This window comes from Symphalangus syndactylus, chromosome 22 (genome assembly GCF_028878055.3).
Source record: "Symphalangus syndactylus isolate Jambi chromosome 22, NHGRI_mSymSyn1-v2.1_pri, whole genome shotgun sequence".
In the NCBI taxonomy this organism is placed as follows: Eukaryota; Metazoa; Chordata; class Mammalia; order Primates; family Hylobatidae; genus Symphalangus; species Symphalangus syndactylus.
Window position 1 is genome coordinate 7,589,303 of NC_072444.2, and position 72,089 is coordinate 7,661,391.

The following is a 72,089-nucleotide window of genomic DNA, read 5'->3' on the forward strand; positions in this document are numbered from 1 at the left end:
TCAGGTACTAAAATCAATACAAAGAGCATATTCTGTTACCTCCCAGTCGCCCGCCTCCGGTTTACATATGCTTAACATTTCTGGTGGACAGAATCTTGCTGCTTGTTTGGGATTCTTGACATCACAATATTCATCGTAGAGTAGGCACGCAATGCTTTTAATTTAAATCAATAAGTTAATTTCAAGGGGCAGGGAAGTGAGCAAAAGGGGGCTTATGACCCTTTTTCCTAAAGAGCAACCAATGGTCAGCCACCATTGATTGCTACACAAGGCCACTCCTGAGATCCCAGTTCTAATATCATAAATAATCAAGTACATGAAAATAATAGAAAATGAAACCCATCCTTTTCTGACAACAGTGTCTTGCTTCTGGAGATAAAACTAATGATTTTCCCAGAAAATTTTTAAGCAACATTTGGAGGAAAAGCTAAGGAGAGATTTGAATATTATTCCTTTAGGACAGGATTGCCTGGTAACTTACAGGGCACCTATTTAAATGTGAACTTCAGATAAGCCTCTAAGTATTTAAGATGTTCTTATACTAAAAAGTTGTTTGTTTTTTACATGAAATTGAAATATAAGTAGAAATCCTATATTTTTGTTTGCTAAATCTGACAATCCTATGTTAGGATTACTTTAGACAGATGAGGGTAAGATACTTTCTCTGGAAACATCAAGCAACCTATTTTTGTTAGTCCATCAATCAAAGCCAAGGAGCCAATAGGATAGATTAGTATGGCTAAATGTCTTAGGCTATTGGCAAAAATGTGTGGGTGTAGTATTTTTCAGGACAAAATAAAAGAAAAGAAGTTAGCTTTTAGATGGATGAAATGTTCTTTCTTAGCTATGATTTTATTAAAAATATACTGAGATGAGAAAATCAACCCTTTCTCAGATGAGAAGAAATCCAAACATAAGCACAATAAAACGTGTGAAAGCAATAAAATACATGCTATAGAATTCAACCATATTCAAATATATACTGATAGAGCAAATATGAGAGAGGATAATAATACATGAAGCTAAACTAGGCCCTCTTCCATGAAAAATCATAGGCTCAAATTGTCTATGGAGGGACTAGGCCACTCATAATGACAAAAGATGAAGACACTAATAAGAGTTATATAACATTTTTGTAGTTATATTAAGCTTCTAAGTGAGGGTAAAAAGTAACAAATATTCCCAACCGTGTGATAAAAACAATAAAAAATTACTACAATTGACAGAACTCCAGGATCATAAGAGACTTGTTAGATTCTAAAGGAAGTTGCTAATGAATAAGGAAAGCTGTTAAACAGGCATTGAAAGTCTCCAAAGAACTAGGGCATGCATTAAAGAAATCTTCAGGAACATGCAATATAGTAAAATTCAGAAAAAAATGTTTAACTGTGGTGTGGTATAAAATTCCAGTGCTGTGAATTTCAGAATCAAGAATAGACCTGAGAAAGAAGAGGAGGAGGAGGAGGAGGGGGACCTTTCTAGCAAAGATCATTACCTGTCAAAACCATGAAGTCTCTTAATAAAATAAGCTACTGACTAGATTTTAAATTTGCATTGGAAATGCCATGATTATTAAAAATTTTTACATAAAAAAAGGCCTGGGTTATTTGAATGTGTTCTCTAACTCTGGTTGTGTGCTTGGAATTAAAGCCCTATCACTGGCGTTCCAACTCTGCTGTGATCCTATTTTGGGGGTTAGTTCCTGGCAGTGCTGCTATGAGCATATTTGCCAAATTGTCTAAAGACCACTTTTCTTGTTATGCAAATATCAGTTTAGTCGTCCAACTTGTGTATACAGTTCTGGAACAAGAAGCATCTGGAAAAAAAAGAACATATTATGACAGTTAGCTAAAAGTGGGTGATGGTGATATTCTTTGGAGGAAAAGAATTCTATCAAGGACCTAATGTATTTAATTCTGTTCGTTAAAAACAAATTTCCAATGGTTTCAAGCCAGAAATTAATTAAAATAAAAATGGGAGTTAACATGAAATATTAACAAAACTTTATCATTTCTATTTGTTTTTGTTAACTGTGCTTAATAAGTGTTCAGAAAAAACATGGCATTATATTAATGTCTCCTAAATATTTGAAAATCTATAATTTAGCACTTCTTACATTTCTTTATTATTATTATTATACTTTAAGTTCTAGGGTACATGTGCACAATGTGCAGGTTTGTATACATGTGCCATGTTGGTGTGCTGCACCCATTAACTCCTCATTTACGTTAGGTATTTCTCCTAATGCTATCCCTCCCCCAACCCCCCACCCCATGACAGGCTTTGGTGTGTGATATTCCAAACCCAGTGTTCAAATGTTCTCATTGTTCAATTTCCACCTGTGAGTGAGAACATGCAGTGTTTGGTTTTCTGTCCTTGTGATAGTTTGCTCAGAATGATGGTTTCCAGCTTCATCCATGTCCCTACAAAGGACATGAACTCATCCTTTTTTACAGTTGCATAGTATTCTATGGTGTATATGGGCCACATTTTCTTAATCTAATCTATCATTGATGGACACTTGGGTTGGTTGCAAGTCTTTGCTATTGTGAATAGTGCCACAATAAACATATGTGTGCATGTCTTTATAGTAGCATGATTTATAATCCTTTGGGTATATACCCAGTAATAGAATTGCTGGGTCAAATGGTATTTCTAGTTTGAGATCCTTGAGGAATCACCACACTGTCTTCCACAATGGTTGAACTACTTTACAGTCCCACCAACAGTGTAAAATCCTTCCTATTACTCCACATCATCTCCAGCACCTGTTGTTTCCTGACTTTTTAAATGATGGCCATTCTAACTGGTGAGAGATGGTATCTCATTGTGGTTTTGATTTGCATTTCTCTGATGACCAGTAATGATGAGCCTTTTTTCATGTGTGTGTTGGCTGAATAAAGGTCTTCCTTTGAAAAGTGTCTGTTCATATCCTTTGCCCACGTTTTGATGGGGCTGTTCGATTTTTTCTTGTAAATTTGTTAAAGTCTTCGTTGATTCTGGATATTAGCCCTTTGTCAGATGGGTAGATTGCAAAAATTTCCTCCCATTCTGTAGGTTGCCTGTTCACTCTGATGGTAGTTTCTTTTGCTGTGCAGAAGCTCTTTAGTTTAATTAGATCCCATTTGTCTATCTTGGCTTTTGTTGCCACTGCTTTTGGTGTTTTAGTCATGAAGTCCTTGCCCATGCCTATGTCCTGAATGGTATTCCCTAGGTTTTCTTCCGGGTTTTTATGGTTTTACATATAACATTTAAGTCTTTAATCCATCTTGAATTAATTTTTGTATAAGGTGTCAGGAAGGGATCCAGTTTCAGCTTTCTACATATGGCTAGCCAGTTTTCCCAGCACCATTTATTAAATAGGAAATCATTTCCCCATTTCTTGTTTTAGTCAGGTTTGTCAAAGATCAGATGGTTTTAGATGTGTGGTGGTATTTCTGAGGCCTCTGTTCTGTTCCATTCATCTATGTATGTGTTTTGGTACCAGTACCATGCTGTTTTGGTTACTGTAGCCTTGTAGTATAGTTGGAAGTCAGGTAGCATGATGCCTCCAGCTTTGTTGTTTTTGCTTAGGATTGGCTTGGCAATACAGGCTCTTTTTTGGTTCCATATGAACTTTAAAGTAGTTTTTTTCCAATTCTGTGAAGAAAGTCATTGGTAGCTTGATGGGGATGGCATTGAATCTATAAATTACCTTGGGGAGTATGGCCATTTTCACAATAGTGATTCTTCCTATCCATGAGCATGGAGTGTTCTTCCATTTGTTTGTATCCTCTTTTATTTCATTGAGCAGTGGTTTGTAGTTCTCCTTGAAGAGGTCCTTCACATCCCTTGTGAATTGGATTCTTATGTATTTTATTCTCTTTGTAGCAATTGTGAATGGGAGTTCACTCATGATTTAGCTCTCTGTTTGTTACTGGTGTATAGGAATGCTTGTGATTTTTGCACATTGATTTTGTATCCTGAGACTTTGCTGAAGTTACTTATCAGCTTAAGGAGATTTTGGGCTGAGATGATGGGGTTTTCTAAATATAAATCATGTCGTCTGCAAACAGGGACAATTTGACTTTCTCTTTTCCTAATTGAATATTTATTTCTCTTTATTTCTTTATTTCTTTCTCTTGCCTGATTGCCCTGGCCAGAACTTCCAGCACTATGTTGAATAGGAGTGGTGAGAGAGGCCATCCCTGTCTTGTGCCGGTTTTCAAAGGGCATGATTCCAGTTGTTGCACATTCAGTAAGATATTGGCTGTGCGTTTGTCATAAATAGCTCTTATTATTTTGAGATACGTCCCATCAATACCAAATTTATTGAGAGTGTTTAGCACGAAGCGCTGTTGAATTTTGTCAAAGGCCTTTTCTAAATCTATTGAGATAATCATGTGGTTTTTGTCTTTGGTTCTGTTTATGTGATGGATTATATCTATTGATTTGCGTATGTTAAACCAGCATTGCATCCCAGGGATGAAGCCAAATTGATCTTGGTGGATAAACTTTTTGATGTGCTGCTGGATTCGGTTTGCCAGTATTTTACTGAGGATTTTCGCATCGATGTTCATCAGGGATATTGGTCTAAAATTCTCTTTTTTTGTTGTGTCTCTGACAGGCTTTGGTATCAGGATGAAGCTGGCCTCATAAAATGAGTTAGGGAGGATTCCCTCTTTTCCTATTGTTTGGAATAGTTTCAGAAGGAATGGTACCAATTCCTCTTTGTACCTCTAGTAGAATTCAGCTGTGAATCCTGGACTTTTTTTGGTTGGTAGGCTATTAATTATTGCCTCAATTTCAGAGTCTGTTGTTGGTCTATTCAGGGATTCAGCATCTTTCTGGTTTAGTCTTGGGAGGGTGTATGTGTCCAGGAATTTATCCATTTCTTCTAGATTTTCTAATTTATTTGCATAGAGGCATTTATAGTATTCTCTGATGGTAGTTTGTATTTCTGTGGGATCGGTGGTGATATCCCCTTTATCATTTTTTATTGTGTCTATTTGATTCTTCTCTCTTTTCTTCTTTATTAGTCTTGCTAGCGGTCTACCAGTTTTGTTGATCTTTTCAAACAACCAGCTCCTGGATTCAGTGATTTTTTGAAGGGTGTTTTGTGTCTCTATTTCCTTCAGTTCTGCTCTGATCTTAGTTATTTCCTGACTTCTGCTAGCTTTGGGATGTGTTTGCTCTTGCTTCTCTTGTTCTTTTAATAGTGATGTTAGGGTGTCGATTTTGGATCTTTCCCGCTTTCTCTTGTGGGCATTTAGTGCTATAAATTTCCTTCTACACACTGCTTTAAGTGTGTCCCAGAGATTCTGGTATGTTGTGTCTTTGTTCTCATTGGTTTCAAAGAACATCTTTATTTCTGCCTTCATTTCGTTATGTACCCAGTAGTCATTCAGGAGCAGGTTGTTCAGTTTCCGTGTAGTTGTGCAGTTTTGAGTGAGTTTCTTAATCCTGAGTTCTAATTTGATTGCACTGTGGTCTGAGAGATAGTTTGTTGTGATTTGTGTTCTTTTACATTTGCTGAGGAGAAGTACTTCTTACATTTCTGATGTGAAAACTGTTTAAACACTATGGCATCCTAGTTTAAAAATTGCATATTGAGTGGTCCAAACAGACCGTAAAGTTTTCAGAAAGCAATATTGATATCACATACATTGAAGTTAGTTTCGACTGGATATTATACGATACTGCTTATTTAGGCAAGATAGTGTTTTCTTTTAATATTGCAATGTGTGATGTACTAAAGAACTTTTATGTTGAAGCTTTAAAAAGACAGAAATAAGAGAAACCCAAACACATTCTGACTGGCTTTAAAAGTAAGTATAAACAGTACTTCCAAAGCATCATAAAATGGATATAATAGCAAAAAAAAAAAAAATGTGTAGAAATGTTATCGTTGTTTTTTCTTTGTTTCCTCAAGGGGGAAAAAATAGCACTTTAATCATGGTTGGGACATAACTTCTAAAGAAAAACAAGTTTAGAGCTTTCTATGTATTTTCTATTTCTTTCTTTAGACAATATTACCACGTGGTCTGGTCTAATGCAGTTGTGACACATACACACACACACACATCACCGACCAGGATATGCTGTGCTATTGCTTTTGCTTCTTAGTGCGAATATTGAAAGGCCACAGGGTCACCTTCAGCTCTTTGGACACTGGCTTCCCGTGTGTCCTGCTGTGCACATAGGGCCTGCTACTGTGGTGTTTCCTCTGAGTCCCACACGCTGTGCCATTTTTGTACGAATTGAGCCAGATATTTTCTACATGGCATCATGGTCTGCCACTGGAATTTTAAACTGAAAAGTTAGCAATAAGCATTTTACTACTCATTATTATTTATATGTTGCTATGTAATAAAGCACCCCAAAGCTTAATGACTTCAAATCACAGCCATTTCATTGGGTATGATGCCATGAGACAGTAGTATGGGCAGGATGAAGAAGAGAGAACTCGTCCATGATTGACATGGTTTTGGCTGGGACAGCTCACCTGGAGCTAGTGGAACCCATTGGCCTCATTCGCACGTGGGGCCTGGTACTTGCTGTTGGCTGGAATGCCATGGGTCTCTTCCATGTAGATTATGTTTTTGCCTGTGGCCTGTCACCCTCCCGTGTCTCTGTGTGGTTACCCTCCTTAACAGGAGATTCTGGAATTCTTTATGCGGAGCTGAGTTCCGAAAGGGAAAGTAGAAACTGAAGACCTGAGCTCAAAAGTCCTAGAACATAACTTCTGTGACATTTCATTGATCAAAGCAAGCCACGTGGGCAACCCAGATTCAGGAGTTAAAGAAACAGACTTCACCTCTTGACAGAAGGGTGGCAAACACCTTAGAAAACGGGCATAGGCATGACCATTGGTGGGCAGTTTTTATCACTCTAGCACACTGCTTTTATGGGAGATGTGCAGTGGCCTTTGAAATGAACAGCTGTACTCAATATCATTTTGCTTTGAATAAGGCAGGAGCATGGATTTTAATTTTTCTCTAAAGTATTTCATGAAGAAAAAAATACATATATCTGTTCGTTTGTGGTTATAATATTAAATTAGTTTTAAAAGTTTAAAATTTTGATATAATCTCTTCCTCCTCAAGTAGCTTAGCTGGTTAATTCAGAAGGACTAAATGCATCTATTTCTATTATATTTTTCTCCCCGTTTGAAAATAGACAAGTCACCTGTAATAATTTTCTATGACAAGACGTGGAGACTAGGTTATATATCTTTGCAGATAAGCACGCTGAGAACTGAAAGAATAAAGTTGAAAGTATGTTGTTTCAGTAGGGAACAGTGTGAAATAATTAATAACCCACATTAGTTCTGTGTGTTGGAATGTTGTTGTGGGGGTAGGAAAAGTACTTATTTTGCGATTAAATTATACAAGTCTACTTCCTAATGCTTCTGCTACAGTAACTTCTTTTTGTCTTACCACCTCGAATCCATGTGTTTTGTGATGTGCCATTATCTTGCTTTAAGCTCTTCAGTTTCTTCCAGTGGCTGGTAGAAAACAGTGAAAATTCCTTAGTGTGACATTTATGAGCCTTGCCTGGTTCCAGCTGTCACTCATCATGCCCCACCTCACGGCCTGTGCCCCAGCCAATCAAACTGCCTGTAATTTTCTCAGATGACAGTCTGGGTCAGACCTGCAAGGCTGCTCCTTCAGTGCTCTCTGTTGTAGCTTCCTTTGGTCCCTGACTTCTTTTACTCTCCCACCTCCCAGAAAACTTGGTCCAAGAACACTGCTTCTCTCTTTAACCTTAGCTCAATACTGAATCTTACGTGAATCTTCTTGATAATCGCCTCCTCTTATGTAGAAGTGACTGTTTTATCCCATGTGTGCTAATTTCCAGACCTTCATAAGTTTTATCTTTGAAGCTATAGTATACTCCTGCATTTAATTACTTACTTATCTTTTTCTATGGCTGGACTACATGTAAATATATCTTTTTTTGTTTTTTTCTAAATCCTCTCTTCCTAGGACAATGTCTGGCACATGTTTGGTATTGAAGAAATGAGGCTTGCTGAATTAATGCACATATGCCAAAATCCCTTTTGATAGTGAGTCTTCCTAGTAAGTATTCTAGACATGTTCTAAGAGAGATGCATAAGTATTATCTCAGCATGGATTATCCCTGTATGATTCAGAACAGATTACTCATATATGATTCTCTTTTTTGTTTTGTTTTTAATTGAGACTGGAAGCATGATGAGAAGGTGAATGTGATCAGTCTGAGGATGTGCTCGGCTAGATTTCTCCAGGGTAGATTTTCTCCTCTATGCCATAAAATAACCAGCAGACTGTTTAAGAGCCACCAGGAACTCCAGTTTTTCTTTCAGAAGTCTGTTAAGACATAATGTTTGATGAGCTTGCTTTCCAAGGCATACATTAGTTGAGTGCAATTATATAAAGGAATGTTGAATCCACAAGCCATATTGCACTGAGTATGTTCTGCAGAAATGTACCTTGATACGCCACATAATTCCCATACACATTTGCGGGCCTGCACTCATTATCGATTGAAAACAATCTGATCGAAAAGTGACAGTCTCGATTGCGATTTTCATTTGATCTTACAAGTTATTTCCAAGGGCCACGGTGTTGGCACATTTTTAACTCCTGTGTCTCCTTCACCCTCTACAACAGACTTAGCCCCACCTTTTCATGGAAAAGCACAAGACCCTCAAATCATTGTGTTGTCCTAACGGCTTTCAAAGTATTACTTCCTTCGAAGTTATTTTCCTCTTTAACTTACGTTTCTAAAGCTAGAGTCAGGATAGTTGATTCTGGTGCTGAAAAAAAATCAGTTAATAACCATTTTTATAAACTTCTACACATTTCTTTGGTGTAGGGTTGGTGTCGTGGAATATTGTGCGTTTGGAGGTTAGAAAGAAACTGGTTCACTTTTATTTATTTATTTATTTTTGAGGCAGGATCTCACTCTGTTGCCCAGGCTGGAGAGCAGTGGTGCAATCCCGGCTCACTGCAACCACCGCCTCCCGGGTTCGAGTGATTCTCCTGCCTCAGCCTCCCAAGTAGCTGGGATTACAGGCACGTGCCACCACACCCAGTTAATTTCTGTATTTTTAGTAGAGACGGGGTTTCACCAGGTTGGCCAGGCTGGTCTCAAACTCCTGACCTCAGGTGATCTGCCTGCCTCGGCCTCCCAAAGTGCTGGTATTACAGGTGTGAGCCAACGCGTCTGGCTGGTTCACATTTTAAATATGCAACTTTTTAACCAAATGATTTGGGGCAAGTTTCTCCCGTTTTTCTTTTTTTTGAAATGGAGTTTCACTCTTGTTGCCCAGGCTGGAGTTCAGTGACGCGATCTCTGCTCACCACATCCTCTGCCTCCCAGGTTCAAGCGATTCCCCTGCCTCAGCTTCCCTAGTAGCTGGGATTACAGGTATGCACCACCATGCCCAGCTAATTTCGTGTTTTTAGTAGAGACGGGGTTTCTCCATGTTGGTCAGGCTGGTCTCAAACTCCTGACGTCAGGTGATCCACCCGCCTCGGCCTCCCAAAGTGCTGGGATTACAGGCGTGAGCCACTGCGCCCGGCCATTTCTCCCCTTTTTCACATGTTTTTTCTCAGCTATAAAATATTATTTATCCCTGTAGATCTCTATTCACCTCGAAAGTCAAGATAAAACTTTCCATTTGCTTCCCAGTATATATTTGGACATTTTACCATAGTGAACTTACCCATGCCTGTTTTTCAGTGTGTTCATTTGTATTACTCTGGAAAAGCAATTATCTTGCCATCTTCTTTGTTGTCTTCTGATTTCTACTCCATATTTTTCATTGAGATTTTCTTCTCCCCTCAGGTAGTACATGCTCATCCATCTCCATTTTATATTAATAGGCCTTTGAAAATAATCCTAGCTGTAAATCCTGACGATTAAATAATTCAGAATTATTTACTCATCTGCATCATCCTGATATATATTCCTATGTTGCCCACACTGTGTTCAGTGGTAGAAACACATGCTAAATTATGCATGTACATTTTCTTTTTTCTTTTTTTTTTTTAGACAGAGTATCACTCTGTTGCCCAGGCTGGAGTGCACTGGCACGATCTTGGCTCACTGCAACCTCTGCCTCCTGGCTTCAAGTGATTCTGCTGCCTCAGCCTCCCAAGTAGCTGGGATTACAGGTGTCCACCACCATGCCTGGCCAATTTTTGTATTTTTACTAGAGACGGGGTTTCACTTGTGGGCTGGGCTGGTCTCAAATTCTTGACCTCATGATCTGCCCTCCTCGGACTCCCAAAGTGCTGGGATTCGCATGTTCATTTTCCAGTCACTATTTATGCATTCTTCAATCATACTGCTTTTCTCAGCATATACATACATAAAATGTTTTCTGTGCATGAAGCCTTATTCTAGGCACTGGGGATAGAATAAAAACAAAAAAAAATAGGATAATCTGTTCCCCTGCCCCCTTGAAACTCACGGGCAAACAGGAGAAAAATATATGAAACAAAAGAATAAAGTACATAATTTTGTCATTTGAATAAACACAAAGACAGAGTGATATTATAGAACAAAATCCTTAAGTACTTTTAGACAATGAATAAGAGTTTTTAAAGAAATGCCATTTAAACAGATACTTTAAAAATAAAGAAAGATTCACCAAATGACAGGGATCAAGGAGGAAGTATGAATAAGTAAAATTAACCTAGAGAGGAACTTAAGGAAGAAACGTAGATCAGAATGTGCAGAGCTTTGAAACAGTCATTTTAAGAATGTTCTTACCCTATCTGAAGGTTACTGGGAAGATACCGAAAAGTTTCAGAAGAAGGGTAACTTGACCTCATTTGTATTTTTAAAGAAATCATTCTAGTTTCTGTTTGTGGAGCAAGAAAAAAGAAAGATTGTTTGGGAAAGAACAGGAAGTGGGGGAAGATCATGAGTAGAATTCTACAAGTAGGTTTTGCAAATATATGTCTAGAGCTAGAGGAAATATCTGGTACAGATATAAATTTGGGTCCCTTCAGTCTATCATTATTAAAGGAAAGAATGGGAGTAGGTGAGATTGCACTGAGTGTATATTGCATGAAGAGTGGGGAAAAGAAATTATGAGGAACTTCAACACTTTAAAATTAAGTAGAAAAGTAGGACCTGGTAAAGAACAATCAAGATGCAAGAATGATAGAGGTGTGAGGAACATCCTCAGAATGAGGTTACATTGTATGATGGGTGCTGTGATCACAGCCCTCTTTAAGGGTGGCCTCAACTGCCTGCAACTAATGACTGATCAATAGACGGATATGAAGGCACAGTCTACCCGTTCCAACTAGAACATGGCCTTTATACAACTCTGAAGTGTTATTTTACCAGTGTCCCCATAGGCTGAAGCTGCATCCAGCCCACTTTCTCTCCTTGTCCTACCATGCTTCTCTCTACTTTCCTAGGTATTGATCCCAAGAGAATTCCATAAAAGACATCCTTCTTGTTAGTACCCATCAGACATTCTCCTTCCCTGGGAACACAACTGTTAGCACATGGAAAACTGCACCATTTTCTGAGAAGACTGTATTTGTTCCACTGTATTACCTTCACTCATTCGTCAAGATCAGTTAACTCCATTTATGTGGGTCTATTTCTGGGCTCTCTATTCTGTTCTATTTATCTATTTGTCTATTCTTTCACCAACACCACACTAATTTGATTACAATAGCTTTATAGTAAGTCAAAGTTTGATAGCATCACTCCTCCAATTTTATTCTTCTTCAATATTAAATTGGCAATTCTGATTCTTTTGCTTCTCTGTATAAACGTTAGAATCACTTTGTTGATATCTATAGAATAACTTGCTAAGATTATTTCGGATTGTGTTGAAACTATAGATCAAGTTTGGGAGAACTGATATCTTGACTACCTTGAGGTTTTTATACAAAAGCATGAAATATATCCTTTATTTATTTATTTATTTATTTATTTTTTGACAGGATCTCACTCTGTTACCCAGGCTGGAGTGCAGTGGCATGATCTCTCAGATTCAAGCTATTTTCCTGCCTTAGCCTGCAGAGCAGCTGGGATTATAGGCGCCTGCCACTATTCTTAGTAGAGATGGAGTTTCACCATGTCAGCCAGGCTGGTCTCGAACTCCTGACCTCAGGTGGTCTGCCTGCCTCACTCTCCCAAAGTGTTGGGATTACAAGCATGAGCCACCGCACCCAGCCTAGTTCTTTGAAATCTTTCATGAGAGTTTTGCTGTGTTCCTTACATAGATTTTGTACATATTTTGTTAGATTTATACCTAAGTATATCATTTTGAGGGATAATAATGTAAATATTAGTGTGTTTGTAATTTCACATTGTGTTTGTTCATTGCTAATATGTAGAAAAGCAACTGAGTTTTGTATATTAACCTTATATTCTGATACCTTTCTATAATCACTAATATTCCAGGAATTTTTCTGAGAATTCTTTTGGATTTTTTATGTCAACAATCATGTCATCTGCAAACAAGGAAAGTTCTTTTTATTCCTTTCCACTCTATATTTTAAAATTTTGTTTTCTTATTTGATTAGCTCGAACTTCCAGTACAATCTTGAGAAGAGTGGTGAATTGAATCTCCTTGCATTTTTCCTGATCTTAACGTGGAAGCTTTGAGTTTCTCACTGTTACGTATGATATTAGCTGTAGATTTAGAGCTTTTTCCAGATATGCTTTATCAACTTGAAGAAGTTCTCTGTTCCTAGTTTACTGAGAATTTATCGTGAATGGGTGTTTGATTTTGTCAAATGTTTTTTCTTCATATATTAGTATTATCATGTAATTTTTCTTCTTCAGTCTGTTGATGTGATGGGTTACATTAATGCATTTTTAAATATTTAACCAGAGTTGCATGCCTAGATAAATCTAATTTGGTTGTGGTGTATAATTCTTTTTATACATGCTCAATTTAATTTGCTAATATTTTCTTGAGTATTACTGCAGCTATTTTCCTGACAGACATTGTTTTGTAGTTTGCTTTTCTTATAATATCTTTGGTTTTTCTATTAGGGTAAAGCTGGCCTCAAATAATGAGTTTGAAAGTATCTCCTTTGTTTTTGCCTTCCAAAAGAGACTGTGGAGAATTGGCATAATTTATTTTATAAATGTGTGCTAAAATTCCTCCCTGAACTCATCTGGGTCTGGTGTTTCTATTCTGGTAACTGATTAAGTCAATTTCCTTAATGGATATAAGCCTATTATAACTCTGTTTCTTTCAGTGGAAGATTTGACAGATGGTGTCTTTTAAGGAATTGGTCAATTTTATTTGGATTACCCAATTTGGAAGCACAGATTTGTTCGTAATATTCTTTTACTACCCTTTTAATGCCCATAAATCTATAGTGATGTCCTCTTTTTCATTTCCGATATTGGTAATTCGCGTGGTCTCTCTCATTCTCTCTCTCTTCCACTCCGATCTTTTCAAATAACCAGTTTTTTGTTTCACTGATTATTTGAATCCGTCTTTAGTTTCATTGATTCCTCCACTAATTTTTATTATTTCTTTTCTCTGCCTACTTTGGATTTAATTTGTTCTGTTTTTCTAGTTTCTTAATGTGGAAGGTTATATTGTTGCTTGTTCTTTCATCTTTCCTAACATGTGCATTCGATGCTATAAATTTCCCTCATGCATTGCTTTTGTTGCCTCCCACAAATTTTGATAAACTGTATTTTCTTTTAAATTCAGTTCAAAATATATTTTTACTTTCTCTTGAGATATTTTATTTGACCCATGGGTTATTTAGAAATGTGTTATTTAACCTCCAAGATTTTGAGATTTTTCCAGCTGTCTTTCTGTGATCGACCTAGTGTAATTCCAGTGTAGTCTGATAGCAGACAATGCATGGTTTCTATCTTTTTTAATTTGTTAAGGTGTGATTTTATTGTTCAGATGTAATCTATCTTGGTGAATGTTCTATGTGAGCTTGAAAGACTGTGTAATACGCTATTGTCAGATAAAGTAGTCTATATGTCAGTTACATCCAAATGATTTGGTAATGCTGTACATCCATGTCCTTACCAATTTTCTGCCTGTTGGATTTGTCCACTTATGGTGGCAGGGTATTAAGGTCTCTAATTATGAGTGGATTTATGCATTTTTCCTTGCAGTCCTATCAGTTTTTGCCTCACATGTTATAACACTCTGATGTTAGGTGCATACACATTAAGGATTTTTATGTGCTCTTGGAGTATTGACACTTTATCATTATGTAATATTTTTCTTTATCCCTGATAACTTCCTTTGCTCTGATGTCTGTTCTGTCTGAAATTCATATAGCTACTCCTGCTTTCTTTTGATTAGTGTTAGCATAGTGTATCTCTCACCATCCTATTTTTTACTTTTCATCTATGAGTCTTTAGATATAAGACTTTTTATAAATAACATATAATTGCTTATAGTTTCTTGATCCATTCTTACAGTCTTTGTCTATAGTGTGTTAATATCATCCATATTACTTACAATTAAAATTACTTGCCCTACAGGTTGCAATATACCTTTACATCTAATCCAAATGCACTTTGAAACAATGCTTTACTGCCTCATGGGTAGTGTGTGAACTTTATAACACAATAATCCTAATTACTCACTCCTGTCTCTTGTATCATTAGTGTCACTCATTTTATTTACACATAGCCATATATATGAACAGAAGTGTAAACAATCTAATTCATTATTGCTATTATTATTTTGAAGCAACTATTAGATAAAATAACAAAAATAAAGGGTTTATCTTCACTTATTCCTTTTCTGATTCTATTCACTTCTTTATGTAGATATGACTTTGTAACCTGTATACTTTTCCTTCTTTCTACATAACTTTTTTTTTTAACATTTCTTGCAAGGCAGGTCTACTGACCAAACATTCTCTCAATTTATGTTTGAGGGTGTCTTTCTTTCTCTTCCACTTTTGGAGGATAATTTTGCAGGGTACAGAATTCTAGCTTGGAGAGTGTTTTATTTCTACCAAGACATTAAATATTTAAACCCATTCTGTTCTTGCTTACACTGCTTCTGAAAAGAAGTCAGATATAATATTTTTCTTTGATCTTTTATAAATAGGTATTTTAAAAATCTGGCATCTTTTTAGGCTTTTTCTTTGCCTTTCCTTTTCTGAAGTTTGAGTATAATATGCCTACGTGCAGGTTTTCTGGCATTTATCCTCATTGGTGTTCTCTGAGCTTTCTGGATCTGTGGTTTGGTGTCTGTCATTAATTTGGGAGAAACTCTGTTATTATTGCTTCAAATCCTGCTTCTTTCTTTCTTCTTCTTGTATTCCCTTTATGCATAGTTTTTAGTTGTTTCCCATTTCTTGGATATTATATTCTGATTTATTTCATCATTTGTCTCTTCTCTTTTCTATTGTGGATGTTTCTGTAGTCATATTCTCCAGCTCAGAGAGGCTTTTCTCATACACGTCTAGTCTGTTAATGAACGCATCAAAGGCACTCGCCATTGCTGTTAGTGTTTTTAAACTCTAACACTTCTTTTTGACTCTTTTTTATAATTTTCATCTGTTCACATTGTCTATGTGTTCTTCCAAGTTATTTACTTTTTCTATTAAAGCTCATAGCATATTGATCATAGTTACTAAATAAAAAATTTCTTGTCTAATACTTCCAACTTTCTTGCCTTATCTGACTCTGATTTTGATGATTGTTCTTTGTTTTCAAATTGTGCTTATTACATTTTAGTATGCCTCGTAATATTGTGTTGAAAGGAAGACATGATGTACTGGGTAAATAGAACTGCAGCAAACAGGCCTTTAGTAGATTGCTAAGGTGTTGCAGTAGAGGAAGTTATTAGTATTTTGTTGAGCCTGTGACTTCGGACTATGAACTTCACCTGCTTCTCAGCCCCATCCACAACCTCTGCCCATTGGGTGACATAGGATGACAAGCAGTGGCTGAATTTGGGTGATATGGTTTGGCTGTGTCCCCACCCAAATCTCATACTGAACTGTAGTTCCCATTGTCCCCACGGGTCATAGGAGAGACTTAGCGGGAGGTGATGGAATCCTGGGGGCCGTTACCTCCGTGCTGTTCTCATGGTGGTGGGTGAATTCTCCTGACATCTGGTGGTTTTATAAGCGGCTTTTCCTCCCCTTCGCTCTCACTTCTTGCTGCCACCACGTGAAGAAGGATGTGTTTGCTCCGATTCCACCATGATTGTAAGTTTCCTGAGGCTTCTGCAGCCAGGCCGTACTGTGAGTCAATTAAACCCCTTTTCTTCAGAAATTACTCAGTCTCAAGTATGTCCTTTTGCTGCGTGAGGACAGACTAATACACAGGATATTTTCCTTCCTTCACGTCAGTTAGGCTTTGACAATACCCCAGACGGTCAGTCCCTGATAAAATAGTTTCTCTGGAAGACAAGTCTTTAAGAACGGTTGCCCTTTTGTATTTCAAATCGGTTCATTTCTCCCTCTCCCTTCCAGAAGCTTGAGAAACTTTTATCCAATATTCACTGTGAGGACCCGGTAGAGTTCTTAGAGCTCAAATTCACAAAAGTGTGGGGGCCCTTTGTGACGTGCTCCCTTGGAGCTTTTAATTCTCAGAGTTGTCCACAGTGGGCCTCCAGCAATTCCTCAATTATGGTTCAGGTTTCCCTACTCTGGCACTGGTTCCCACAGGTGTTACTGCTGACGGGTTTCTGTGCAAGTAGGTTTTGAATCTCTGTATCTGCCTGTGTGTCTCTCCGATTTCAGGGGCAACAGTTTGCTCTGTGATCTGACCTCTAGATGGATATGAAAAGAACTGTTAGTTTTTCATTTGATAAGCTTTTAACTTGTTGTTAGAATGAAGTGGTGACTGCTAATCTCTTTACATGCTGTAATGAAAACTGCAAGTCTCATGTATATTTTTTATTTTAAAAAATACCTGCTAGATTTACTTCCATTTAAAAGATAAAGATATGCAGTGCTTGTGATTTTTTGTTTACCTTTTTAAAAGTAGAAACAAAAACTGGGATTCCTTGATATGTGATAAATTAGCTTTTGTAAATCAGGTCAAACTTCCATAGCATTCCTATAATACTTAACTAAGGTAAGATAAGAATCAAACATTTGTTAAAGGTGTCTTTGAGAATGAATTGGTTTGTCAATGATTCTTAAGAACTTTAGAAATCCACTTAATGATATGTTTCTATATGCATATACTCAATTTTCCATGCATACATATCATATAGGTATATGTGTGTGTGTGTGTGTGTGTGTGTATGTAAACTGGGGGTTTGTGTTACACAAACTCTGAAGCAGATCATGGATAAGCTTTAAGCACAAGAATAGTCAGCATTTCCAAGCACACAGGTGTTACATGAGTTTTCATAAATTTTTTTTTAAAAGCCTAAATATTACCTAAGTAATGTAGTTGGGTACTAATTCAGACACATTCTGAACCTTTATGTGTTTCATTTTATTTTATTAATTTAATTAAGCTCGGTTTCTATATGTTTCACAAAATAAGATGTGGTCCAAGGATTGGATGAGTCCACAGAGAATACCCTAATTGCCTCTTGAGCAGCAAGGACATATTAATGTGATTTCATTCTGTAAGGTGGTTATTCTTCTGTCAGTGTATGTAGATAGAAAAGAAATGTAAACCCCATAATTTAAAAATCCATTTTCAGACATGAGAAGATGGAGACAGGGCACTAGTATGGACAGATTTTAGAGGAAACCGCACGCCAGATATTATAATGTAAACCCTAATATGTAGCCAAATTCGGGTCAGGACAGGTGGAATAATATTGAGGGATTTAGAATAGGTTAGGGTTTAATTCCTGCATCTGTGCCTCAATTAACTGTGTAATTTTGAGTAAATTCCTCATTCTTTCTGTTCCTCAGCTTTCTTATCTGTAAAACAGTAGTAATAACTGTCTCATAGAATTGTGCTGAAAATTAAATGATATAATATAATGACATCATGTTCATAACATATGTAGCACAATTAATGGCACATGATAAATGACTAATTAGGACTCTGGTGGCTGTGGAGAAGACTAAGCAACTCCACCTTAAGGAACAGCCACTTCTTACTTCATATGACTAAAAAGTCTACATGAGTCATATGAAGAGCTTCCATAACTATTTTCTTTTTGTTTCTTTGTTTCTCAGATCTGCATTCTTCTACATATTTGGCTTCATACTTAAGGTTTGCTTTTATGATTACAACATGGCAGCAGCTGTTTCTCATATTCCCTCACGAAAGAGCACAAAAGTGTCTGCTTTTTTCTAGGAATGCCATTAATTCTTACATATCATTGGTTCTGCATGGATTTTTTTCCCCAACACAATATCCAGCAGTCCCAGTTCCATTAAAAACAATAGACTGAGAGCGGGTAAGTGGCCGTTTCCCAGGTGTCAGTCGGAAGAAGCTCACCAATGGATGGGTGGCTTTCCAATGCCTCCCTGATGAGCATGCAGTTGTGGTAACCGTCATGTTGCCATCATTGTTGACATTGCCATGATGGAATTTTGGTGACCAATTTAGAGGAGAGAGAAAAGGGTGTGCACCTGAGAAAGTCTACAAGCTATTCAATTATTTCTGCTTTGTAACATATAGAATAAAAGGAAAGACATTCAAACGGGAAATAAGTACATAGAAGAAGCCATAGGAAGTGTAGACTTTTGGGACAGGAGGGAACATTTCAGATGCTGCTTCTATCAGGGAACTGGTGAAAGACAAAAAGTGCTCTATGAATCTAAACTGAGATGTTGACCTACATATTTTTGAAATCTAAAAGCTTAGTAAGTTTCTACACTTTAAAGTGCAAAAATCACAAACTAGTCTAGCAAAAAGTGTATTTTTTTCCTTCCCATGCTGTTGCTAAAAAACAAAACAAAAACAAAAACTTATCTAGTTCTCCTGATGAACAGTGGCCAATCTCAAAGACTCCCAGTGCAACTTCGGAATCATAGAATTTTTGTCATCCTTAACTCTCATTTTAAAAATATTATCATTTTATTTCCTGACCTTAATATTTTTCCAAATGCTCTAAACTTTGCAGTATTTATATTCTTATGCTCACTATTCATATGACTTTTATACTTGTGTCTTCTACTGCTATCAATTTTTACTGATTTATACATCCCTACCTTAATCTCAGATCTTTCTCCTGGGCCCCAGGCCTGCAATTGCATTCCCTTTTGACTGATAGAGTACTGATGTTCAACACCCCTGATACTGAATTTATGATCTCCTTCCCAAAGTTGTTCATATTACATTTCATTTCAGTGAATGTCATCATAATTCATCCTATCTCCCACACTGTGAAGGAAGCACCTCCTCTTTTGATCTTTCCTCCCTCATTACATATATTCCATCACCAAATACGTTTGGTTGATTTAATTTGGAAAAGCTTCTTAAGTCTGTAGTCTCTACTCTATGCCCGTGGTGATCGCCTTGGGCCGGGTCTTCATGAGCTCACATTTTGAAAAAAATCATTGATTTATTCACAAAATATTTACTGAGTAGCTACTATGTCCCAGGCAACATTCTGGTCACTGAGGCTATGGCAATTATCTCAAAAGATATAAAAAATGACATACTAATGGGAAAATCATAACTAATCCTGTAATGATTTTTTCAAAGAAAAATAAAATAGGAAATAGGGAAAGAGAGTAGCAGCGACTGTTATTTAAAGGTCATTCAAATCAATCTCTGTAAAGTGGCAATATTTGAGCAGAGACTTGAAGGAGGTAAAGACAAAAGGCTTGTCACTCCCTCCAATCTTACTGGCCTCTGCTAACTTGTCACTCTCTCCTAAACAATCTTTTCCAGGGAACACAGGAGTTATTTTGTATACAGATAAGAGTCAATTATGTAGCTCTTCTATTTAAGAAACTGCCAGTTGTTTACCCTCTTGTTCCTGCTTCTCATTTCCCACTCCGCATCCTATACTCTCATCATCTACCCTTCCCATTGATCTGTGCACATAGCATAACTTTTTATGCCTTTACACACTTAGTTTTAAAAAAAATCGAAAAGGAACTTTCCTCTTCTCAATCCATTAAATTTCTGCTAAACCCTTAAGGACTCATCTTAAATGTGACTTTCTCTGGTGAGTCTTCCCTAATTTCTGGTAGTAACAGTAGTCACATCATCTCATATACCTACTTTGTCATGGTATGCAACACAGTGGATTGAAATTTCTTACCTTTTACATCAGTCTACCTTTAGGGCGGTGACTGACATTTATTTAGGCATATGGCTCAGTGACTGAAGCTTGTAGAGAGTAAATATGTTTGTTGAATGAATCAAGTAGCTTGGAGTGAAGAAAGGAGATTAACGGTTGGGGGCTCAATTATCTTTGCCAGTCACAAAAATCTGTGGCTTGATTCTATTTTCATTAGCAAAATAAAGTTATATTATTTTATATGCATGTCTACACTTCTGCATCTGAGTATTTTGCTCTTGAGGCTTTCCTTTATCTTTTCTTTCAGTTTTTCTTGTGTGTGTGTGTGTATGTGTGTGTGTATTTTCATGTGCCATTTTGTATTCTATATACAGGACAAAGGGAAATTGTACAGACTTAAAACCATGATAGTTTAGCTACTTACCGGCCTTTAAAGGACAGGTGTGGTATCCAGCTCGAGAGAAATGAGAACATCTATGAAAAGGGGACCTTAAGCTCTTATCCAGCAGCCTCAGACATGGGTTGTTTTCTGATGGCAAATTTCTCTGCAGGAGCTGAGTGAAGTGAAACGTATCTAAGTGTTCAAGTCACGTCTGCTTTGGTGACATAGGTGAATTTTTCATTCTCATCCAATTGAAAGATAGGGAAGTATAAAAACAAGTTATTTATTATTTTTATTATTGTTTATTGATTGCTTAACTATGTGAGGCTGAGCTAAATTCATATTATCAAATATTACCCATTTCACTATCCCTTTGTTGAGGCATAATTTTCACCATTTACAGAGAAAGTCGGTTCAGATAGGTTCACTTACATGACTATTCATACATCTATTAGGAAGTAGAGCTGGGACAAAAAACAAGTATCTACATCAGTCTACATAAATCTACGTTTTAGAACCATAGATTGTTAATTTCCATCTAGTAAGCATCTAAGTAATGCCTGCTTAAAAATGTACTTTGTACATGGAATAGAATATATATATACACATACATATATGTATGTGTATATATATGTGTATATATATGTGTATATATATATAAAATTTTGTAAAAAAGTATAAAACTCTAATTTTCAATGATTCTCATGAATTTTCCCTTAAATTAACTTGAAAGTGGTTGCTAATGCCCTTGATTTCTTGCCACAAAGCCCTTAAAGAGCTGTCTTTTTAAAAGAGGAGCTATAAATTTCACTTGGTTGAATTTTTTTCCGTTAACAAGCCAGTCTCTTTAGCATTAGAGAATATTTTTATAAAGGAATACTAATAGGACAAACAATTGTAAGATTGCATGTCATACTGGCAAAATCAAGGATTAAAAATATTTTTAAGAATGCTTTAAATATGGTAATTCCAGTGCCGCAAAGAAAAATGTGGTCTATTTTCTCTTCTTTGTTTGCATAAAGAGTCATATATCTCACTACATATCCTTGGCCTAATTAGATCTGTTGTAGATGGTTGGAAAAGAAATTTTAACAGATAATTTGCCCCTGAAATAAGTGAGAATGATGAAAATAAAGACTGACATCTAATTTTAAAATGCTTTCATTTATAAATGTGACAACTGAGTAGACAGTGAGCAGACATACATGATCAAAAAATTCTTTGTAAGCAACTCCTCAGATCCATTTATGGGTTCTTTGATTAAACAAATAGAGTGAATCTGAAACTTAACAATGGCAGAAATTAGCATCTTTTGCAGAAACAAAAAAGAATGCGTTATCCTCCTACCATCAGGCTAAAATACTGTTTTTTACAACATAATCCAGGCACCAGTTCTTCCACCTGAAGTCCTGCACAAGTTGGTCTTTGGGAACAGTAGAAAAAAACATGGTTGAATTTTACTTTAGGACTGAATTATAAATGTCTTCATGGTCTCACTATGTTAGGATATTTGAAAGCAACCAGGAATAATAAGCGCTGAAGCCACAAATAGAGCCGATTTTTCTGGTGGTCAGTATGCACTGAGCCTGGGTCAGAGAGTTAGGCAGCGGTGCTTTCGTCAGCATCCTCTCCGAGGCTTCTAAGCTCGGACTAGAATTGCTGGTCTTCACTAAACCACGGCAGGCGGAGAGCCGGGTCACTACTTGGCTAGATTTAATTTCGCCTTCAACATGAGAAATCAGTGTGTCATGTTTCTACACAAAAGGGAAAAGCATTTAAATATGGTATCTATGTGAAGGCCAATGATGTTATCTCATTCTTATGCATTCCTGCTATAAAATATTTGAGGGCAACAATCAGGCATATCATTGGTTCTATTTTTCGTCTCTCATTTTCCAGATTACAAAAGTTTTAGTAAAGCCAATCTTTCAGGATTTTGTAGAAATTTCTTTCTTTCTTTCTTTTCTTTCTTTCATTTTTGTTGTTGTTCATCCCTTGTTTGTAATTTCTGCCTACTTAGTCACACTTTACTTCATTTAAAATCCTAAATTTTACCTGGCACTCTGGGAGGCCAAGGCGGGCGGATTGCCTGAGCTCAGGACTTCGAGACCAGCCTGGGCAACACGGTGAAGTCCCGTCTTCACTAAAATACAAAAGAAATTAGCCGGGCGTGGCGGCATGCACCTGTAATCCCAGCTACTTGGGAGGCTGAGATGGAAGAACTGCTTGAACCTGGGAGGCGGAGGTTGCAGTGAGCCCAGATTGTGCCACTGCACTCCAGCTTGGGTGACAGAGCAAGACTCTGTCTCTACAAAAAAAAAAAAAAAAAAAAAAAAAAAAAAAAAAAAAAAAAAAAAAAAAACTAGTAATAATAAATAAATAAATTTTCAATGTTTAATGATACATCATAATTGCACATATTTATGGGAGTACATGTGATATTTTGATACACACATACAATGTTTAATGATCACATGAGGGTTATTGGGATATTCATCACCTCAAGCATTTATTATTTCATTGTGTTAGGAACACTCCAACTTCACTCTTCTAGTTACTTCGAAATACGCAATAAATTATTGTTACCTGTGGTTACCTTATTGTGATAATGAACACTAGATTTTATTACTTTCATCTAATCGTATTTGTACTCATTAACCAACCCCTCTTAATACTTGTTTCTTCACTACCCTTCCCAGTTTATTATAATCATTGTTCTCCTATCTCTGTAAGATCAGTTTTTTTAGCTCCCACATATGAGTGAAAACAGGAGATACTGGTCTTTCTGTGCGTAGCTCATTTCACTTAACGCGGCGTCTTCCAGTTCCGTCCATGTGCTCAGCAGCATTAGTCATCAGAGAAATACAAATCAAAACTACGATGAGCTGTTACCTTATCTCACCCCAATTAAAATGGTTTTATTCAAAATAAAACACAGGCAACAATGAATGTTGATGAGAATGAGGAGAAAGGGGCACTTGCACACTGTTAGTAGAGAAGTAAACTAGTAAAACCATGGAGGTCCCTCAAAAAACTCAACATTGAAGTTATTTTATTATGTATCATCTACTCCAATTACATATAGCAAGCTTTTTGTTTTTCTAATTTTTAAAATATTGTGTTACATTAGTTAAGATATTGAACAATTTGATTTTGTTCTTTTAAAGCTTATTACTGAGGCCAGGCATGGTGGCTCACACCTATAATCCCAGCACTTTAGGAGGCCAAGGAAGGAGGATCTCTTGAGTTCAGGAGTTTGAGACCAGCCTGGGCAACATAGGGAGACTCTGTCTCTACAAAAGAATGAGAATTAGCTGGGCAAGGTGGTGTGCGTCTGTAGTCCTAGCTACTTGGGAAGCTGAGGCAGGAGGATTGCTTGAGCCTAGGAGGTCAAGGCTGCGGTGAACTATGATCATGCTATTGCACTCCAGCCTGGGGATGACAGGACAAGACCCTGTCATTAAAAATAAATAAGTAAATAAATACATAAATAAATACATCGCTTACTGCTAAATCCAACACTAGGACTGAGTTGTGCAAAAGTTGACTCAGATTCAGATTCTCCAAATACATCCAAATCTGTTTCTATGAAACAATGTTATAGGTTAAGTCATGGAACAACTTAAGAATTTCAACTCAGAAACATTAACAAAAAATCTGGCCTACCTCACAACCAATAACGAAAACACAGGTTGTTACGATCCTCTCGCTACCAAACTCTGTCATACGAATGTTGCATTGATTTTCCACTCTTCTAATTGCCACTAAAGGAAGATTATATTCCAGTATTGTGAAATTTTGAAAAATTAAGCAGTTCTCTGGGAAGAAGAGAGGGAGTGGAAAGCAGGTTGTTAGCAGTAAATTTATATTGCAGGTTCATTCTAAGAAATGAGGCAATTACGCTCTTCTGTTTGATTTTGGTGGCAAAGGGGGAATGGTTATCAATGGAAGTTGGCAACTAGTGTTTGTCTTAGAATTGGAAGACTCCTTTAATCAGTTCTTTGATCTTCCAACTCACTTTGCTGATTATCTCCACTTTGTTCCTACTTTTCCACTGCAACTCAGAATCTAAGGTATTTTAATGTTTAATTACCCATTTTCGTCTTTACATCTAACGTTTCTTAAAATTTTAATTTGTCATACCCACATGTGTTTCCTCCTTAGCCATTTGTGTATTACTTCTTCTTTTAAATAATAATAGGAAAAATATTGCTCAAGAAGAATCGTTATAATGAAAATTCATTACGATTTTATTTATTATTATTATTATTATTTTGAGACGGAGTCTCACTTTGTCACCCAGGCTAGAGTGCAGTGGCATGATCTCAGTTCACTGCAACCTCCATCTCCGGAGTTCAAGCAATTCTCCTGCCTCAGCCTCCCGGGTACCTGGGACTACAGGTGCCCGCCACCACACATGGCTAATTTTTGTATCTTTGGTAGAGACAGGGTTTCGCCATGTTGGCCAGGCTGGTCTCGAACTCCTGACCTCAAATGATCCTCCCACTCGGCCTCCCAAAGTGCTGAGATTACAGGCATAAGCCACCTCACCCGGCCTCATTAAGATTTTAAAACATTATCAAATTTATATAAGATTTCCAAATTCCCCAATCCCTAGTTTCATGTTGTTTTGCTTTTCTACACATTATGGGAAACGTTTAAAATATAATCACTCCATTCATGGACTCAATTAATTATCGAAGTTGCCATCCACACTGCATTTATTGTGTACTACTGAAAATTATGTTTTAGGGGATAATCGACAACAACTAAAATAAAAACAAACAAAATTCACTTTGCACTACCAGGGAGTAAAATATTACAGTAGGGAAGTAGAGCCCCAATTAAACAGGAAAATACTGGGCAATACTCCAACTTCACGATAAATCCAACCTAGACGTCTGAGCTTACATAAAAGACCAAAACAACAGTTATAATTTACCAGGGATAGTTCGACAGGACAACAGTTAACGTCACCGAAGTTGTAAAAAGACAATGTATGGCATCTCTTTAATTAGAGTTTAAATCTGCTCATCTTGATGCAGTAATAAGCTGAGAAATGCCAGGTTATATGCTCTTTTGGAAGACAGCAATTCTATATAACATATGTGGCCGTTTCCAGTTCAACCCCTGATTCCTGGCTCCTGCTTCTGAAACACAATGTTTCATTTTAATGAAAAATACATTTCTGTGGTAAGATAGGTCATCAGCTGTTAAGTGTAATGCAATTTCTGTAATAAAATTAATTTTACAGCTTGCATAAAAGACCTTACGCAGGTTAAATACTGTTAATTACTAGCTAAATTTTGTTCCCTAGAATGCATAAATGAAGCACCTCCACCCTCTATAAAAATAATATCTATAGTACAAAATGTCCATAGGATTCTTTATGATTTCCATTTTTTATATCATGCTAAAATGCCAGCCATAGCCAACTGTGAGTTAATATGGCCTTTCATTGGTCACTGAAACAGAGGATATATTTGCTGGTGTCTTAAGACTAAAACAGTTGTGCTGGTGAAAGGCCAGTGCAATTTTCTTCTGGGTTACTTATTTAGAGATAGCAATTCAGACAAAAAAACCTCTGATACATAGTTATAGATTTACGTAACCTAAGTTAACCATCCAGCAAATGGATGCAGTTGATCTCAAAGGGAGGCGCAGCAGAGTAAAGGACATTCAAACCCCATCTATAACCTAAGTTAACCATCCAGCAAATGGATGCAGTTGATCTCAAAGGGAGGCGCAGCAGAGTAAAGGACATTCAAACCCCATCTATAACCAACATTGGAAAAACATTTCAATGTGGGTAAAATTACAGTCACATAAAAGGACAACAGATTATCGGTCTAATGTACATGCGAGCATTAATGCAATAACCTTTTTGCTCTGTGAAAAGTTTTCGTTGAGCTATTTGCTAAAATAATATTTTAAGTAATAAAGAATTTGGAATTAGTACAGAATATGGAATTGGACAGCTCTGAATTTGAACCCAAACTTTTTCATCAATTAGTTACTTAGAGCCAGGAAAAGTTACTGTATCTTCCTGATCCTGTTTTATTATCTGCTCTGTAAGTAAGTACAAGACAATTGCCTCACAGTGTTATTGCCATGCTTGAATATAATGATGGATAAAAATTTCTTGGCACTAAGGCGGCCTTTATAGATGTTCCTTTTCCTTCTGTTTTGCTCTTTCTATTGACTCATGGGAGCCGTTAAGGAAGAGATGTGATCAGATTTTAGATGTTCGTTTGTTTGTCTACGTTATTGGGATACTGTAGCGAATCGCTGATTTGAATGCGATACCTGGTTTTAAAAGGCACTACACGGTGTAAAATGTTACATTTAATTCAATCTAAGAAATTTTCAATTAGTTTTGCAAATAGCACATCTATGCTTTTTGATACTTGTTATATGGAAAACAGGAACACTAGCAAAAAAAAAATAATAGGAAAAGTCTTCAGGGGAACATTTTTTAAAATATCCCTCATTTAACTCCAGACGGAAGGCAAAGACAGAAGAACAGCGTATAGGAACTCCTAGATGTGGAATGATGTCAGAGATTCTCCACTCTGCATTTGGTCACATTCAGGCTGTAGATATCACCAGTGTACCTTGCTTTCCTGGTAATAAGGACATAATCTTTCTTCTTCCCCTGGCCACTCTCAGCCTTGGAAGTTACTGGCTAGTGGATAGTAGATACTGGATGAGCCATCACAAGGTGGCCCTGGCACAGAAAGCCTGGGTGACACGGCTCCACACAGCACAATTCAGACGGGCTGTGGGAAAGATCATGTGGGGAAGCAATGTCGTTTCAACAAAGAACTCAGCAGGATAAATACGACCAAGCTCATGTCTCACAAATGATCACTTGTGTCTGAATGTCTTCCATTTCTGTTCGTATTCATGCCTAATGGGTTAAGTCTCATCCTCAAGTATGTTTCTAGTGAATATGAAAGACCCTATTGTCACATATTTCTTTCTTTATATGCAACTACCATCATTTCATTAACTTTTGCTTAAAGGAACATCTTTCAAAAGTAATCTGACACGTTACTTTACCATTTTTTGATCAATTTATTTTGTGTCTTCTTTACATATATTTTGAAGGGCCATATCTGAAAGAGAACTTTTTCATTAAAAAACTAGCATATGTGGGCTATCTGCGTTTATATTCATTTTATTGACTATTTTACTATGAACAGTCTTATATTTTACTTTATACTAATTCCTCCAGATTAATGACAAGTATTTAACCTAGCACATTGATACATATCACTTAATATTAGTTTAACTTCATTTAATTCCTTCCTTTTTACTCATCATCTTTTTCCTCATGAGAAATTAAGTAAGAAGATATGTTTGGCACCTCTGTCCATCTCTTTGCCCATTTCATACTCCTCTAAGAAGGCAAGAAATGCTAATCTGATTACACATTACCAATTAATTGGGCCACATTTACTTGTGGGCCATCTGGCTCAATATTTTTAAATCATGAACAAACCATGGTGCTCTTCTTCTCTCTTGCCCCTGCCCGAAGTGAGGCATTTTCCTTGACTTATTTCCTTCTCATTGCAGCAGAGTTGAAATGTGAGTTGGGGTGTAGCTTCTCCTAACCCCTGGCGTATCATCTGATGGAACTGAAGAGTGAGAAATGACCTCCACGGACCTGGAGCCTCAGCTTCATGTCTCCACCGAGATGCCACATTGGAGGCAAGCTCAACGCAATGCCTTTATTAGAAACGTTTTTAAAAGGGAATCCGTATTCACGTTTGTCAGGACACTGCTTATCTCTCTAGTTGAACCCGTATAACTTACTTTATAAGATGGTAAGATACAAAGACTCTTAATCTTCTATCTACCAGGACTCTTGACATAAATTGAAAGCTCACTTATAACAGCTCTAGCATCCCAAGTGCCTTGGACTACACTCCAATTTAACTTATTGTTCAGTTTTTATATAACTGTCTTCCTTATATTGTGCTTAATTTTCTTATTAATTTAATATTTTAAGAAGAATACTCATTCTGAGAAGTTCACAAATCAGTTAGGCTTAATTTTTTAAATAAATGTTTTAAAAATATTAAAGGCACACGTATGAAACAATGATACTAGACTTAATTATGGAGAGCAGCCTCCTCTACAAATTTCAGCCACAACACAAGAGCAGTAAGCAGATCAGTCCCCTCACCTTCATTCCAACATTTCAAGTGACTGGGGAAAGAATAGGGACAAAATAAAATAAATCAAAATAAAGGTTTCTTGTGGAACACTGAAAAATTATTATGTGCTAAAGTGTAAGAATGCTTTATATCCATCCCATCGTTTGTCCTGGGAGGTACTTTCTATTATTGATTTCATTTGACAAATGAGGAAACAGAGGTCTGAATAGGTAGAGAAACAATTGTCAACTTTCTACTTCTTAGTATAACTTTACTACCTCTGAGGCCGGCCTGCATTCCTGCACTGGGGTTTCATGGACATTGCTCGAGACCACTGGCCCTATGTCTGTCATCTTTTATGTTTCATTTATAAACACCCTCAGCTCTTGATCTGTGAGGGTCTTAACAAATATAGTTGTATTAAATTGTTACGCTTTAAAGAATAATATATGATATTAAGAAATAGTATTTTTGATAACAGCTTAAGCCATAATATGAAGTGTGCTGATACCAGAGGAGTTTGTAGGTCTTAAAAAAACAAAACAAAAAAACTAAGCTCTAATTTAGTACAAGTTTCTGACCTTTCTGCTAAAATTTATCTAGGAGTATATATTTATCTAGGAGTATATATAAAGAAAAGGCCTTATTGAATAAACTGGTAAATGCATCTCTCAAGTTTTATTTTATATTCAACATAATATGAAGTAAAAATAAAAATAAAATACAACTAAGAAATATAGCATTGGCTACTTTTTGAAACATTTCTCCACAAAATAGGGGGTAAAATATGAAAAAGTTTCGACACAATGTTTTAAATCTCTATTTCTTTATAACCTAAAGGAAATAAGAATTTGATATGCCTCAAGGAAAAAAAATCCAACGAAGAGTTTTTTTGTGGGGGAAAGAAAGTCTACTATCCAGCCTCAGAGATTAGATTTAAAAAGTCTACTATCCAGCCTCAGAGATTAGATTTAAAAGCCAAAGAAAACTTTGTTAGATTATAGTGTGACAGAGCAAACCAATCTTTAAATCTACCAAGACACTTCTAGAATGCTAGAACACAGTATGTGTGAGAAAATAACAAGTGTTTTGAGAAACATCATTTTTTTATGTCCTAAACCACTGACTTACAACGTATGAAAAGATGTGGCATGACATGGATTTGAGAATATATACTGTAAAACAGCTATTAACAAGCTTTTCTTGGTACTGAAGTGTGTTCCACAAAACACTTTTTACTCTTACATGAAGAAGAGAGTGGACCAAAGTAAATTAAACTACCAGAAACAGGTGTTAGCTTGACATTAAGAACCCACAAATCTACATTTGTTTCCATTCCTGAAAATCAGCTTTCAATTAATAATAATATAATCATTAAAAAATATATATTTTTAAAGCGTCTGTTTACTTTCCTTAACTTGTAAATCACTGCTGTTTTCCAACTCTCTTAGTGAATTTAAATGACAATATCATTCCTTAATTTTTCTATGACCTGAAAAAGTCCGATTAGAAAATGAGCAAATTCTCACAATGCTGATAGTAATCAAAGTAAAAGCTTGTATTTAAGAACATCAGTCTCTACTAAAACGAGAAATACCTAAAAATACGAATATATCCAAAATGTCGCAAAGCACATAAACCAGGTTGAAATAAAAATTTGAACGGGCAATTATGTAACATAAAGCCAGATAACCCAACCAGTTCATACATTTTATACTCAGTATAGGATATTATAAATTAGATGGTTACTGATGAAATAATAGCTTTTATAGTTAACTCTGTAGTAATTAAGTAGGATGGCAAGGCAGCAAAGAGGTCAAATTAATTTCTGAGTTCTTCCATTTATCTTTAGAAATGATGGGGAAAATTCTAACTCCAGAAGTGTCTTGTGGGAATCTAAAGAACAGTTTTGACAAAGAGGAGGTCTTAAGAAAGCGTTTATGATTAAGCAACCTGACATAAACAGTAACTGCAAATTATTAGAACCAGTTGATGTTTATCTAAATGGATAAATCATTCATCTGAATAATTATCAACCCAGACAAACTATAGGCCCTGAAATTGCAATTATGAAAGAGAACCAATCAAATGTTAAGACCAAATTTAAAATTTTAGCAATGGTAGAAATTATGAATCATAAAATGCTACCTTTGACTCAAGAAATGCAACCCTTGGTTAGACAGCATATTAAAAACTAGATGGCTAATGAGGTATTTCTATGGTTTCTTTTTATACTTGTTTTTGTGACATTAAGACTCTCAAAGAATCACAAATTCTAATAAAGCAATAGGCCTCTTCTCTCTGAGTTTATCTTAGACCTTCCCTTACCTAACACGTCCGAACGTGTTCTTTGTTCTTGAACAAGATTTCACCATTAAAACTCACACAGAAAGAACTTGTCAAGACTTTACTAAATAGAGTTTAGGATGTTTCTAATTTTCATTAAAAAATAGTGTATGTATTTTTAATGAGATTACATAATTTCTAAGTCAGTTATTTAAGACCCACCAAATTACAATAATTTATTTCTTTCAGGAAAAAAAAAAAAAAACTAGCCATCAGCCTGCTGTCCGGCTTCATCAGCTCTAGACGCAAACAGGAAACTAAGGCAATATTCCATTGAGAGCTGATGGTGGTTTATACCAAGTAGTGTCAGTGCAAATTACCTCAACAGGCATTCAGTTTAAAAGTAGACTTGCAGGATTTCCTGATGGATTGAATCTGGGAAAAATAGAAATAGCAGGTAAGGATAACTTCATAGAGTTTGGTTTAAATTATCGAAGAATAAAACTGTCATTTATTGAGCTGGCCAAATTGCGGCAGAACCAAGTTTAGGGAGAAAATCAGAGGGTCAATTTTGCAAATAATAACCTTGAGTTACTTATTAGATTTCAAGAAGTAATATCAACTAGGTGGCTCAATGTACAATTCCAGAGTTCTACAGCACAATGAAGGCTGGGGATAAAAAACTTGAAAATCGGCAGTATATGCATAGGAGTTAAAGCATGACACCATCTGAGGTAAAAAAGAAAATGCATTTAAATAAAGTAAATAAATGCCAGAATCATCCCTTCTGTGCTGTAACTGAGAAGTCAGGAAGATGGTGGTGAACGAAGGAACGCAGGAAGCAGCAGCTATAACAAGGTGAATAGAACTGACAATACTGTGACCTGGAACCCAGGTGACAAACATGTTTCAAGGAGAAGTCGAAGATTACCTGTGTCAAATTCTGTGAAAAGGACTAAAAGTTGAAGAATATGGAGATCAATGTTATCCTTGGCAACAACAAATTTTGGACAGTAGAAAAGGAGAAGGCAGATTGGGGTGGAAGCTTTGAAAACCAAGAAGAAAGGATTTGGGTATAATGGGTGCATGGAGTTTTGCTCTGAGGGTCAGAGAAAGGAGGCAGTATCTTGAGAGATTTGTAGAATATGGAAAGGTATTTTAAAATAAGAATAATTGTAGCATGTTTGCATGTGAAGAATATTATTAATTAGCAAGAGGAGAATTGATGATGCAGAAGAAAGGGAAAAGTTGGGGGAATGATGTTCCTGCATTAGGTGAGAGGTGACAGTGTCTGGCACACAGGTAGAAGGCTTAGCATTTCCTATGAACACACTGTGGCCTCTTAGGGCACCTTCTCCATGGCACCCACAGTGACAGTTTCTCATATTAAACCAGACCATAAGGTATGGCTGGTTAAAAACTCCTCAGTGGCTTTCCATCTCATTCAAAGTAAAAGCCTGAGGTGTTATGGAGGCCTACAAGGAACTATGTAATTTGGCTCCATTACCCCGCTGTCTCCTTCTGCTCTCACTGTCCTTTAGCTGACTACAGCCCAGTCAGACAGAACTCCTTACCCTCCCTCAAACACACCAGACACCTGCACGCCTCTCTACCTGCAAAGTCTGTGCTCTTAACAACTAGGCCATTCTGCATGGCTTGCCTTCTCTTTTCATTTGTGTCTTTGCTCACATTTCACCAGCTTAATGAAGTCTTTCCTGACCTTGTAACCCTCCACCCTCCATGTGTACTTCTTCTCTTTAGCACTCACCAATACACGACATATGAAGAGATTTAAATATTTTCTTTGATAATTGTCTTACCCCTTTAGATTTTAAGAGAACACAAATTTTTACCCGTCGTTCACTGCTATATATCCAGCAGCTAAATTACTATCTATCACATATTACATGTTCAGTAAGTTTGCCAGATAAATGAATAAAATGATATTTTAGGGCTTAACCTCAAACTTTTACTGCTTTGCATAAAAATCCTAAAATAACATTAATGTTTAAACTATATGCAATCATGTACACTAGAGGGTATTGTAGTTTTCAGTGAGATTTCTCATATGACAAGACTAGAAGGCAAAAATAAACATTGGTAACTAGAGCATTGGTGAAAGTTTACAAAATAAATACATTTCCTACTTCGTAATTGGCAGAAACCAGGCCCTCTCGGAAACGTTTTTGATATGACACCAAGTACAGATAAATGCTACAGGATAATAATAATATAAAAAAGATTCTTTTTCTACTTAATTGTGCGGAGCCTGATATATTTATGGATCTTCAGGTAAACAATAGTTTTTTTTTTTTAAACATTTCCAAGGCTCTGCTATCTATTGTAAAGAAAAGCAGTGAATCGCAGGAATTCTGTAAACTATTTGACTAAATTTGGCTGCCAATCTCTACCATGTTTTCCAAACATTTGTTCAGAAAGATTCCTCTTAGTCCCTGTTACTAGTACACACAATAGCTGTTATTTGCTGATTATTATGCAGATATTGTCCTCCTTTGATCTTGATATACAATAATTAATCATACAACAGAGTGAGCTGTGTTGTATTCTTTATTATCCCCATTTTTAACTGAAGGGAACTGGGGCTTAGAAAAATCAGATAACTGGCCTGTGATCACATTTCTGATTTGTGTCAAATCTGGGATTCAAACCAAAAAAGCCGACTCCAGAATTCATAGCCTGAACCACTTTGCTCAGCTATTGCCTCCGGCTTCCTGTGTCAGCCACACAACCTCAGGCACCCTACAGTCATCGAGCTGGAGACTCGTATTTGTCCATGGAAAGTGTCTTTGTTTCGAAAGAGCTAATAAAGAATTCACATTAAGGCAAAAAGACAATTGAAAAGAAATTGCTGGCTTCAAACACGCAGCCAAGAAGATAACACCCGGATTCCAAAAGATTCTGATGCAATCTAAGCTAACTTGATTCATTATATCTATCAGCTTAATTATCAGCTTAATTATCTTTTAATATTTATATATTATTTCTTAAATTCTTAAACCTTAATAAACATGAAATTTTAAAGAGAACAGAAAAGAACTTATTATAAAGTACCACTAAGATAAATGTCTGAAAACCTAATTTCTAATTTCATTTCTTTGTCAGTCTAACTGACTGCATTCCTTAACATAGGTGAGCCTGTTTTTTCACATATAAAATTGGCAGACTAAATCATATTTCTCTATTCCTTTCTTCTCTGTGGATTCTAATATCCTTAAAATAAAGTTTTCTCTTAAATTTATTCTTGCTAATTTGAAAAATGTTCAATAAACATCTCAATTTTTGCAAAGTCTTATTAGTCTTATGTCTATTGTATTATTCTTAAGAAAATGGTTCATTATAAAAAATATTTGGTTTCGTAATTTAATATTTTGTACAACTAAAGAAGTTAACTTATATAAAATATTATCAAATAATTAAATAAGTTTGAGTATTCATTTGCATTATCCATTCTAAGTTATAAATTGGTGTAAGACTACAGATTTGGCCGGGCGCGGTGGCTCACGCTTGTAATCCCAGCACTTTGGGAGGCCGAGGTGGGCGGATTACGAAGTTAGGAGATCGAGACCACGGTGAAACCCCGTCTCTAATAAAAATACAAAAAATTAGCCGGGACTGGTGGCGGGCGCCTGTAGTCCCAGCTACTCGGAGAGGCTGAGGCAGGAGAATGGCCTGAACCTGGGAGGCGGAGCTTGCAGTGAGCCGAGATCGCGCCACTGCACTCCAGCCTGGGCGACAGAGCCAGACTCCGTCTCAAAAAAAAAAAAAAAAGACTACAGATTTAATGAAGAGACTGGATGCTGACTAATCATTTTGATGCAAGCTTACAAAGAATAACTTCAACACTCTCCAAAATGGAATGATTTATTAGCATGTCATGTTATTTATTGTGTGATATGGTAAATATAATATGATTCATCATGACATTCTATAAATATTGCAAAGGATTATTAAAGCGATAAAATCCATTGGCAGAAATATAATGAGATCATGTCACATTTGTATAAAAGCTACATGATAAATTGTGCTCTCTACAGAGGCTGTTGTAACCTTAGATGGATTTAAAGTGAGAATTCTTGGAACAACAAAGCAAAAGAAAACAATCCTAAATCGTACTTAGGTTTCAATTAAGAGCAGCTGTTGAGAGCAGGGAATAATACAGGAGTACAGAAAGCTTATCATCTGCACTGTCATGGGATGGACAATTTTTCAATACAGGGACTATTCTTTAAATAGTCTCAAATATTTCAAACAAAATTCGGAATAACCACTGCACTGAATCAACATGTCTAAGTAAAATTACAAATGGCAGCATATATGTGTGTGTATATATATATATATATATACACATATGCTTATATTTAGTTTAAAAATTGGCATGAATATGAAAACTCATATCAGGCTGTATTTTTAAGCATTTAAAATTTTACTTTGTCAAATAATTTTTTTCTTCCCTAATATTATAAAAATATACCCCTTTGTAGGAAAGGTTATTATAAGGGAAATTTTATTCCTAAGTAGAGGCTTTTTAGGTTTCTGATGCTTTTACAGACAGAATTTGCCAAAAATTTGGTTTCTTATAGTGCAAAATATGGTTAATTAGTGGCCAACAATCTTTGGCATCGATTTGGAAGTAAGTATTCAACACAACACGATTGTTATGTCTTTACCAATGATTTTTGAATCATATACACAGTGTTTTAAAAGCCGCTTTGTAGTCATCTTCCTTGAGATTGTAAATTGTTCTCACACATTATTTAAAATATCCTGAGAATAAGCACTAATTACTACTTTACAATTGAGCAAAGATAAACATATTCTATAATTCTAGGACGAGCAACAACAGTGATCATTGAAAGCACTTTTTTGGGAGGAAATCAAGTTAACTGACAACAGAGAGATACGCAGCCTGTGTCTCTCACCACATTAATGAAATCTTTACTGGCTACAAATGTTTCAGTTTCTTACAATAATTTTTATGCTATTATATTTATTAACCACTTTTGCTTCATTTCTTTCTGAAAGTTGTTTCAACTTATCTATTTCCTTATATATGGACTCAATATAATAACAATCTGGAATGCAAATTGATTAATGACTATACATATAATCTTTGTTATACTCCTGTGATAAAGATATACAAGTCAAACACAAACAAAGAAAAAAAACTTACCTTTATTTTATGACAGCATGGCACATTTGAAATAAAATTGGAAAAGACAGATATTATTAGGTGCATATACCCTTTAAAATATTTAGATCTTTCTCTTTTTTATTTTTAAAATGTTATTTCTAGGAGCATAGATTCAAGCTGCCCTGAATAGACACTTCCTCAAATATCTTAGCTCTATTGTGCTTTTACATTGTATGTATTCTTTCAGGCCCCCAATTTTTATTTTCATTAAAAGAAAATCAGTTTAAATGACCTGATTCAGATGTACATACATTTCCTAAAGGAATAAAAGTAATTATTAGAAAATCTTTCTTTCTTTTTAAGGATTGTTAGAGCTAATCATATATTAGCATTCAGATAAATTTCAAATCACCAATAATTTGTCTTTAAATTTGGTCATCAGAGGACCAAACCGTAATTCTCTAACGAGAGTGGAACTACCTAGGAGCTTGGCCCAGAGGACGAGGGTTGTGCTAGTTCCCTGGACTGGTTCATGGCTGATTCCTGGAATTTGAAGGCAACCATCTATAATGGGAGAGGCCAGAGGATTTGCAGCCGAGCTTCCTCAGCAAAATACTTAACTCATCAGCTGTGTAACCTTCATAATATGTCAGTTTCCTCTTGCTGCATAACAGATTACAACAAAATTAGAAGCGTAACACAACACAAGTGTATTATTTCACATTTTCCATGGGTCAGGAATCTGAGTGTGTGACTCAACTGGATCCTCTGCTCTGGGTCTCACAAGGCTGAAATCAAGGTGTCAACCAGTCTGCAATTCTCACATGAAACTCGGAGGTCTTTTTCCAGTCTCATTCTGATTGATGGCAGAACTCGGCTTCTTGCAGTTAGAGGACTGACGTCCCTGTTTCTCTGCTGGTTGTCAACGAGAGTTGCTTTCAGCTCTTGGAGGCCACCTTCAGATCCAAGCCATATGGCCCTCTCAACACATAGCAGCTTACTTCTCCAAAGCTAGAGGAAACTCTCCAGCCTGCTATAAGGGAGGCTTATGTAACAAGAAATAATCACAAGAGGATCACTCTTGTGGTATAATTTGCTTAGTTATATTCACACACACCAATTCCACTTAAAGGTAGGGTACTAAACAAAGCACATGTACACAGGAGACAAAACAGATGTACAGAGATTTTACTCTGCCATAAGTCTGCTGAGTGACCTTTGTCAAGTTATATCTCAGTATATGAATAAGCTTAGCACCTATCTCAAAAGTTTGGTAGAAAGAAAAGTTAACACAGGCTGGGTACAGTGGCTTATGCCTGTAATGCCAGCACTTTGGGAGGTCGAAATGGGAGGATAGCTTGAGGCCAGGAGTTCAAGACAAGCCTGGATCACAGAGTGAGGTCTCATCTCTACAAAAAAAATAATAAAATTGGTCGTGTGGTGGCAACACCTGCAGTCCCAGCTACCCGGGGGTCTGAGGTGGGAGGATTGCTTGAGCCCAAAGGGAGTCAAGGCTGCAGTCAGCCACCGTTGCACCACTGCACACCAGCCTGGGAAGCAATGTGAGACTCTGTCTCAAAAAAAAAAAAGGCCGGGCGTGGTGGCTCACGCTTGTAATCCCAGCACTTTGGGAGGCCGAGGCGGGCGGATCACGAGGTCAGGAGATCGAGACCACGGTGAAACCCCATCTCTACTAAAAATACAAAAAAATTAGCTGGGCGTGGTGGTGGCGCCTGTAGTCCCAGCTACTCAGAGGCTGAAGCAGGAGAATGGCGGGAACCCGGGAGGTGGAGTTTGTAGTGAGCCAAGATTGTGCCACTGCACTCCAGCCTGGGCGACAGAGCGAGACTCAGTCTCAAAAAAAAAAAAAAAAAAGGGAGGAGGGCAGCATAAAAAAAATTCTCAGAGCAACGTCTATGGTCTGGACTCAGTGAACGGCAGCTATTTTTAGACTTCGCCCAGTAACTCAAAAGGCTCCATGCCCTCTGCCACATTACATTACGCTCATGATTAACAATGCAAAACTTTTGCATAGCTGCCAAGTATGGTGAGTCATTCCCTCTTTAAAGACTATAGTTAGTGTTACCTTGCATAAACATAGGTTAAGTATTTGAGTGCCAGTTGTTTAAATGAGCTGATATGTGACAAAATGTAACCAGGCTTTTAGAATGAATGCATCTAATAAGCTTAATCAAGAACTTACAGTAATAGATTTCTAACTTATGAATAGAAAATCACTTAAATGAACTCTGATTGTTAAAAATGACATAGACAAATATTAGTATCAGTAGGCATAATTTTCTCCTATATTAACTCCAACATATATGATTTTAACAATTTTGAAATCTCCCCCAACGTTTTCTGTGATTTCTCACCATTATCTGGGGGAAAACAGAACAAAGCTATGATTTGCTAGGGTCAAGCAACGATTCCGTTCTGACAGCCCTATAGCTAACACTGTTCATGCTTTTTGATCTGCACTTCTTTGAATACTATGCCTGTGTCTGGGAAAATTTCACCTTATAAATTCGTCTCTAAGATGAAAGCACAAACCCAGTTTCCTTTGCATCTAGAACACAGGCCTATAACCCTCATATAAGCATATGTTGCTAATCCCAAGTAAGAAGAATGCCAGGTAAGATTGAGTGTTGACTTCACTTCATATCAATGAAGGAGGGAGAAACTTTGATTTGAAATTTCGCGTTTTGTGACTGACAAAACCTGGTACAATGTTTTGCTAATGTTGTAAAACTACAGTGACTCGTACACCTGTAATTGTTTGGGGATCACATTAGTGAAGTAGTCGGACAGCATATAACTCTGCTAGGATTTCTGATAAAAAATTATGTTTCAATTGAAATTTGTAAGTTAACTTTTAATACAAATTATTTTAGACGTGCTGTTTTGATTATCTTATTAATATTTAAATTTTACTGTTGCACCAAAAAGTCAGTTATGCCTTTCAAAAATTGTTTTAAAAGTTGGCTCCATCTTTGTGGTGGGCAGAACTAGGCCATATCCCCCAAGAACGTCTGCATTCTAATCTCTGTACACCTGTGAATATGTTAGGTTACATGTCACAGGGAAAGTTAAGGTTGCTAGTGAGTTGGCCTCAAAATAGGTAGATTATTTAGAGTCATCCCAGGAAGCCCAGTGACATCAGAATGGTCTCTAAAATGGGAAAGAGAAGCTGAAGAGCAAGAGTCAGAGGGAGATGTGACTATGGAAGGAAGAAAGAGAGAGAGCAGTGTTGCTGGCTTTGAGGATGCTGTGGGACCAAAGGAATGCGGGTGGCCCCTGCCGGATAGAAAAAGAAAAGAAATGGACCCTGTAGAACCTCCAGAAAGGAACTCAGTCCTGCTGATACCTCGATTTCAGCCCACTGAGACCCTTGTTGAATTTCTAAGCTACATAATTATAAGACAATGGATTTCTGGGGTTTTAGCCACCAAGCCATTAGAGGTAATTTGTTACAGCAGCTGCACAGAACTAATACAATTAAAAAGTGTGACTTTACTTTCTCCAGGAGGGAAATTTCTGGTGCTTCCAGCTGTATATCAAAAAAGTATTTGGAAAACAGGTTCATCTAGATAAAATATGTTTTCTTTCACAAATTTCAACAGAACACGTCTCTGCTATCAAACAACTCTGTTAATAACTCCTGGTCAAATACAGAAAATACAGGCAAGCAATATTTTATATCTGTATCCACATTTCGTTACAGAGTAAACAATGACTACAGGTTCCTTTAAAAGTAAAAAATACATCTTACCAAAAAAAAGAAAAACCCAATCTGAATAATGACACTATACTTAAACATAGAGAGTTCAAACAACTCAGCAGAAATGCGATGCGTTTCCTAATTATTAACTTGGTTGCTGACCATGAGATGCAGGATGCAGGTGTTCAAAGGAAGCATGCACTTTACCTGAATTTACTCAGTAAAATAATTCCAGCTTCTAAAATTGGTTTTAGGAATGATAACTTTTTTTTAAACTTTGACATGAAATTAACTTGTTGCTGAGAATTTGCACATGTGAATTCACCTTGACATTGATTTTTCGCAATCTTTATAAAGAAGAATAACATAAATAAACATGGCATTTTCCAGGTGGCTGCAAATCATACCAGGGAAAATAAAATCCTCAAATCGAGTGGAGTTTTGCAATAATCTTGTCCTTGGGGTGAAACTGTAGCAAGAACATGCTTCTATAATTTCTAATGTTGAAACACTGACCGCTGTCCAAGGTGGAAGAACATTAAATCAAATTCCACGGTGGGAACAGGGATGATCATGGGATGGCGAAGTTTGAGATTTCTTATTCTCTGTTATTTCTCTGCCCATAACAAATCATTTTTCCAAGTTAAGAGTCACAGACAAGATCTATTATCTTTCACACAGCAGTAAGAAGGAGATGTCTATTCCTGACTTGAAAAAATTCAAAAGAGTTGTAACATTGGTGTGACACCTTAAGCAAAAACCTTGGACTAGTTATTTACAGTTGTAAAGGGACCCAAATTAGCCACAGCAGTCAGATTATATTTACACTTCCCATTGTTAGGGATGAAAATCCTCGGTGACAGTCACCAGCAGAAATCTCTGCCAGCCTTCAAAACGACCACCTTCTGTGGAAGCCAATGTTTTCCCGGAAGACAACAGATCTGGGGCGAAAATGTCCTGTGCTGATTAAAACAACTAACCCTAGCATAATTTTATAAACCTCACAGAGCTGCAACAGCAGTTGGGTTTCATTATTTACTAAAAGGTAAAATATTTCTCAAGATTATGGTTACAGATATAGTTAATCGTTCCTTCACCACATGGGATTATTAATACAATACCCATATTAGGTTTTATTCTGTATCTGATGTACACAAAAATCAGGTCTCTGTGTGAAAATGCTTTTTAATTTACATAAGAATGAACATTCAGCATAGATGTCATTGCTAATAATTTTCCCACAGGTAGTTTTTGGTTTATAAGAGCATGGAAATGATTTATAGTTATGGTCAGTGATGATAATCAAATACTCAAATCACATTGTCTTTTAAAAAAAAAAAACATTTTCTAGCCGATTCTGTTGGAAATCACACCAAAATACCTTGATGTGATAATGTCTTAAAAATATATAAAAGAATTTCTCTGGTACCAACACAGAGATATAGACCAATGGAACAGAACGGAGCCCTCAGAAATAACACCACACATCTACAACCATCTGATCTTTGACAAACCTGACAAAAACAAGAAATGGGGAAAGGATTCCCTATTTAATAAATGGTGCTGGGAAAACTGGCTAGCCATATGTAGAAAGCTGAAACTGGATCCCTTCCTTACACCTTATACAAAAACTAATTCAAGATGGGTTAAAGACTTACATGTTAGACCTAAAACAATAAAAACCCTAGAAGAAAACCTAGGCAATACCATTCAGCACATAGGCATGGGCAAGGACTTCATGTCTAAAACACCAAAAGCAATGGCAACAAAAGCCAAAATTCACAAATGGGATCTAATTAAACTCAAGAGCTTCTGCACAGCAAAAGAAACCACCATCAGAGTGAACAGGCAACCTACAGAATGGGAGAAAATTTTCACAACCTATTCATCTGACAAAGGGCTAATATCCAGAATTTACAATGAACTCAAACAAATTTACAAGAAAAAAACAACCCCATCAAAAAGTGGGTGAAGGACATGAACAGACACTTCTCAAAAGAAGACATATATGCAGCCAAAAAACACATGAAAAAATGCTCATCATCACTGGCCATCAGAGAAATGCAAATCAAAACCACAGTGAGATACCATCTCACACCAGTTAGAATGGCCATCATTAAAAAGTCAGGAAACAACAGGTGCTGGAGAGGATGTGGAGAAATAGGAAGACTTTTACACTGTTGGTGGGACTGTAAACTAGTTCAATCATTGTGGAAGTCAGTGTGGCGATTTCTCAGGGATCTAGAACTAGAAATACCATTTGACCCAGCCATCCCATTACTGGGCATATACCCAAAGGATTATAAATCATGCTGCTAGAAAGACATATACACACGTATGTTTACTGAGGCACTATTCACAATAGCAAAGACTTCGAACCAACCCAAACGTCCAACAATGATAGACTGGATTAAGAAAATGTGGCACATATACACCATGGAATACTATGCAGCCATAAAAAAGGATGAGTTCATGTCCTTTGTAGGGACATGGATGAAGCTGGAAACCATCATTCTCAGTAAACTATCACAAGGACAAAAAACCAAACACCCCATGTTCTCACTCATAGGTGGGAATTGAACAATGAGAACACATGGACACAGGAAGGGGAACATCACACTCCGGGGACTGGTGTGGGGTGGGGGGAAGGACAGCATTAGGAGATATACCTAATGTTAAATGACGAGTTAATGGGTGCAGCAAAACAACACGGCACATGGATACATATGTAACAAACCTGCACATTGTGCACATGGACCCTAAAACCTAAAGTATAATAATAATTAAAAGAAAAAGGCAAAGACACCATCTTGCAACCAAATAACAAAAAAAGAAAAAAAAAAGAGTTTCTGCTGTTTCGACATGTGATAGTTCATGTGTAACGTTCATCAACAAGTGGAAATTGTCACTCTACCTATTTCATCAATTAGGTCGCAATGAGTTTTATAATTACCCACTAGGTGCTTCATGCAAAAGGCAGTATTACATTCATAATATGAACTTATTAGAACTTCTAAATACATTCAGCAGTAATAACTATAGTATCCGTTTTCCTTTTAAAAATGTTCTTTACAGAAAACCAAACACCGCGTGTTCTCACTCCTAAGTGGGAGTTGAACAATTAGAACACGTGGACACAGGGAGGGGACATCACACACTGGGGCCTGTCAGGGGTGGGGGTTATGGGAGGGAGAGCATTAGGAGAAATACCTAATGGAGGTGACGGGTTGATGGGTGCAGCTATCCACCATGGCACGTCTATACCTACGTAACAAACGTGCACATTCCGCACATGTGTCCCAGAAGTGATAGTTTAAAAAAAGAGAAAAAAAAAAGCTCTTTATAATGATTACAATTCTGAAGGTTACAACACTATCCTCCTAAAATAACATTATTGGATTTCTTTTATCTACCTCACTCAGGTTCCATTTTTAATCATAACCCTTCACAAACACATGGTAAAAGCAGTGATTTACTGTACTGGATTTTTAACTACCTATCTACATTTATGCTTTGCTGTTAAATCTGTCATTCCTGACAAACACAGCTAAACAAAAACATTTGTTTATGGTATGAGATTAGGAACAAAAATCAAGAAAAATGATGTAGAACAGGGAACGATCTGATTTTTCAGACCAAAAAAACTAATTGAATTGTTACTTCAACAAGGAAAGACAAGACAAAGGACATTTGGTGAATATTTGCAAAAAGGGAAAAAAAAAGCTGGTCGCATTGGTCAGCAGCAGTGATCTACAGCTCCGTATAATACGGTTCCAGCTCTATAAATCTGTTCTACTCCACAATACTTTCCCGAGAAAGTGATATATCTCTAAAAAAGTTCCATCTACGTGTCACCCTGAAAGCTTACTATGCTGAGGATGATTCCAAATGCAGAAGTGTGCAGCACAACCCCTTTCTGTGACCCAAAACTGACTTATTTATCAACCATGAACATGTTTATAAAGGAAATATGGAAATATTCTAGCTTTTTAAGGAGAATGCTTGTCTCCTTTAAAGTATTTCGAACCTTCCAAAGCTTCTAAATATTAACATCTCTAAGCATAAGAAGCTTTGTTCCTCCTGAGGTACTGAGGATCATTCTTACTGAATTACTGAAGTAACAAATGTGTCGTATAAACCCAAGGATGGAGAGTCTAAATGACTTTAAGAAACTCCTGCAATGTCGTAGGCACTGCAGGCTGTGAGTGGCACACATTTGAATAATCCTGCATACGCCTAGTATCAGATCGAAGCACGTATAAATAAAAGGCCCTAGAAGGTGAGAGATGATGGTAACTTAAAATATTACACACAAAGGAACGGAATCCAGATGCTCATGATAAAATATTTTAAGATCTCATTTTGTTTCTAACTGGTCTTTAGAAAATTTGGGGAACTCCAAAGTTAAGTAGACAGAATATTCAGGTAAATAACATAGTTTAAATACATACACATGCATACACAACATAATGATTTTTTTTAAAAAGACCATAATTTTAGCTGTTTTGTTTTGTTTTAATGAGGGCTTGAAACTGCATACTATTAACATATGCCCCAAAATTGAAATTTGCTACATCTGACATTACACTTTCCTCTATTATAGGGTAGACTTTAGCAAATCAATTTGCAGATTATAAAGTGCTACCAATCACCACTTCTGATTTCATAATCTACTGATGTATGTTTAAGATTTGTACCTCCTTAAATTGCCATAAACATCTGCAACCCTCCCATCATAAATGTTCCTCAGAATGTTACAAGACTCAAATTTAAGTCTATGCTAAATATCCTGAAGGCAATTGCTTCAGTGTAGTCATACATGTAAGATCCTTTTTCTTTTTTTTGATAACCTCCTCTATAAACAGGCAACAAAACCTCAGTATTTTAAAAGTGAATGGGTTTTTTTTTTTTCAATTTTATTTTGGAGACCCTTTTAGAACACGTAGTTAAAATTAAATACAACCAACATGATCATGCCTTTTAAAAAGTCACCATTTTATAAAGAAAATATCATGTAATTTAAAGTTTTTAAAAGCAAGGTTAGTATTAGAACTTTATTATATGGGCCAATGATTTCTGTTTCAGAATATTTTGTTTCAGTCTGAATACAGTCATCCCTTGGTACCTGTGGGGCACTGCTTCCAGAACGGACCCTCCTCAGAATCTGCAGATACTCAAGTCCTTTACATAAAATGGCGTAATATGTGTATATAATCTATGCCCATCCTCCCGTATACTTTAAATTATCTACAGAGTTGTTATAATACTTAATACAATGTGAATGCTATGTAGTTGTTATACTGTATTGTTTTTCATTTGTGTTATTTGTATCATTTTTTTGTTTTTCATTTTTTCAAATATTTTCAAATAGCACTTGGTTGAATCCATGGATGCAAAACCAGAGGATGTATTTTTAATCCCCAAAGTGTTGAATGAGTCGTGAGTCACAAAAACTAGTAAAATTAGTCAATCAAGTTTGTTTTTAAAAGCTGGTGGTCCAGCCGGGTGTGGTGGTGGTGCCTGTAGTCCCAGCTACTTGGGAGGCTGAAGCAGGAGAATGGCTTGAACCCAGGAGGCGGAGGTTGCAGCTAGCCGAGATGGCACCACTGCACTCCAGCCTGGCAACAGAGCGAGACTCCGTCTCAAAAAATAAAATTAAAAAAAAATAAATAAAATAAAATAAAAGCTGGTGGTCAACAGTTGATTAGATTTAAAAAATGTATATATACACCATGGGATACCACACAGTCATAAAAATAATAAAATCATGCCCTTTGCAGCAATGTGGATGAAGCTGGAGGCTATTATTCTAAGTGAACAAACCCAGAAGCAGGAAATCAAATCATTTCACATTCTCACAAGTAGGAGCTAAATAATGGGGACACATGGACATAAAGATGGAGATAACAGACACTGAAAACTCCAAAAGCGGGGAGGGCGACTGAGGAATGAGGGTTCATAAACTGCCTATTGAGTATAATGTTCACCATTTGGGTGACAGGTGTACTAGAAGCACATACCCTACCATCACACATGGAATAGCCATGTAACAAATAATCTCTGCGTCTAAAATTAGAACATAAGATAAATACAATAAAAAGATGGTGGTGACAATTAGTAAGGTCTGCCTGATATGGTTTGGCTTTGTGTCCCCAACCAAATCTCATCTTGAATTGTAGCTCCCAGAATCCCCACAGGTTGTGGGAGGGACCCCGTGCAAGATACTGAATCATGGAGGTGGTTATTTTCCATGCTGTTCTCGTGATGTTGAATAAGTCTCATGAGAGCTGATGGTTTTATAAAGCACATGCCCTCTTCCCTGCTGCCATGTAAGATGTGACTTTGCTCCTCATTCGCCTTCAGCCATGATTGTGAGGCCTCTCCAGCAATGTAGAACTGTGAGTCCATGAAACCTCTTTCCTTCATAAATGACCCAGTCTCGGGTGTGTCTTTATTAGCAGCATGAGAACAGACTAGTACACTGCCCTTTCAAACTGATAATCAATCAACTCAAGGATATGTCCAGAGATTCCTCACCTCCCCAAACTTCAGCTTAAGGGTTTCAGGGCTGACACGGGATGTGTCAGTTTATTCAAGCTAATGCATAAGCAAGCATACCAAGAGGACAGCTAGAAAGTCTCTGCTCTTCTCTCCAACTTTCCCTGATAAACTATGCCAAAAATGCGTTTCAAACTTCCATGTTTAAAATTATTTTTGAAATAATTATTATGCACCTCCACTGATAGGCTCATAGGACTTAATGTGAATAATATAATACATAATCCAAATCCTGTTGGAATTCCCAGTGTCTGTTATCTCTGTTTATGTCCATGTGTCCTTACTCTTCAGCTCCTACTTATAAGTGACAACATGCAATAGGCATGTAAACAAGAAGGCATTTAACTTGGAAGGAATAAAACTAGAAGTATTTTTGGCCGGATAGAAAAATGAAAGTCATGATAACAGTGAACAGGGGTATAGTTAACTTTAGTTGACGTTTCTGAATTTCTGTCTAAACTCACTCTATGACTACTACTTTTAGAAGTTTATTCCTCAAGAGAAGTGACTTGACATGTCAGTAAGTAGATTTTCCAATTATTGGAGGTAGGGCTAGGCAGGAGAGGTTTTTCCATCTGACCTAAAGAACTAAATTCAGATAAAATATTTTATACAAATTACACAATATTGTATACAATTTATACAAACATAAACTAAGACATTTCACCTCACCAAATCAGGATTCATTCGTGATAGGGGTTGCCTTATGATTGTAATTACATATAACATTTAAATATTCGAGTAAAAATATAACTCTCAATTTCAAAAAGGCAGGACTTAAAACATATTCCCATAAAGACATAAAACTTAAATTTCCCTATATGTTTGTTAATGTCTTTGGTCAATTTAGTTTCAAATAGATAAATTACATTGTTAGAAAATGGTAATAGAGATATAAAGTACAGATTATTGACTTTATATTCAGTATGTTTGCACGATATTTTTGGGAAATAGGCAAATGTTTATTAAACTATAAAAAGCTCTGAAAAGCTATTTTATGAGTACTACTGTATCTGCTAGCCCACTTAATCTACATCAACAAGAGTTCATACAAGAAGATATATCATCAGGAAGCCAGGATTTCAATCTGCCTCTTATCACAGTAATATGAAGTCAATCTACAAAATATAAAAGGTGGGTGGAAGAAGTTAATGAACCCATTTATCTTCATGTATGGAAAATCTAATGCCAAAACAGCACATGATATTTTATTCACTATTTTCCTAGTGCATCCTACATTATGGAAGAGTTATTTTATAGCATCTGATAACATTTCTTTTGACTTCTATTTGTATGAAATAATAGTTTAAATATAAAGAAATGTTTTCATGTAGAATGTATTCAAATGCTAAAATATACATACATGTTATTCTCATCACGGTTGTAACAAATCTTTGCTTATTAATGAACTACCTTTAAATAATAGAACATTGTTTAGGTTTTGAAATGAAAGGAAAGGAACAGCTACAATGCAGTTTTAACCTTTTTACAACTAGAAAATAGTCTCAGAGTTCAAGTGTTTTATTTAAATTTAACTCTGGAAATAACAGTGCACTTCTCAAAGCTCTGTAAGTCTCAGTAACTTTGCATTAGTTGTAAAATTTAAAGAACTAAGTCAGCAGACTTGTCCCTCAGATATTTTATTTTAAAAACAAAAACTAAATGAATCATGTACTTTAACGTAAAAAGTAAAACTGACCCTGAATAAGTTCAGTGGATTATATCGATGTCAGCATCTTTGTTACGATACTGTCCTATAGTTTGGCCTACATTACCACTGGGGGAAGCTAGGCATGTGGCAATAAAATATCTCTGCATTATTTCTTATAACTGCCTATGACCATGTAATTATCTCAGAATTAAAGCTTAATTCATAAAACTAGCTTCTTTCAAATATAAATAACCAAAGGTTATATTTCTTGAGGAAAAATCCAGATTTGAACACTTTCAATGTTTAGAATTTCCCCAGTCAATTTAACATGTGATATGACCACTTAGCTATTTTGAAGGTGACAACTTTGTGTTCACTTGTCCTAAACACAGAATGAGTTTTACAAAATATCACTTACAAAGAGTTTGGTCAGATTTGAAGATATGAATGTTAGATTATGAAGGGAAAATTTCAGTTTGGAACGACAAACAATACTTCCTGAGAAATCTGCTGTAAAAAGACATCAACATAGTGAAGGATTACAAAGATTTCTGGTTCTTATATTTTGTTTTAGAAAGCAGAAAGAGTATTTGCCAAAGTCCTTACAGAAACACTGAGAAATTTTACTTTAATCAGAAAATAAGGAGATACCTTAAGTTTTAAAAATACTTCACGCAAAATATGTATCATGCAGTTTAACAAAAAAAATCTCAGGGACAGCATCTGAAATAATTGGGGTAGGAAATTCCATAAGCAAATATTACTAATTTAGATTAACCAAGCGTTTCTTTGCTAGAAATTAAACCCATTATTTTATTTCACCTATTAACTTTATTATAGAACACAAACCATCTATGCGTGCATGCGTCAGTCCCAGCATACACATTTGATGCTAGATGATAAATGTTGTAATTTGCAGGGTAAAGTTAGTATTTGCATTACTCCGTTGTTTCTTAATTTTAAACAGAATTGGCACCTCTTCCTGGAAGACATCCTGTCCTTTCCTGTGCCATTTCAAGGGTTGTTAACTTTTTCTGACTGCTGTAGTTCTTAACATATCTTATGACACTGTTGTTTACATATGGGTTTTTAAAATAGATTGAGAGCTTTTAAATTTATGAAGTGTGTGGAAAAGAATGTATGATCATTCATATTCCCATTTCATGAAAAATTAAATCATATTTTGGACGTAAAAATTGTTAAAGGAAAGCTTTTCTATAAATATTTTCTTTTACTAGTACTTTTAATCATTGAAATTTAGATCATTCAATTATGGAGATTTCTTCATTGAAGAGAAAATATCTCTTCAAAACTCTAAATAAGCTGAGCTTTATCAACTAAATTTATAGGAATACAGGCTTCAGAGGTATTAATTTATCTTCCAATATTTTCCCTTCTAAAATTTGTCATGTTTTGTCACAGGTTTAAAGTGCAAGGCAACTATTGCTATGAAAGATAATGTGGTATATGTAGTATAAGTGAACCTGATCTTTTCTCAAATATTTATTATTTTTATTTTCTTCGCTATCAAGAAGAGTGGTAACAAATATGTATTATTTGTAAAGACCCACAAAATTTGCATGAAAATAATTGTTGCATGAACTAGACATGCTTTCTGTGATATTAATCTGCAATATTCTGCAAGCCCCAAAAAAATATTCACACCCATTACAAGAAGCTTATTTCAGCATTTTACCTGTCAGAAACAGTGATTAATGTACTTAAAAGTAATTTTTGCAAACACTGTTATAATATAGTCCATGTGTAATATACATGTGAAAGCAAAGTCTGCAAAAAGTAGGATGTTATCCCTTCCTTGATTAGTTCAAATTATTTCATCAGCTAAATTCCTTTGAGATGTGTAAGATAAGGTGGTTCTTCAGTGGAACTTTGGACGGGAACTTATGACTGTAGTGACATGAATACATATGAAAGTACTTCATTTTTAAAATATAGAAAACAGACATGAAGAAAATGTACTTTAGAGTTTCAAATAATTGAAATCATCATTTTTTTCAAATGAGGCACTAAATAAGTGCGTAAGTCAATTTTTTTTCCAGCCTAGGCAATATGGCAATATGTATAAGAACAAGTAAATATAACAAACAGTACAAGATTCATCTGGAGAAAAATAATTTTACACGTGATAAAATACGAAAGAACAGAAGAAAACTCAATTGTTGATGTGGGATGAACTCATCACAGGATATCAATATATCACCAAGGTTTGCACATTTAAAACATGGGCAGGCAACAAGGAGGAGCCCTTGTGCAGGGATAGTGGCCTTTAATCTTCTATCTTCACTGTTTAATGGAAACGATAGGAATGTTAGTAATTTCAAAAAGCATCACCGCAGTATCCATTAGAGAAGACTTGTGTGAACTGCCTTTCACCTGCTGAGCCCTGTTGGAAGGAATCAGCTGTAGGAGGGAAGAAGGCATTTATAAAGGCAAAGATCTGGAAACAGCTCTGGCCATCAGGTACTGAGAGAGAAGAGGGAGAGCTCAGCAAGCACACAGCCATTGTGAACTCGATGGAGAAATAAACACTGTAAGAGGAAGTGGACACAAGAACCAGCCTGTGGGTGGTATTGACAACTTAAATGTACCTCCTAGGTGGGTGTATTAGTCAGGGTTCTCTAGGGCGACAGGACTAATAGGATAGATGTATGCATGAAAGGGAGTTTATTAGGAGAATTGACTCACATGATCTTAAGGTGAAGCCCCCAATACGCCATCTGCAAGCTGAGGACCCAGGAAGCCAGTCTGAGTCCCAAACTGCAAAAGTAAGGAAGCGAGCAGTGTCCCCTTCAGTGTGTGGCCGAAGACCCGAGAGCCCCTGGCAAATCACTGGTGTAATCCAAGAGTCTGAAAGCTGAAGAACTCAGAGTCCGATGTTCGAGGGCAGAAAGCACCCAGCACGGGAGAAAGATGGAGACCTGAGGACTTAGCCAGTCTGGTCCTTCTGCGTTCTCCTGCCTGCTTTTATCTTAGCCACAATGGCAGCTGCTTAGACAGCGCACACCCAGATTGAGGGTGGGTCTGTGTCTCCTAGTCCACTGACTCAAATGCTAATGTCCTTTGGCAATACCCTCAAAGACACACCCAGGAACAGTTATTTGCATCTTTCAATCCAATCAAGTTGACACTCATTATTAACCATCACACTGGGGAATAGCAAGCATCAGCTACCAACTACTGTCAGAAAACCATTCTGTACTCATTTAATCAAAGCTTTGTTATGCTTGGGTTGTATTACAGCACGAAGAAGAAGAGGCCTATCTTCTTATCATTTTTAATACACTGGTGCAGGAGGCAAAAATACAGAGGATGGACTACCAATTGACCCGATTTCCAGAGAGGGACTATGCACTACCAGGAGTGAAAAATTTGCAGCATGCCACCCAGGGTATGGGGACACACACACATCTTCCTTGTTTGATGAAAAAGTGGCACAAATTAGAGGACACTGGACAATAACTTTTATGAATTAAATTCAGAGAAGAATATGTGTAAATAATAAAGTAAGAGGAGGTGCTTCTCTAAAGAGTGTGATATAAATAACTTTACTTAGAAAATATTTAAGGTCTAAATATTTCCTCATTGTTTGTCCTTGTTGGAATATTGAATACATAGACACTAAAGGAACGCTTGTGGCCAGGCTCTGTGGCTCTCGCCTGTAATCCCAGCACTTTGGGAGACTGAGGGAGATGGATCACTTGAGTCCAGGAGTTTGAGATCAGCCTGGGCAATATGGCAAACTCTGTCTCTACACACACACACACACACACACACTACATATATATATATATATATATATATATATATATATATATATATATACACACTTAAATTAGCCAGGGGTGGTGGCATGCCCCTGTGGTCTCAGCTACTCCAGAGGCTGAGGTGACAGGATTGCTTGAGCCCAAGAGGTCGTGGCTGTAGCAGTGAGCTGTGGTCACATCATTGCCCTCCAGCCTGGGCAGCACAGCAAAACCCTGTCTCAAAAAAACAAAAGCAAAAACAAAAAATGCTTGTGATAAATGTGAGACACTGAGATTAAATGGAAAAGGGTGTTCCTTACACCCACCGCCTAGCTACCCAGCTCAAAATAAGAAGTTGCCGAGGCTGGGCGCGGTGGCTCACACTTGTAATCCCAGCACTTTGGGAGGCCGAGGTGGGCGGATCACGAGGTCAGGAGATCGAGACCACGGTGAAACCCCGTCTCTACTAAAAATGCAAAAAATTAGCCGGGCGTGGTGGTGGGCGCCTGTAGTCCCAGCCACTCGGAGAGGCTGAGGCAGGAGAATGGCGTGAACCCGGGAGGCGGAGCTTGCAGTGAGCCGAGATTGTGCCCCTGCACTCCAGCCTGGGCGACAGAGCGAGACTCCGTCTCAAAACAAAACAAAACAAAAGTTGCTGAAACCCTTAGGGTCCCTGAGGGTCCCTCATCCTGACAACTCTCTCCCCCAGAGAGATTACCATTAGCCTGTATCTTGTGTGGTTTTTAATTCCTCTTTATTTTTATTAATAGTTGTACCATCATATGTGCCTCTAATATGTTGTTTAGTGTTGCATGCTTTGAACTTTATTCAAGTATACTCAAGAAGTATGTATCTTTCTGTGGTGTGCTATTTTCATTCAACATTGTGTTCCTGAGATTAATCTTGTTAACATTTACAGTTCTGGTCCCTCATTCACACTGCTGTGTAGTATTCCATTTGTAAACATGCTATGATTTGTTAACTTGCTCTCCTGCTAATCTTCAGTGCCCCGTTACCGTAGACAGAGCTGCCATGGATGCTCTTGTGTGTCCTTATGCACATGTGTCTGAGCTTCCTTGCTAGCCTTTTAGGGGTTGTGAGCATCTTAAAACATATTGTATAATTTCACATTGTTTTTTCAACCAGTGTGACAATCCATAATCTCATCTGCAGTGCATAAGGGCTGCAATATTCCCATGTTCAAATTGTCATTCATATGATCAAAAACATTGACTAATTATTTCCTGCTTGTGGGGAAAAGAAAGAGAGATCAGCCTGTTACTGTGTCTATATAGAAGGAAGTAGACATAAGAGACTCCATTTAGTTCTGTATTTGAGATGCTGTTAATCTGTGACCCTACCCCCAACCTTGTCCTTGCAAGAGACATGTGCTGTGATGACTTAAGGTTAAAAGGATTTTGGGCGGTGCAGAATGTGCTTTGTTAAACAAGTGCCTAAAGGCTGCTTATGGTTAAAGGTCATCACCATTCTCTTAAATCTAGAGAAAGAGAAAAACATTTGTCTCCTGCCCATCCCTGGGCGATGGAACATCTCAAAGCACAGCACCAGTGATTGTAAAGATAATTGTGATAACCGCCTTTAGGAATAAGGTGGGGCTTGCTGGAGCAATACTGCTAAAAGGTTTATGGAGATGTTCACATCTACATCTCAAAGCACAGCACCCGTGATGGTAAAGATAATTGTGAATAAATACAAAGGGAACTCAGAGGCCGGTGCCAGTGTGGGTCCTCTGTAAGCACAGCACCGGTCCCCTGGGCCCCGCTTTTCCTTCTCTACACTTTGTCTCTGTGTCTTATTCCTTTTCTCAAGTCTTTCGTCCCACCTAACGAGAAGCACCCACAGGTGTGGAGGGGCGGGCCACCCCTTCACTGCTTACTATATTAAGTAAAAATATTTGCAGTTTATGTACAAACTCATTTTTCTGGCTTATCACTGTCTGTTTGCTACTCTAAAACATAAACCTGAGTGCCAATCATGATGTGTGCCTCCCTGTCATTGCAGGAAAAATTCACAATTTTCAAGTTGCACAAATACAAGTTTAATTTTAATTTTGTTTATCTAAAATGGTATGATTTCAATCAGAATTGCCCTATCACTAGCAGAAGATAGAGCTTTGCCAAACCCCACCGTGCAAAGGAAGTGTGCATATAGGTTAAGAGATGTGGATGCGGGCCGGGCGCGGTGGCTCACGCTTGTAATCCCAGCACTTTGGGAGGCCGAGGCGGGCGGATCACAAGGTCAGGAGATCGAGACCACGGTGAAACCCCGTCTCTACTAAAAATACAAAAAAATTAGCCGGGCGTGGTGGCGGGCGCCTGTAGTCCCAGCTACTCGGAGAGGCTGAGACAGGAGAATGGCGTGAACCCGGGAGGCGGAGCTTGCAGTGAGCCGAGACTGCGCCACTGCACTCCAGCCTGGGTGACAGAGCGAGACTCCGTCTCCAAAAAAAAAAAAAAAAAAAAAAAAAGAGATGTGAATGCAACCATTTTCTTTTTTTTTAGCATAAAAAATCTGCCCACCTAAGGGAATGCAAACAATTTACTCCATTATTCATTCACAAAATGTTGACAATGCATTCCATAAAATGTTTTACGATGACTGAGATAATATATGAAAAGCCGCTAATAATACAACGCTCAGTATCAAGCAGACATTCAATAAAGCTATTGTTATTCAGCAGCAACGCATTGATAAATCACCAACTTTGAGGGCTACTCTAATAACAAACAGGTATAATATAACCATATTCATTAAAAATATAATTTCTCCAAAGTTGTAACTTCAATAATATTTAATATTCCAGGTAAGATAACCTTACTATATTTTAAAAGCCCAGGTGATCTTTATCGTAATAAAAATGTAGTAATCTGCAGATGAGATTATTAGATCAGAGACTAACACACTTCTTCGTAGAAATTAACTGGGGTCAAAGAATGTACATGCTTTCCAGACATACATCATGCACAAAGGCATATTGTCTCTGGTCTCAAGACTGAATTCAAGGCTAGCCTTTTGAACATCTACATCTTATTAAATTATGTTTACACTAAGTTAAAAGCATTTTAATATAATTATCGCTGAGGCTTGTCATTACTTACAAATCCCAGAAGGATTGTGTTGCATGACAAAGCAGACCAGAGATCCAGATCCTAAGTGGTAAACAAGACTCCTTCTCACCTCCACACAGTGCTGTCAATCTGCACGGACGGCAATCTCTGTATCACTAACATCTATTAATGTCACACACATGTTGAGAGCAGGCTAGGTCTTTTCATAGAACCAGACGGACAGAGAGAAATGGAGAATGAATATTAGCTTTAATGAATGGATGCAGAGGATCAAATATTATCCTTAAAAGAATATTTTTGGTTCTTTTCATCTCCTTTCTCCCTATTTAGCTATATTTTTCATGAGGAATATTAATGCATTATTAGTCCACAAGTTCAACCTCTGTGCACTGAGAAATAGGATTAGCATGGCTTATAAAATTTATCTGGGGGGAGGTTTCAGCTATCGAGGAATTATAGGGTGTATTAATTCTTACTTATTTAGGTTACAGACGGTTAAGCCAGGAATTATGTACTTATAATTAGGTACAGAATCGATAGCGATCCCATGGTTGTTACTTATCTATCACTTCTGTTCCAAATGCATTTAAGTTGCTTGCAAATGCATACAATATAGCAATATAAAATACTTAAACTCTTTAGAAAGAACCTTTAGAAAATACAAAAAATAGGGAAGCAAGATGGTGTCAGAAATGTAGTCAGTGAACAAATGGACACTTTGACGAATCATGCACTGAGTCAGGGCAGAGCACAAATTTGACTTTGAGTTTTCTAATTAACATGCAGAAAGGAGAAAATATAACCAGTAACAAGACCGTGCATGATATATTCTAGTTATTTGGGAGAACACCAATATGAAATAAGAGAAAATATTTCCTACGGCCCCTCATGAAGAGAAGGTTTTGTGATGGCTAAAGCAGTTCAGTAAGAAGCGACTGTGTTGGGCCCAGTACGATGTGGTCCAGTTAGGCCTTTTTTTCTTTTTTCTTTTTTCTTTTTTTTTTGAGACAGAGTCTCACTCTATCGCCCAGGCTGGAGTGCAGTGGTGCAATCTCGGCTCACTGCAAGCTCCGCCTCCTGGGTTCACACCATTCTCCCACCTCAGCCTCCCAAGTAGCTGGGACTACAGGCGCCGCCACCACGCCTGGCTAATTTTTTGTGTTTTTAGTAGAGACGGGGTTTCACCGTGTTAGCCAGGATGGTCTCGATCTCCTCACCTCATGATCCGCCCGCCTCAGCCTCCCAAAGTGCTGGGATTACAGGCGTGAGCCACCGCGCCCGGCCAGTTAGGCATTTTTGATGGTCTCACTTCATCTTGAAACAGATTTTAGATAACATGGCAGAATGGATGGCTTCGTTTCCTCCAGGCCATCTTTCATAAATATTATTTATCTTATCCACGTGTCTGAAAAGTATCCAGCTGCAGTGAATTCGTGATTATAGTCCCTGACAAGTACTGGGAAAGCTGTAATTCTATGTTTTCATTTGCAAACAAAGCTTTACTCTCCAAAAGTCAACAAAATTGCATGTAGCACAAACATCCTCATGTGAAACGCAGGAGCTGGGTAAAGATGGGCCTGAACAGACCGCTCAATTTCTGACTTGAAAGGTACACAAGCAGTGCTGGCAGTCAAAGTGAAGAGTTCCTCAGAAAACAATTTTGGGACTACTTTAATGCAAAGAAAAGCAGGAAATAAAGTTCAACAGCTGCGTTCCATAAAGCATACTGGCAGTCATTTGTCAAAAAAAAAAGAAAAAGAAAATTAAAAATAAAACCCTTCTAGTGAAAAATGGCTCAAGCCTTAGGAAGGAAGAAGGAAGAGAGAGGAAGGGAGAGGAGGAAAGAAACCAGCTCCAGCTACAGTGCTTGGTTTTGAGCAACAAAGATTCCTGAAATACTTTCCAAAACAAACCTGTGGCAAAATGCTGAACTTGGAAACAGAAATAGACAACTTGATGCACAAAATAATCAGTTCTAAAATAGTCAAAATGTACAAAAGGATACAAAGCATTTGTGGTGTTGACTGAGAAATTAACCATGTACATTTGTTAAACGTAGAAACCTGGGGACAGAGACTGAAAAATACAATGATCCCCAAGGCTATTTATTTTGGCATTACTTATTTATAAAGTAAATACATAAAATTGAAAGTCTTTCCTATAACCTGCTTCTCCAAATCTCTCAGAGTCTTTGTTTCAGGTCTGGTCTGGCCTCCCTCATTTTTGTTCTCAGTCTGCCTGGATCCTGAGGTCACTGGAGTCTGTGCTCCCAGCGCGTGTCCATTCCACAGTGGAATGTGAGAACGTAGTAAAACACAACAATACAAATAAATAAGATTCTATGTTTGAGTCTGAGTGAGAGCAGCTAGAGGTGACTTAGATTAACTGAAAAAGGTGTAAAAGAATTTTGCTAAAATCATGCCTCAAAGAGTCTACAGTATTAATCGTGTAATACAGCACTACGCCACACGAGGGCACTATATGGTCAGCTTACTCAGATGAAAGCAAAATGTAAAAGGAGTTTATAAGAACAAGATTTGATGAAAATAAAATTACATTCTCTCCCAGGTAATAAAAAAATCAAAATTCTGGAATATTTAAAGACCCTATGTGTGGTTTGTAATAAAATGAAAATAGCTTGACTTGCTCTCATCCATTTCACCTGCAACTTGGCCCCTATCAGTTTTTCAAACAGCTTAGGAATTTTTCAACGTAAAGTCCTTTACGCATTCTATTTATCTCTGCCTAGGACACTCTCCGACCTCATTGTAATCTTTTAGGTCCCAGCTGAAATGCAATTTCCTCAGAGACAGCTAACCTAGACACCTTACCTAACGCAAGTCTCTCTTACGCAACATGCAACTGTATGTCAGCCCTCTGTGTATTTTAGTCATGGCACTTACCGAAAGTATTTTATTTATGCACATCGCACATTCCTATGTGAGTTTTGTCTGTTCCCTTCAATATGCTTTAAGCTCCATGAGGCTAAATACCTGTCAGTTTTGGTCACTGTCTAATCCCCAGAGCCTAGGACAGTGGAGCATAATAGAAACAAAGCTATGTGTTGAATGAATGAATGAATGAATGAATCTCTGTGACTGTGGCTTATTTCTCCCTACAAAGTTTGACTGAGCCCCACACTCTCACAGAAATCTTTACAATAATAACAAAAAAGTAGTGAATGTCACCATGTGTTTTCTGACCAATAAACCTGAGAACTTGTATGGAGGTTATATGAATTATGGAGCGTTCTGATATACTCTTTATTCAACATTGCTTCTCTTCTATTTAAAAACCTGCCCTTCTTTGGAAAGTGTGAAGTGGGACAGGCTGAAGAACACAGATGTTTGAGGGGAGAATGCTTACATTCACCCACTTTGTGATAACTTTACCCTTGTTAAAACGGAAATACAGAAAAGAGGTTACGGAGGAGTTTAATGCTGCCCTTTCTTAGCACAAGAACAACACAATTCTCTTTTCTTTGTCTCCAACTTTACAGGTATTTACTGTGGCGTATAAAATGGTCACTTACAAATTAGACCAACAAAAGGGTATTAAAAGTATTTGTTTATGGGACATCGGGGTGTAAAACACAGCACTCAACATCGTGATGTAACTTTACACGACAATTACACTGACAAGTACTGGGAAAGCTGTAATTCTATGTTTTCATTTGCAAACAAAGCTTTACTCTCCAAAAGTCAACAAAATTGCATGTAGCACAAACATCCTCATGTGAAACGCAGGAGCTGGGTAAAGATGGGCCTGAACAGACCGCTCAATTTCTGACTTGAAAGGTACACAAGCAGTGCTGGCAGTCAAAGTGAAGAGTTCCTCAGAAAACAATTTTGGGACTACTTTAATGCAAAGACAAATGCACGGGGTGGGGGGACAACAGCAGGGCAAAGTGATCCGAAGACAATCTTCACAGAGTTCCAAGATCATGTGGATTCCAAAAGGCCAGAGGCCACTTGCTCCTTGATATTAACTCCGTGCTTAGCGTGATACTACAATGTAATTGTGGATTAAGTAGATAAGTGCGTCTTGAAGGCTTAAACCGAAACTATTTTTGGTCATAAAGAGGTGGCCGTGTTTTTTTGTTTTGTTGGTTTGGTTATTTGGTTTTTTTTTTTTTGGTCGAGGAAGAATTGGTTAGGGTAGAAAGTCTGCATTTCAGGCTTCCATCATCAAAGACTGACAAATCCAAGCGAGCTGGAGTGAAGGTTAGGTCTTCCCCAGCCGTGGTCTTCACAGAGTGGGGGATCAGACCCCAGCAGGACTAAGGGGAATTCGGTGACCTTGTTACTCATAGGTCAGTAGCTTGGGGTTGCGCTTTCTCCTTTTTTCAACCTGTAGTCGACGCAGCAAAAAGGCCCAGAACTGGCGAAGGAACAAAGCAGCAAAAAGTGAGGCCCAATAAAAGCTTCAGGCTCAAGAAGACCCCTGAGAAACGAAAGGGAGAGACTATTCCAGGGGACAGTAGGTGAAAAGGAGATAACTAAAAGCGCAGTGGCAAAATGTTCTTACACGTAAGGAATGTTCGTTAATGGACAAATATTCATGGCACTATGATCTGTTAGGACAAATGTAGAATCATCTGTATGCTTCAAATACCGTGTGTGTAAGATTTTAACTGTTTATTAGAAGTCCGAGAACCCCGTTTAAGGTATCTGGATATTCCCTCCCCTTCCTTTCCAAGATTCAGACACTACTAATGGTGTAGCAGGACGAGCCGCAGACAAAATCCCTCAGACGCCGAGTTGTAGAAGGAAGGGCTTTATTCAGTGGGGAGCATCAGCAAGCTACTGCCTCAAAACCCGAGCTCCCCGAGTGCACAATTTCTGTCCCTTTTAAGGGCTCACAACACTAAGGATTTCACAAGAAAGGGTCGTGATTGATTTGAGCAAGCAAGGGGTACGTGGCAGGGGCTGCATGCACCGGTGGTCAGAGTGAAACGGAACAGGGCAGGGAGTTTCACAATGTTCTTCCATACAATGCCTGAAATCTATGGGTAACATCAGGTTCTAAGTCATGAGTTGATTTTTAGCTACTAGGTTTATGCCAGGCAGGCCCAGGCCTGGTTTTGGTTCTGGCGCTGGGCTGCCTGTCTTTGATTTCACTTCCTTGTTTTTTTCTTAAAACAGGTACTGAGTATAAAACAGTATAAAACAATATGAGAGGGTCTCTCTCTTCCCTCAAGGGTAAAAATAAGATTGCAACAAATCTAAACTTTATGGAAGTCAAATAAAAAACACTTAAACATATATAAATAATTGCATACATAAAATATTGCATTAAAATGCCTCCTAAGTGTCACGTAGTCTTTAAACAAATACATTTTCAATGATGGCACAGCTTTTTGGTTCTGTTTCTATTTTAATCTCTGATATTCGCACATACCTGTGCACACGTGGAAACATCTATTACTGTTTCAAAAAGACAACTATTAGCAAAGTTCTTACATACACCTGCATATCATGCATTAGAATCAAGTACTTTATTCATTTCATATCTTCAAAATTACGTTAATGTACTAATCAGGTATTCCATCCTTTCTACAGTATGATCGTCCTAGAATAAGCTACCCAACTTTCTCAAAGGTGCAAAATGACCATATTTAAAGTTTGGATGAAATTTAATTCATCTTTAATTTGTTTCTGTCACTTTACTATGTTCTGGGGTGTTTTTTAATCTCTCTCTCTCTCGCTCTCTCTCTCTCCCTCTCTCACTGTCACACACACACAAACACACATGCCTGGTGCTGTCAGCTCTGAGATTTCTGATGATCAAGAGAAACATGACATCTTTTAAACTTGAAGTACATTCATATGTCAATGAATGACAATGTGTTTGCGCCATTACAGACAAAATCACAGCAGAATTTATTTCCAAAAGCCAAAAATGTAGGGCTCAATCAACATAAAATGTCATAAGCAATAATTAAATAAATGCCAATAGAATGACCTTATAATTTTCAAACCCATGTCAGATAAAGCTATAAGAGATATCCAAATGCCAATACATATGATATTAATACCTGTGTTTTGTGGTATTAAGAACACGAAAAAATAGAAAATTCTATGAAGTTCAAAGTTCTTTAAAGTTAGATGGAAAAGGCATTCATTGGTATTCCCACGAAGTTTTACGGTTTAGTTGGAAAATACACATATGTTTCTTAAGAGCTAAAATAATGCATTCGACATACAGACAAATGATCAGTGTAGGTGGGAGGGCAGAGTTCTGTGATTAGACAGGAGAATTAGAAAATCTGTTCCAAGTAACTCCAGACAATGGGTGGTATAACTTCCTCCTTGAGGTCTGAGGGTCACCAACATAAAAGCTCTACATAAGTTTTTATTAGTAGCTCAGAAAAAAAAATAGAATCTAAAAAGATCAGTCAAAATCCTGGCAAAGATTTCCGGTCATAATAAATCATAGTCGCGCAGGATGACATGATCTCCCACAGCATAAGATTTAGAATTAAGTGTTTGGTACTGTGAGTATCTTCAGTTACCAGATAGTCGTTGCTTTCATGATGTGTACACGTCTCCTTAGCCTCGGCAGGGTTTCCAATTAAGCATAGAAATACTTTAAAAATTTGAAATCCTAGTAAAGATAGTTTGGCATTGGAAAGTATCCAATCTGTGTTGGAAATCTACATACGTGTAATGTTTAAGAGAACTTCGCTTATGAGAGAAAGCTTCGTTTTGTTTTTTGAGAGAGAGTCTCACTCTGTCGCCCAGGCTGGAGGGCAGTGGTGGGATCTCAGCTCACTGCAACCTCCCCCTCCCAGTTCAAGCAATTCTCCTGCCTCAGCCTCCTGAGTAACTGGCACTACAGATGCACCCCACCATGCCCGGCTAATTTTTGTATTTTTAGTAGAGACAAGGTTTCTCCAGGTTGGCCAGGCTGGTCTTGAACTCCTGACCTCAGGTGATCTGCCCTCCTTGGCCTTCCAAAGTGCTGGGATTACAGGCATGAGCCCCCATGAGCAGCAGAGAGTGAGTTTTAAAGGTACAATAGCTAATATGCAGTTGAGTACTTGAAACAGATATTTGATTTTAAATTTCTTACTAATATAAACAATATTGGAACATTTGGCAAAGCGTTTGGATTCATCATATTGATTGTTCTTACAAAAATAAAATTATCGGGGAAATTTTGTTTGTAGATGCAGACACTAAAGAACTTAAGTGAAATAAAATATATTACATTTGGAATTCCTAGTGAATTGGAATGATGGTTTCATAATTTCAAACTTAAAATATGTAATTATTTGCTTGATTTTGACATGGCATTTTAAATTGATATTTTAGTATTTATATATTATTTTGGAACAACTAGATGCATTTTAGGGTCACTATTTTTATTAATTAGATTTATAAAAGTTATTTAGAAATGCAGAAAAAATTTACTGTCCTAAATTTGAAGCACTCAAAAAATAAGTTATAAAGGTTTATAAATAAATTTAAAAATATTTGAAAATGTTTTACATTTGTAAACAAGATTAAAAAAATTCATAAGCCCTTAAAATAATTGCTGCAATTTCCCATTTTAAAAATAAAATAATCTCAGTAATGAAAGAGACCTAGAGAAGAACTAGGCTTATAAATCTATAAATTGAATAGCAAATGTTAAAAATGAGCTTTAGAAGTTTTCTCTGCACCAAAAAGAAGACAAAAGAAGTCATTAAACCCTACATTCATTTTTAATTACAAGTCGGATATTATTTAAGAGAGCAATAATATGTCCCCTTTCATGTAATGTCCAGAATTCAAAGGAACCACAGGATGTCATGTCGTTTATTCTCCGAAGTGGAATGCCATCAGTTCCGCAGATAATACTGATTAATTTGAGCCAGCCTTCCACCTACATCCCCTATGCAAATAAACTTTACAAAGCCTTTCATTACATTATATACAAATATTTCTTCTCTTCATCAGTCATATTCTAATTATAGAGGCTCAACAAGGTAAGTTTAGACTGACAAATATCTATGCTTATTGTTATAGATTCACAAAGAGCTCCTACTTCCTTATTAGTCAGATAATGTTCTTTCCTTTTACCCTATAGACAAAGGATGCGATTAATTAGGAATTATTCCCCAACAGAGAAAATGTTTATGTAAGCTTATTCATGTGTTCTTTTCAAATGCAAGGTAATTTAAATTTTCTTTAAATGATTTTTTTCTTAAGAGAGTAAAAAAAAAGGGAAACAGATGGTTTCATCACAAACACCATTTACCAACCAACCCAAAATGCATGGCCATTTATATTAAACAAGAAAACAAGTAGAATATGTGATTGCCTACATTTGTGCCGTATAAATTCATTGTCATTACTCTCAACTGAACTCCTGACGCTGCCTAAAAAAAAAGAGACCACGTTTATTTTCTCAATTCAACCCATCACCCTTCAGAATGACTATTTTAATCTTTCACCACAAACACAACTCTGTATTTCCCTCTGCTGTCCTTAATCTTTGTCTCTTTCTTCCCTGAAACAAACAAAAGCCAAGACAGGAAACTGTGCTGCATCCTCCTCTAGTCAACCTAACACCAGTCTTTCCTATGGCCCCTCCCCCACCTGTGGGGGAACATTCCAAAGTCAAGGTAATTTCTTCCACCTGAAACAAATTTTTACATGTGTTACCACTGTCCTGATTTTGTGTTTCCTCCTAAGCTCTTCAGTAAGATTGTCAACATTACCCATCCTAAGTCTCCCTCTCTTATTCCTCTACACGGTCCAATTCCATTGCTGCTGGCATGACTTGACCAATTTAGCTGCATTCACTACTGAAACAAAAGGGCGAATCACTACTTTGTTCCTATTGCAGACATTATTTATTGACTGTGCAAGATTACTAGACACAATCTAGCACACTCTTTAAACACACACATACACACACACATACACACACATACATACACATACACACACACATACACACACACATACACACACACATACATACACACACATACACACGTACACACACATACATACACACACATACACACAAATACACACACACACACGCAGTTTTCCATGTGCTACCAGTTGTGTTCCCAGGGAAGGAGAATGTCAGATGGATACTAACAAGAAGGATGTCTTTTATGGAATTCTCTTGGGATCAATACCTAGGAAAGTAGAGAGAAGCATGGTAGGACAAGGAGAGAAAGTGGGCTGGATGCAGCTTCAGCCTATGGGGACACTGGTAAAATAACACTTCAGAGTTGTATAAAGGCCAAGTTCTAGTTGGAACGGGTAGACTGTGCCTTCATATCCGTCTATTGGTCAGTCATTGGTTGCAGGCAGTTGAGGCCACCCTTAAAGAGGGCTGTGATCACAGCACCCATCATACAATGTAACCTCATTCTGAGGATGTTCCTCATACCTCTATCATTCTTGCATCTTGATTGTTCATTACCAGGTCCTACATTTCTACTTAATTTTAAAGTGTTGAAGTTCCTCATAATTTCTTTTCCCCACTCTTCATGCAATATACACTCAATGCAATCTCACCTACTCCCATTCTTTCCTTTAATAATAATAGACTGAAGGGACTCAAATTTATATCTGTACCAGATATTTCTTCTAGCTCTAGACATATATTTGCAAAACCTACTTGTAGAATTCTACTCATGATCTTCCCCCACTTCCTGTTCTTTCCCAAACAATCTTTCTTTTTTCTTGCTCCACAAACAGAAACTAGAATGATTTCTTTAAAAATACAAATGAGCTCAAGTTGCCCTTCTGCTGAAACTTTTCGGTATCTTCTCAGTACCCTGCAGATAAGGTAAGAACATTCTTAAAATGACTCTTTCAAAGCTCTGCACATTCTGATCTACGTTTCTTAAGTTCCTCTCTAGGTTAATTTTACTTATTCATACTTCCTCCTTGATCTCTGTCATTCGGTGAATCTTTCTTTATTTTTAAGGTATCTGTTTAAATGGCATTTCTTTAAAAACTCTTACTCATTGTCCAAAAGTAGTTAAGGATTTTGTTCTTTAATATCACTCTATCTTTGTGTTTACTCAAGTGACAAAATTATTTACTTTATTCTTTTGTTTCATATTTTTCTTCTGTTTGACCGTGAGTTTCAAGGGGGCAGGGGAACAGATTATCCTATTTTGTTTGTTTTTAGTCTATCCCCAGTGCCTAGAATAAGGCTTGATGCACAGAAAACATTTTATGTATGTATATGCTGAGAAAAGCAGTATGATTGAAGAATGCATAAATAGTGACTGGAAAATGAACATGCGAATCCCAGCACTTTGGGAGTCCGAGGAGGGCAGATCACGAGGTCAGGAGTTCGAGACCAGCCCAGCCCAGAGGTGAAACCCCGTCTCTAGTAAAAATACAAAAATTAGCCAGGCATGGTGGTGGACACCTGTAATCCCAGCTACTTGGGAGGCTGAGGCAGCAGAATCGCTTGAAGCCAGGAGGCAGAGGTTGCAGTGAGCCAAGATCGTGCCAGTGCACTCCAGCCTGGGCAACAGAGTGATACTCTGTCTAAAAAAAAAAAAGAAAAAAGAAAATGTACATGCATAATTTAGCATGTGTTTCTACCACTGAACACAGTGTGGGCAACATAGGAATATACATCAGGATGATGCAGATGAGTAAATAATTCTGAATTATTTAATAGTCAGGATTTATAGCTAGGATTATTTTCAAAGGCCTATTGATATACAATGGAGATGGATGAGCATGTACTACTTGAGGGCAGAGGAAAATCTCAATGAAAAATAGGGAGTAGAAATCAGAAGACAACAAAGAGGATGGCAAGATAATTGCTTTTCCAAAATAATACAAATGAACACACTGAAAAACAGGCATGGGTAAGTTCACTATGGCAAAATGTCCAAATATATACTGGGAAGCAAATGGAAAGTTTTATCTTGACTTTGGAGGTGAATAGAGATCTATAGGGATAAATAATATTTTATAGCTGAGAAAACATGTGAAAAAGGGGAGAAATGGCCGGGCACGGTGGCTCATGCCTGTAATCCCAGCACTTTGGGAGGCCGAGGCTGGCGGATCACCTAAGGGCGGGAGTCTGAGACCAGCCTCACCAACATGGAGAAAACCCGTCTCTACTAAAAACATGAAATTAGCTGGGCATGGTGGCGCATGCCTGTAATCCCAGCTACTAGGGAAGCTGAGGCAGGAGAATCGCTTGAACCTGGGAGGCAGAGGTTGTGGTGAGCTGAGATTGCGCCATTGAACTCCAGCCTGGGCAACAAGAATGAAACTCTATTTCAAAGAAAAAAAAGAAAAACAGGAGAAACTTGCCCCAAATCATTTGGTTAAAAAGTTGCATATTTAAAATGTGAACCAGCCAGACGCGTTGGCTCACACCTGTAATACCAGCACTTTGGGAGGCCGAGGCAGGCAGATCACCTGAGGTCAGGAGTTTGAGACCAGCCTGGCCAACATGGTGAAACCCCATTTCTACTAAAAATACAAAAATTAACTGGGCGTGGTGGCCGGTGCCTGTAATCCCAGCTACTTGGGAGGCTGAGGCAGGAGAATAACTTGAACCCGGGAGGCGGTGGTTGCAGTGAGCCGGGATCACACCACTGCACTCCAGCATGGGCGACAGAGTGAGATCCTGCCTCCAAAAACAAAAGTGAACCAGTTTCTTTCTAACCTCCAAATGCACAATATTCCACGACACCAACCCTACACCAAAGAAATGTGTAGAAGTTTATAAAAATGGTTATTAACTGATTTTTTTTCAGCACCAGAATCAACTATCCTGACTCTAGCTTTAGAAACGTAAGTTAAAAAAAGAGGAAAATAACTTCGAAGGAAGTAATTCTTTGAAAGCCATTAGGACAATACAATGATTTGAGGGTCTTGTGCTTTTCCATGAAAAGGTGGGGCTAAATCTGTTGTAGAGGGTGAAGGAGACACAGGAGTTAAAAATGTGCCAACACCGTGGCCCTTGGAAATAACTTGTAAGATCAAATGAAAATCGCAATCGAGACTGTCACTTTTTGATCAGATTGTTTTCAATCGATAATGAGTGCAGGCCCGCAAATGTGTATGGGTGTTATGTGGCATATCAAGGTACATTTCTGCAGAACATACTCAGTGCAATATGGCTTGTGGATTCAACATTCCTTTATATAATTGCACTCAACTAATGTATGCCTTGGAAAGCAAGCTCATCAAACATTATGTCTTAACAGACTTCTGAAAGAAAAACTGGAGTTCCGGGTGGCTCTTAAACAGTCTGTTGGTTATTTTATGGCATAGAGGAGAAAATTTACCCTAGAGAAATCTAGCCGAGCACATCCTCAGACTGATCACATTCACCTTCTCATCATGGTTCCAGTCTTAATTAAAAAAAAAAAAAAACAAAGAATCATATATGAGTAATCTGTTCTGAATCATACAGGGATAATCCATGCTGAGATAATACTTATGCATCTGTCTTAGAACATGTCTAGAGTATTTACTAGGAAGACTCACTATCAAAAGGGATTTTGGCATATGTGCATTAATTCAGCAAGCCTCATTTCTTCAATACCAAACATGAGCCAGACATTGTCCTAGGAAGAGAGGATTTAGAAAAAAAAAAAATAAAGATATATTTACATGCAGTCCAGTCATAGAAAAAGATAAGTAAGTAATTAAATGCAGGAGTATATTATAGCTTCAAAGATAAAACTTATGAAGGTCTAGAAATTAGCACACATAGGATAAAACAGTCACTTCTACATAAGAGGAGGCGATTATCAAGAAGATTCACATAAGATTCAGTATTGAGCTAAGGTTAAAGAGAGAAGCATTGTTCTTGGACCAAGTTTTCTGGGAGGTGGGAGAGTAAAAGCAGTCAGGGACCAAAGGAAGCTACAACAGAGAGCACTGAACGAGCAGCCTTGCAGGTCTGACCCAGACTGTCATCTGAGAAAATTACAGGCAGTTTGATTGGCTGGGGCACAGGCCGTGAGGTGGGGCATGATGAGTGACAGCTGGAACAAGGCAAGGCTCATAAATGCCACACTAAGGAATTTTCATTGTTTTCTACCAGCCACTGGAAGAAACTGAAGAGCTTAAAGCAAGATAATGGCACATCACAAAACACATGGATTCGAGGTGGTAAGACAAAAAGAAGTTACTGTAGCAGAAGCATTAGGAAGTAGACTTGTATAATTTAATCGCAAAATAAGTACATTTCCTACCCCCATAACAACATTCCAACACACAGAACTAATGTGGGTTATTAATTATTTCACACTGTTCCCTACTGAAACAACATACTTTCAACTTTGTTCTTTGAGTTCTGAGCGTGCTTATCTACAAAGATATATAACCTAGTCTGCACGTCTTATCATAGAAAATTAGTACAGGTGACTTGTCTATTTTCAAATGGGGAGAAAAATATAATAGAAATAGATGCATTTAGTCCTTCTGAGTTAACCAGCTAAGCTACATGAGGAGGTAGAGATTATATCAAAATTTTAAACTTTTAAAAGTAATTAAACATTATAACCACAAACGAACAGATATATATATTTTTTTCCTTCAGGAAATACTTTAGGGAAAAATTAAAATCCATGCTCCTGCCTTACTCAAAGCAAAATGATATTGGGTACAGCTGTTCATTTCAAAGGCCACTGCACATCTCCCATAAAAGCAGTGTGTTACAGTGATAAAAACTGCCCACCAATGGTCATGCCTATGCCCGTTTTCTAAGGTGTTTGCCACCCTCCTGTCAAGAGGTGAAGTCTGTTTCTTTAACTCCTGAATCTGGGTTGCCCGTGTGGCTCGTTTTGATCAATGAAATGTCACAGAAGTTATGTTCTAGGACTTTTGAGCTCAGGTCTTCAGTTTCTACTTTCCCTTTCGGAACTCAGCTCCGAATAAAGAATTCCAGAATCTCCTGTTAAGGAGGGTAACCAAACAGAGACACGGGAGGGTGACAGGCCACAGGCAGAAACACAATCTCCATGGAAGAGACCCATGGCATTCCAGCCAACAGCAAGTAACAGGCCCCACGTGCGAATGAGGCCAATGGGTTCCACTAGCTCCAGCTGAGCTGTCCCAGCCAAAACCATGTCAATCATGGACGAGTTCTCTCTTCTTCATCCTGCCCATACTGCTGTCTCATGGCATCATACCCAATAAAATGGCTGTGATTTGAAGTCATTAAGCTTTGCGGTGCTTTATTACACAGCAACATATAAATAATAATGAGTAGTAAAATGCTTATTGCTAACTGTTCAGTGTAAAATTCCAGTGGCAGACCATGATGCCATGTAGAAAATATCTGGCTCAATTCGTACAAAAATGGCACAGCGTGTGGGACTCAGAGGAAACACCACAGTAGCAGGCCCTATATGCACAGCAGGACACACAGGAAGCCAGTGTCCAAAGAGCTGAAGGTGACCATGTGGCCTTTCAATATTCAGACTAGAAGCAAAAGCAATAGCACAGCATATCCTGGTCGGCGATGTGTGTGTGTGTGTGTGTGTCAGAGCTGCATTAGACCAGACCACGTGGTAACATTGTCTAAAGAAAGAAATAGAAAATACATAGAAAGCTCTAAACTTGTTTTTCTTTAGAAGTTATGTCCCAACCATGATAAAAGTACTATTTTTTCCCCCTTGAGGAAACAAAGAAAAAACGACGATAACATTTCTACCCATTTTTTTTTTTTTTTTGCTGTTATATCCATTTTATGATGCTTTGGAAGTACTATTTATTTTTACTTTTACAGCCAGTCAGAATGTGTTTGGGTTTCTCTTATTTCTGTCTTTTTAAAGCTTCAACATAAAAGTTCTTTAGTACATCACACATTGCAATATTAAAAGAAAACACTATCTTGCCTAAATAAGCAGTATCGTATAATATCCCGTCGAAACTAACTTCAATGTGTGTGATATCAATATTGCTTTCTGAAAACTTTACGGTCTGTTTGGACCACTTAATATGTAATTTTTAAACTAGGATGCCATAGTGTTTAAACAGTTTTCACATCAGAAATGTAAGAAGTGCTTCTCCTCAGCAAATGTAAAACAACACAAATCACAACAAACTATCTCTCAGACCACAGTGCAATCAAATTAGAACTCAGGATTAAGAAACTCACTCAAAATTGCACAACTACATGGAAACTGAACAACCTGCTCCTGAATGACTACTGGAAAAACAACAAAATGAAGGCAGAAATAAAGATGTTCTTTGAAACCAATGAGAAAAAAGACACAACATACCAGAATTTCTGGGACACACTTAAAGCAGTGTGTAGAGGGAAATTTATAGCACTAAATGCCCACAAGAGAAAGCAGGAAAGATCTAAAATCAACACCCTAAAATCACTATTAAAAGAACTAGAGAAGCAAGAGCAAACACACCCCAAAGCTAGCAGAAGTCAGGAAATAACTAAGATCAGAGCAGAACTGAAGGAAATAGAGACACAAAACACCCTTCAAAAAATCAATGAATCCAGGAGCTGGTTTTTTGAAAAGATCAACAAAACTGATAGACCGCTAGCAAGACTAATAAAGAAGAAAAGAGAGAAGAATCAAATAGACGCAATAAAAAATGATAAAGGGGATATCACCACTGATCCCACAGAAATACAAACTACCATCAGAGAATACTATAAATGCCTCTATGCAAATAAATTAGAAAATCTAGAAAAAATGGATAAATTCCTGGACACATACACCCTCCCAAGACTAAACCAGAAAGATGCTGAATCCCTGAATAGACCAACAACGGACTCTGAAATTGAGGCAATAATTAATAGCCTACCAACCAAAAAAAGGCCAGGATTCACAGCTGAATTCTACTAGAGGTACAAAGAGGAATTGGTACCATTCCTTCTGAAACTATTCCAAACAATAGGAAAAGAGGGAATCCTCCCTAACTCATTTTATGAGGCCAGCTTCATCCTGATACCAAAGCCTGTCAGAGACACAACAAAAAAAGAGAATTTTAGACCAATATCCCTGATGAACATCGATGCGAAAATCCTCAATAAAATACTGGCAAACCGAATCCAGCAGCACATCAAAAAGCTTATCCACCAAGATCAAATTGGCTTCATCCCTGGGATGCAATGCTGGTTTAACATACGCAAATCAATAAATATAATCCATCACATAAACAGAACCAAAGACAAAAACCACATGATTATCTCAATAGATTTAGAAAAGGCCCTTGACAAAATTCAACAGCACTTCGTGCTAAACACTCTCAATAAATTTGGTATTGATGGGACGTATCTCAAAATAATAAGAGCTATTTATGACAAACGCACAGCCAATATCTTACTGAATGTGCAACAACTGGAAGCATTCCCTTTGAAAACTGGCACAAGACAGGGATGCCCTCTCTCACCACTCCTATTCAACATAGTGCTGGAAGTTCTGGCCAGGGCAATCAGGCAAGAGAAAGAAATAAAGAAATAAAGAGAAATAAATATTCAATTAGGAAAAGAGAAAGTCAAATTGTCCCTGTTTGCAGACGACATGATTTATATTTAGAAAACCCCGTCATCTCAGCCCAAAATCTCCTTAAGCTGATAAGTAACTTCAGCAAAGTCTCAGGATACAAAATCAATGTCAAAAATCACAAGCATTCCTATACACCAGTAACAGACAGAGAGCTAAATCATGAGTGAACTCCCATTCACAATTGCCACAAAGAGAATAAAATACCTAAGAATCCAATTCACCAGGGATGTGAAGGACCTCTTCAAGGAGAAATACAAACCACTGCTCAATGAAATAAAAGAGGATACAAACAAATGGAAGAACATTCCATGCTCATGGATAGGAAGAATCACTATTGTGAAAATGGCCATACTCCCCAAGGTAATTTATAGATTCAATGCCATCCCCATCAAGCTACCAATGACTTTCTTCACAGAATTGGAAAAAAACTACTTTAAAGTTCTTCTGGAACCAAAAAAGAGCCTGTATTGCCAAGCCAATCCTAAGCAAAAACAACAAAGCTGGAGGCATCATGCTACCCGACTTCCAACTATACTACAAGGCTACAGTAACCAAAACAACATGGTACTGGTACCAAAACAGATACAAAGATGAATGGAACAGAACAGAGGCCTCAGAAATACCACCACACATCTAAAACCATCTGATCTTTGACAAACCTGACTAAAACAAGAAATGGGGAAATGATTTCCTATTTAATAAATGGTGCTGGGAAAACTGGCTAG